The following is a 71,640-nucleotide window of genomic DNA, read 5'->3' on the forward strand; positions in this document are numbered from 1 at the left end:
AATAAATATCGATATAAAAGCATGATGCAAAATGGACGTATCAGTCACAAAACATTTGGAAAGCAATAAGAGGCAACGGATATCGTTTCGTCCCCAAAGGCGGCACGCTCCCTATCGAAACCATCAGGCTTGTTGTGAGAAGCACTGGTTTCTGAGAAGCTTATACCCAAACCTGCCCCAAATGGGACAAAAAAATTATCACGGCATGTCGGGTGCCGCTCCATGATACCATGCCAAGTTTCCTGAATTTCAGACGAGTTTTGGATTTACTAGAATTTAAAAACCAGGTATCTCAATGTAATGCCGGCAATCAACAGTTCCCTAGTGTTTGAAATTCATTCCCATTTCTTGCATGGGACCTAAGCATGCACCCAAGGACACAGATTTGATTTTTCAACCAATTTATATGCACTAGAGCATGTGCATCTATTTCAAAGTTGAATTATGCACATAAAATGCCTAAAAAACCTAGTTAATGTATAAAAATGTCCAAACGAACCCTGAAAAATTCCAAAACTTAACACAACACCCCTGTTGTTCTATGTTGACACTAGAAAATTTTGGAAAGCAATAAGGGGCAACGGATATCGTTTCGTCCCCAAAGGTGGCACGTTCCGTACCGAAACCATCAAACTTGTTGTGAGAAGCTCTGGTTTGTGAGAAGCTTATACCCAAACCTTCCGCAAATGGGACAAAAAATTTACCATGGCATGTGAGGTGCCGCTCCATGATACCATGCCAAGTTTCATGAATTCCAGACGAGTTTTGGATTTACTAGAATTTAAAAACCAGGTATCTTAATGTTTTGCCGGCAATCAACAGTGCCCTGGTGTTTGAAATTCATTCCAATTTCTTACATGGGACCTAAGCATGCACCCAAGGACAAAGATTTGATTTTTCAACCAATTTATATGCACTAGAGCATGTGCATGTATTTCAAATTTGAATTATGCACATAAAATGCCTAGAAAACCCAGTTGATGTATAAAAATATCCAAACGAACCTAAAAAATTCAAAACTTAACACAACACTCCTGTTGTTCTATGTTGACACTAGAAAATTTTGAAAAGCAATAAGAGGCAACAGATATCGTTTCGTCCCAAAAGGTGGCAAATTCCCTACCGAAACCATCAGGCTTGTTGTGAGAAGCTCTGGTTTGTGAGAAGCGTATACCCAAACCTGCCCCAAATGGGACAAAAAATTTACCATGCCATGTCGGGTGCCACTCCATGATACCATGCCAAGTTTCATGAATTTCAGACCAGTTTTGGATTTACTAAAATTTAAAACCAGGTATCTCAACGTTTTGCCGGCAATCAACAGTGGCCTGGTGTTTAAAATTCATTCCCATTTCTTGCACGGGACCTAAGCATGCACCCAAGGACACAGATTTGATTTTTCAACCAATTTATATGCACTGGACCATGTGCATGTATTTCAAATTCGAATCATGCACATAAAATGCCTAGAAAACACAGTTAATGTATAAAAATGTCCAAACGAGCCCTGAAAATTTCCAAACCTCAACACAACACTCCTGTTGTTCTATGTTGACACTAGAAAATTTTGGAAAGTAATAAGAGGCAATGGACATCGTTTCGTCCCAAAAGGTGGCACGTTCCGTACCGAAACCATCAGGCTTGTTGTGAGAAGCTCTGGCTTGTGAGAAGCTTATACCCAAACCTGCCCCAAATGGGACAAAAAAATTACCAGGGCATGTCGGGTGCCGCTCCATGATACCATGCCAAGTTTCATGAATCTCAAACGAGTTTTGGATTTACTAAAATTTAAAAACCAGGTATCTCAACGTTTTGCCGGCAATCAACAGTGCCCTGGTGTTTGAAATTCATTCCCATTTCTTGCATGGGACCTAAGCATGCACCCAAGGACAAAGATTTGATTTTTCAACCAATTTATATGCACTCGAGCATGTGCATGTACTTCAAAATTTGAATTATGCACATAAAATGCCTAAAAAACCCAGTTAATGTATAAAAATTTCCAAACGAACCCCGAAAAATTCCAAAACTTAACACAACACTCCTGTTGTTCTATGTTGACACTAGAAAATTTTGGAAAGCAATAAGAGGCAACGGATATCGTTTCGTCCCAAAAGGTGGCACATTCCCTACCGAAACCATCAGGCTTGTTGTGAGAAGCTCTGGTTTGTGAGAAGCTTATACCCAAACCTGCCCCAAATGGGACAAAAAAATTACCACGACATGTCGAGTGCCGCTCCATGATACCATGCCAAGTTTCATGAATTTCAGACGAGTTTTGGATTTACTAGAATTTAAAACCAGGTATCTCAACGTGTTGCCGGCAATCAACAGTGCCCTGGTGTTTGAAATTCATTCCCATTTCTTGCATGGGACCTAAGCATGCACCCAAGGACACATATTTGATTTTTCAACCAATTTATATGAACTGGAGCATGTGCATGTATTTCAAATTTGAATCATGCACATAAAATGCCTAGAAAACATAGTTAATGTATAAAAATGTCAAAACGAACCCTGAAAAATTCCAAAACTTAACACAACACTTCTGTTGTTCTATGTTGACACTAGAAAATTTTGGAAAGCACTAATAGGCAATGGATATCGTTTCATCCCTAAAGGTGGCACGTTCCGTACCGAAACCATTAGGCTTGTTGTGAGAAGCTCTAGCTTGTGAGAAGCTTATACCCAAACCTGCCCCAAATGGGACAAAAAATTTACCACGGCATGTCGGGTGCCGCTCCATGATACCATGCCAAGTTTCATGAATCTTAGACGAGTTTTGATTTACTAGCATTTAAAAACCAGGTATCTCAACGTTTTTCCGGCAATCAACAGTGCCCTGGTGTTTGAAATTCATTCCCATTTCATGCATGGGACCTAAGCATGCACCCAAGGACAAATATTTGATTTTTCAACCAATTTATATGCACTGGAGCATGTGCATGTACTTCAAAATTTGAATTATGCACATAGAATGCCTAGAAAACCCAGTTAATGTATAGAAATTTCCAAACGAACCCCGAAAATTTCCAAAACTTAACAGAACACTCCTGTTGTTCTATGTTGACACTAGAAAATTTTGGAAAGCAATAAGAGGCAACGGATATCGTTTTGTCCCAAAAGGTGGCACATTCCCTACCGAAACCATCAGGTTTTGTTGTGAGAAGCTCTGGTTTTGTGAGAAGCTTATACCCAAACCTGCCCCAAATGGGACAAAAATTTTACCACGGCCTTTCGGGTGCCGCTCCATGATACCATGCCAAGTTTCATGAATTTCAGACGAGTTTTTGATTTACTAGAATTTAAAACCAGGTATCCCAATGTTTTGCCGGCAATCAACAGTGGCCTGGTGTTTGAAATTCATTCCCATTTCTTGCATGGGACCTAAGCATGCACCCAAGGACACAGATTTGATTTTTCAACCAATTTATATGCACTGGAGCATGTGCACGTACTTCAAATTCGAATCATGCACATAAAATGCCTAGAAAACACAGTTAATGTATAAAAATGTCAAAACGAACCCTGAAAAATTCCAAAACTTAACACAACACTCCTGTTGTTCTATGTTGACACTAGAAATTTTGGAAAGCAATAAGAGGCAATGGATATCATTTCGTCCCCAAAGGTGGCACGTTCCGTACCGAAACCATCCGGCTTGTTGTGAGAAGCTCTGGCTTGTGAGAAGCTTATACCCAAACCTGCCCCAAATGGGACAAAAAATTTACCACCGCATGTCGGGTGCCGCTCCATGATACCATGCCAAGTTTCATGAATCTCAGACGAGTTTTGGATTTACTAGAATTTAAAAACCAGGTATCTCAACGTTTTGCCGGCAATTAACAGTGCCCTGGTGTTTCAAATTCATTCCCATTTCTTGCATGGGACCGAAGCATGCACAAGAGGACAAAGATTTGGTTTTTCAACCAATTTATATGCACTGGAGCATGTGCATGTACTTCAAAATTTGAATTATGCACAAAAAATGCCTAGAAACCCCAGTTAATGTATAAAAATGTCCAAACGAACCCCGAAAAATTCCAAAACTTAACAAAACACTCCTATTGTTCTATGTTATACTAGAAAATTTTAGAAAGCAATAAGAGGCAACGGATATCGTTTCGTCCCCAAAGGTGGCACGTTCCGTACCAAAACCATCAGGCTTGTTGTGAGAAGTTCTGGTTTGTGAGAAGCTTATACCCAAACCTACCCCAAATGGGACAAAACTTTTACCACGGCATGTTGATGCCGCTCCATGATACCATGCCAAGTTTCATGAATTTCAGACGAGTTTTGGATTTACTAGAATTTAAAAACCAGGTATCTCAACATTTTGCAAGCAATCAACAGTGCCCTGGTATTTGAAATTCATTCTCATTTCTTGCATGGGACCTAAGCATGCACCCAAGGACACATATTTGATTTTTCAACCAATTTATATGCACGGGAGCATGTGCATGTATTTCAAATTTGAATTATGCACATAAAATGCCTAGAAAACCTAGTTAATGTATAAAAATGTCCAAACGAACCCCGAAAAATTCCAAAACTTAACACAACGCTCCTGTTGTTCTATGTTGCCACTAGAAAAGTTTTGATAGCAATAATAGGCAACAGATATCGTTTCGTCCCAAAAGGTGGCACGTTCCTTAAGGAAACCATCAGGCTTGTTGTGAGAAGCTCTAGTTTGTGAGAAGCTTATACACAAACCTGCCCCAAATGGGACAAAATTTGTACCACAGCATGTTGATGCCGCTCCATGATACCATGCCAAGTTTCATGAATTTCAGATGAGTTTTGCATTTACTAGAATTTGAAAACCAGGTATCTCAACGTTTTACCGGCAATCAACAGTGTCCTGGTATTTGAAATTCATTCCCATTTCTTGAATGGGACCTAAGCATGCACCCAAGGACAAACATTTGATTTTTCAACCAATTTATATGCACTGGAGCATGTGCATGTATTACAAATTTGAATTATGCACATAAAATGCCTAGAAAACCTAGTTAATGTATAAAAATGTCCAAACGAACCCCAAAAATTCCAAAACTTAACACAACACTCCTGTTGTTCTATGTTGACACTAGAAAATTTTGGAAAGCAATAAGAGGCAACAAATATCTTTTCGTCCCCAAAGGTGGCACGTTCCCTACCGAAACCATCAGGCTTGTTGTGAGAAGCTTTGGTTTGTGAGAAGCTTATACCCGAACCTGCTGCAAATGGGACAAAAATTTTACCACGGCATGTCAGGTGCCGCTCCATGATACCATGCCAAGTTTCATGAATTTCAGACGAGTTTTGGATTTACTAGAATTTAAAACCAGGTATCTCAATTTTTTGCCGGCAATCAACAGTGCCCTGGTGTTTAAAATTCATTCCCATTTCTTGCATGGGACCTAAGCATGCACCCAAGGACACATATTCGATTTTCAACCAATTTACATGCACTCGAGCATGTGCATGTATTTCAAATTTGAATTATGCACATAAAATACCTAGAAAACACAGTTAATGTCTAAAAATGTCCAAACGAACCCCGAAAAATTCCAAAACTTAACACAACACTCCTGTTGTTCTATGTTGACACCAGAAGATTTTGGAAAGCAATAAGAGGCAATGGATATCGTTTCGTCCCCAAAGGTGGCACGTTCCGTACCGAAACCATTAGGCTTGTTGTGAGAAGCTCTGGCTTGTGAGAAGCTTATACCCAAACCTGCCCCAAATGGGATAAAAAAATTGCCATGGCATGTCGGGTGCCGCTCCATGATACCATGCCAAGTTTCATGAATTTCAGACGACTTTTGGATTTACTAGAATTTGAAAACCAGGTATCTCAACGTTTCCCGGCAATCAACAGTGCCCTGGTGTTTGAAATTGATTCCCATTTTTTACATGGGACCCAAGCATGCACCCAAGGACAAAGATTTGATTTTTTAACCAATTTATATGCACTTGAGCATGTGCATGTATTTCAAACTTGAATTATGCACATAAAATGCCTAGAAAACCCAGTTAATGTATAAAAATGTCCAAACGAACCCTGAAAAATTCCAAAACTTAACACAACACTCCTGTTGTTCTATGTTGACACTAGAAAATTTTGGAAAGCAATAAGAGGCAACGGATTGTTTCGTCCCCAAAGGTGGCATGTTCCGTACCAAAACCATCAGGCTTGTTGTGAGAAGCTCTTGTTTGTGAGAAGCTTATACCCAAACCTGCCCCAAATGGGACAAAATATTTACCACGGCATGTTGATGCCGCTCCATGATACCATGCCAAGTTTCATGAATTTCAAACAAGTTTTGGATTTACTAGAATTTAAAAACTAGGTATCTCAACGTTTTGCCGGCAATCAGTAGTGCCCTGGTGTTTGAAATTCATTCCCATTTCTTGCATGTGAACTAAGCATGCACCCAAGGACAAAGATTTGATTTTTAAACCAATTTATATGCACTGGAGCATGTGCATGTATTTCAAATTTGAATTATGCACATAAAATGCCTAGAAAACCCAGTTAATGTATAAAAATGTCCAAACGAACCCCGAAAAATTCCAAAACTTAACACAACACTCCTGTTGTTCTATGTTGGCACTAGAAATTTTTTGAAAGCAATAAGAGGCAACGGATATCGTTTCATCGCCAAAGGTGGCACGTTCCCTACAGAAACCATGAGGCTTGTTGTGAGAAGCTCTAGTTTGTGAGAAGCTTATACCCAAACCTTTCCCAAATGGGACAAAATTTTTACCACGGCGTGTTGATGCCGCTCCATGATACCATGCCAAGTTTCATGAATTTCAGACGAATTTTGGATTTACTAGAATTTAAAAACCAGGTATCTCAATGTTTTGCCAGCAATCAACAGTGCCCTGGGTTTGAAATTCATTCCCATTTCTTGCATGGGACCTAAGCATGCACCCAAGGACACATATTTGATTTTTCAACCGATTTATATGCACCGGAGCATGTGCATGTAGTTTAATTTTGAATTGTGCACCTGAAATGGCTAGAAAACCAGTTTAATGTATAAAATGTCCAAACGAACCCTGAATAATTCCAATTTTTTTACGACACACATATAGTTGCATGTTCACTGCACACAAAAGGTCTAGCAATTTAAACACCGTCCATTGCCGCTATGACCCCATTATGTAATTCAAATCAAGATGAAAAATCAAGTAGATCCCACACAATTTATTATCACCAACTGTGTGAGATGTAGTACAAAATATCCTGGAGCACCATCGGTGTATAGTACGCCTATGGCTTACGCAAGAAGGTGCGTTGACTATAGTCCACAGCCGGCGTGTCAAGCACACTAGCTCGCTCCCCAAATACTCCCGCCTTTGCATCCCTCGCAATCTCGAAAATATTACTACCTCGTAATCTCGAAAATGTCTACCACCTGGAAGGTTTTAATGTTTGATAGCACACAATTAGTATGTGCGGACCGTGTGCGATGTCTGTTGCTCCCGCTCTACTTCAGTCCCTTGATTCAAGTTTCAGTAGCCCCGTCATTTTACTCCCGCCTCTGCATTCCTCGCAACCTCAAAAATATCTGCTCGCCCTTGATCCACATTTTTAGTAGCCCCGCCTTGTTACTCCTGCCTAGTTAAATTTTCAGTTGCCGCAGTATTTCCTCAAACACCACCTTGCCCCCCCCCCGCCCCCTCCACACACACCACACACTCCCCAAAACCTCCGGTCACACAGACACACACCACCCTCAAAACCATTGGTAGGTCGCCGCCATCGCCGGCACCTCCATCCTCAACCTCTGCCTATGTGCCAGGGAGGTTAAGGAGCCAATGCCCAAAAAGAGGTTTATCGCGGCCTTTTCACCTGACGCCGGCGAGGCGGCTGCCGAGGTGTCCCGTCATCCTCCACGGGCTCGATCCGCCCGCCGCGGTGCCCCTACGCCGGTTCGAGGACTTCCCCGTCCTCCCTCGGACCCGGCAGCGGACGAGGTCCTACCTCGGGGTCCGGCAGCGGCGGTGGGGGACGTGGGTCACCGAGATTACAGATCGGGAGACCCACACCCGCCGGTGGCTCGGTAGCTTCCACACGGCCAAGCTCGCGGCTATGGAATATGACCGCTGGCAGGTCCGCTACCATGGCGCGGAGGCTAGGCTCAATTTCCCCTTCGGCACACGTCCGGTCGACCTTGTTCTGTCGGAGCCAGGGGTGGTGAGCTCGGCTATGGCGCGGGAGGACCGCGAGGCGTGGGAGCGCATCGAGGCCGAGGCCGCCGATGAGGCCTACATGCAAGAGCTCCGCCGGCAGCACCCGGAGCTCGTGGAGGCAGAGCGGGCGATCTTTGCCGGCGCAGAAGGCGGCGAGGTTATCGCGCTCTTCTCTGATGACGAGGTCGAAGGCGGCAAGGATGGCGGCATGGAGGGCGGCGAGGTTATCACGCTCTCCTGCGATGACGAGGTCGAAGGCGGCGGCGACGGCGGCGCGGGGGGCGTCGAGGTGGGCCCCGAGGACGAGGTGATCGACGTTGACGAGTGGAGGAGTGCCTTCTCCAACGACCCCGACGACGGCACCGGCCCGGACCCGGCTCGCGGCACACCATACATGACGAGGAAGGATTGGCTCGACCTCTACTTCGACCGAAAGTAGTTTAGCTTAGTTTAAATTTATGTTTTATGTTCGGTTGTGCAAAACTATCTATTTTTATGTTTGAACGCATGCTACTTTCGGTTGAACCTGCTTTGAACTTGATGAAATTGAAGCTTACAACGTTAAGTTTAGGGGATCGACTAGAAAAGGCCAAAAATTGCTGGAGTATATATATATATAGGACAAATCTTTTCTACAAGTAGTGGTAGTTACCACCACTTACGTTTTGTATGTTGTATGTAGTATCTATCGAAACCAAGAGTATGTACGTGTAGTATATAGTATCTATCAATGATTAGGTAGTATATATACTAATTTTTGGGTAGTACCTACCATGTTTTGAGAATGCTCTTTTTTATGTACAAATATGTACGTATTTCACAAATATAACAAAAACTATGGACTCATATGCAATATTTTCATGTAACTTGCTTTGAAATATCTTAGATATAGTATATGAATATAATTAAAATAATAAAATAGTATATATAGTACCACATGGTAGTATATGAGATATGTGGGGTAACTACCACCGGGTGGTAGGATGGATTTTTCATATATATATATATATATATATATATATATATATATATATATATATATATATATATAAGGGTTTTAGTCCTTTAACTTTTAAAGGGTCGGCTAGAGATGGCCTTATGACTTGTTTATTTCGGTTCTTCACAATGTGATGCTCTATATGTGCAACTATTTGTTGTGCAGTTCAATTTCATCAATAACAGTTTCAACAATACCACTATGAATTACGATATTTGGTTGCTGTTAAGGATATTGCAGTTAACATGTCTTTTAATTTTTTTTAACAATAACTAGTGTACTTTAGACCTGTGCAATACCATTTTGAATGACTATTTGCTTGTTTTTAAATGTTATGCCTGATGCAGTTAACACACCTTTCCACTTCTTGTTTTGCTTAACTAGCATGCTTAAGCCTGAACACTGAAGCTATCATTTGTAGATTATGTTGTCTACCATGGATATATTTGGTTGATGTTTATCCTGTTGTGCTTAACATGATTTTATATGTACTCATACAGGACAATATTGAGAACAGTGTTGTTTTCCATCGAGGTTAGTTTCATCGCATTGCTTATATGTACTCACTATTCAGGATATCGGTAGCTGGTACCATATAGCCTGGGGCTGATAAGGGATTAATCATCGAATCGGACATTTCACTGAATATATTTGTAACCCATTTATCAGTAGGTTAACTAGGGCCATATTTAATATATCTGAGGCTACATAGCAACATGCATTGTACTGAATGACTAAATATGCAATCCCAGGCTACATAGCAACAAGGAAGAGTGTTACCTTAATGTTCTGATGATGTCTAGATATACATGTAATAAAATCTTATATAATGGGATGGAGGGAGTGTTGTACTACATCATTTTTCAATTGTTGTTTAGCTTCTAATATTAACTTGGTGCTTTTAGGTACATATATCATTGCCAAAGATCCACACTTCGACCCTTTCTGCGTATGGGGCAATGAGATATTCATGAACCAGCATCAAGTGAGGAAACTGATAAAGATTGTTATTAAAATGGGTCAAAAGACGTCAATCGAACTATTTGTTTACACTTTATGCAAGACAACAGTGAACTGCAGTAAGTAAGAACCCTGTAGCCTTCTTTTTACTGCCCGTAATGAGTTGTGTTAGATGACAATGTCTGGAACTTTTTTCTTTTGCAGTGGATCCTGAAGCGGTTTACTCAAGATTACCTCTCAAACTACATGATTGACGGTCGGCCATCACAAGGGGTTGCACTAAAGTCCTGCATGCCTTCTGCCTCCAGGAGAGCACAATAGGTTCATTCCGCTTCACCTTGTTCAGCAACTGGAATGTCTGTCGCCTCTTTCTTTACCATCTGTAATAGTACAAGTATAGAACCCTGGTTCATCATTCTTTATTTGGTGCTTATGTAATTCTTAAATATATGTACCTGTGAATCGAATAATGCATTGGTTGTTTGAACCTGATGGATATGAATAAAGCTATAACCTACTTTCAAGTTTAAATTAGGTACAATTTTAAATAGCAGCAATTAAATTAGGGCGAAATTACAGTGTGCAGGTCATTACGGCGCACACGGTTAATAAAGCACAGCGTGTGCGATATACATCATAATCTGACACGGTTCACGGAGAGGAAACGTGTGTAACAATGCACACAGTTGCCGTTTGCAAAGCGTGTGTGATGTCAGACACTATCACATACGGTGCGGGAAAACTAAATGTGTGTGATTGTCTACCTATCATACATGGTTATAATCATGAACTGTTTGTGATGTGCCAGGCATCATAAAACTCCCGTGCCTAGAATCTGCCTGGAAAACTCCCGTGCCTGGAATCTGCCTGGTTTTAGGTAAAACCACAAAACTCCGACTGCGATGGCAATGCGAGAACAAACGAGTAGCAGGATGAAGCGTTTGGGATATTCGAGATATCGAAAATGATTATATAGGGACAACTATATGCATCAAGGCTCCCTATCCCCGACGGTTTCTGGGTCGTGTGGGAAGGACCCCCCTATCGCCGTCACTCACTAGGCGACGGTTCCAAATGCCGCCGCGGAAAGGGGTTAAAACCGTTTGTATAGCGCCGACGCGTACCAGTGTAGTAAAACTCTAGACAGTGCTCAAAGTAATTATGCTACTACTTAAAAATAATTTCTAGCAGTGGTGTTTGCCTATGATAAATTTAGATCTTACGTTGTTGATTCCAAAGTAATTGTTCACACCGACCATGCTTCTATTAAATTTCTGATGGAAAAGAAAGATGCTAAACCTAGGCTTATTCGATGGGTTCTCTTGCTACAAGAATTTGATTTGCACATCACTAATAAAAAGGGAGCAGAGAACCCCGTAGCTAATAACTTGCCTAGGCTTGAAAATGTGCTTGATGACCCACTACCTATTGATGATAGTTTTCCAGATGAGCAGTTGGCTGCAATAAATGTTTCTCATAACACTCCTTGGTATGCTGACTATGCTAATTACATTGTTCCTAAATATTTACCACCTATCTTTACATACCAACAAAAGAAAAAATTCTTCTATGATTTAATACATTACTTTTGGGATGACCCACATCTTTATAAAGAAGGAGTAGATGGTATTATTAGACATTGTGTGCCTGAGCATGAACAGGGACAAATCCTACGGAAATGTCACTCCGAAGCTTACGGAGGGCATCATGCGGGAGACAGAACTGCTCACAAGGTATTGCGGTCTGGGTTTTATTGGCCTACTCTTTTCAAGGATGCTCGAAAGTTCGTCTTATCTTGTGATGAATGTCAAAGAATAGGTAATATCAGTAAGCGTCAAGAAATGCCTATGAATTATTCACTTGTTGTTGAACCATTTGATGTTTGGGGATTTGATTACATGGGACATTTTCCTTCCTCTAACGAGTATACACATATTGTGGTTGTTGTTGATTATGTTACTAAGTGGGTAGAAGCTATTCCGACTAGTAGTGATGATCACAACACCTCTATTAAAATGATTAAGGAAGTTATTTTCCCAAGGTTTGGAGTCCCTAGATATTTAATGGCTGATGGTGGTTCACACTTTATTCATGGTGCTTTCCATAAAATGCTTGCTAAGTATGATGTTAACCATAGAATTGCATCACCCTATCATCCTCAGTCTAGGGGTCAAATTGAACTTAGCAATAGAGAAATAAAATTAATTCTACAAAAGATTGTCATTAGGTCCCGGAAGAATTGGTCTAAGAAATTAGATGATGCACTTTGGGCTTATAGAACGGCATATAAAAATCCTATGGGTATGTCTCCTTATAAAATGGTTTGTCGAAAAGCTTGTCATTTGCCTCTTGAGTTAGAACATAAAGCTTATTGGGCAATCAAAGAACTTAACTATGATTTTAAACTTGCCGGTGAAAAGAGGTTATTTGATATTAGCTCCTTAGATGAATGGAGAACCCAAGCTTATGAAAATGCCAAGTTATTTAAAGAAAAAGTTAAAAGATGGCATGATAAAAGAATCCAAAAGCTTGAGTTCGAAGTTGGAGAATATGTTCTTTCGTACAACTCTCGTTTCAGATTCTTTGCAGGAAAACTCCTCTCCAAATGGGAAGGACCCTATGTTATCGAGGAGGTTTATCGGTCTGGAGCTATCAAAATAAATAACACCGAAGGTACTAACACGAAGGTTGTTAATGGGCAACGAATAAAACATTATATCTCAGGTACGCCCATTAATGTTGAAAGTAATATTATCCAAACTATGACACCGGAAGAACACATAAAAGAGACCTTCCAGAACACTCCAGAATCGTGAAAAATAGGAGGTACGTGATACGGTAAGTAAACGGACTCCAAAAAATCCGCAAAAATATTTTCTGTTAGTTTTGGAAAATAACAAACATTAGGAAAATAAGAAACAACCAGGAAGGTCACCCTGGTGGGCACAAGACACCAGGCGCGCGCGTGGCTTGCCAGACACGCCCAGGTGGGTTGTGCCCACCTCGGGTACCTTCCGGACTCAGTTTTTCTCCCGTTTGTTTGTTTCCCAAGATAAAAAATCTTTATATATCCCCCGAACCTATTGCCCGCCGTATCACGGAGAAATCTTCTGTTCTCTTTTCCTTTGTTGTTTCCTGGCAGATTCCATCTACCATGGCCGCTTCAAGCTCCTCCAAGGACAAGTTCTTCAAGAACGCCATCAACCCATATTTGCGGGAGGTGGTGCAGCACCCTCAGGTCATCCAGATGCATGATGGGTGCTTCACATCCGCGATGTGCAAGGACCCAAGGGAACGGGGACCGTGGAGGCCAGGCTTGAAGCTATGGAGCAGGAGGTCTTCCGGTGCAAGGGGATGGTGGAGCGTGGACTCAATGCCAATCACCTCATGATCACGGACCTTACCTGTGATCTCAAGGTGGATGGCAAGTCCATGAAGAACATCGTCTTCGCCCTCAACGAGCAAATCAACTTCCTCCAAAGCCAGATCTACGATCTCCAAAACCAAGTCTTTGAATATGAGGCGAGGTTTAAAGGTATGAGTTTGGCTGCCAGTTGCAGGACCTGTGAGACTCATTCTTCCTCTTATGATGGTGGACCTCTGCCATGGAAACCCGAGGACAAGATCGCCTCTACTTCATCACCACCACCTTCTTCATCACCAAAAGAAAACTGAGTATCGGGTATGGGCACTCCCCTTGGCTTCCGTCAAGCTTGGGGGAGGTGCCCCAGTATCGTATCACCCCACTATCTTTTGCCTTTACTTATCTTAGTTTGATCCATAGTTATCTTTTTCTTTAGATGAATAAAAGTTTAGTTCGATCCTTTCTTTTTGAGAGTTTTGCTTAATGATCTATCCTTGTAATTGTGTGCGAGATATATAATAAAGTTTAGTTTGAGTTTTTGCTTTCTTTACTTTCATGTTCCAATAAAAAGAAAGGAAATAAATGAAAAAAATCATATGCTAATCCTATGGTAAGTAATGACACCACATAAGGAAAAGTATAAGTAGAAAATTTTATTAGAGATTGACAAACATAGCATTGGTCAATGATGCAACTCATGAAAGAATTAATAAGGGAAGAGAAGATTCACATACAAATACACTATCCTGGAAATATTTTGTTATTGTGAGCCCCCATCAAAATATTATATGCCAAAATTGTTGACGTTGGACAAGGAAGACAACGTAATGATTTATGTTTGTTCAAATTCACATAGAAGTTATATTGTCATAAATCCTTCAACATGTGGTGCTTGCCCCCATCTTTGCTAGACAAAAACTCCGTACTAAGTAGAGATATTACTTGTGCATCCAAAACCCAAATCTTATTTTCAAGAGTCCACCATACCTACCTAAGGATTAAGTAAGATCCTTCAAGTAAGTTGTCATCGGTGCAATAAGGCAATAAAAATTGCTTCTAAAAGTGTTAGATCATAGTGTAAGAGAAAATTGAGCATTGTACGAACTTGTGATAGCAAAGAATAAAAGAGACAGACTGCATAATAAAGGTTGCTATCATAAGGGGCAATATAACGTGACATTCTTTTGCACTAAGGGGTTGAGCATACAAACAAATAAGCGCACGGCAACCTCTGCTTCCCTCTGCGAAGGTCCTATCTTTTACTTTTATGTATTTACTTTTATGCAAGAGTCAAAGTTTTTTCTCTCTATTCTTTTTTATTTTTCTCCTTTGGCAAGCATCATGTGGTGAGGAAAGATCTAGGCACATATGTCCAGTTGAATATGGGTAGCATGAGTTATTATTGTTGACATCACCCTTTAGGTGAATACGTTGGGAGGCGAAACTATAAGCCCCTATCTTTCTATGTGTCTGGTTGAAATGTTTTGGTCATGTGTATGCGGTGAGTGTCGCAATCATAGAAGACTATATGATGGTTGAGTATGTGGACTTGCCTAAAGGCTCCCATATGTGACCCTTCCTGAAAAGATGATGAATTGTAGTTGCAAAGTTGATTGAGAACATAGTTTGTTGGTCTCCAATAGAGTTCATGTTTTATACTTCGTAGTGTGATGAATTGTCACTTATTCATGAGAAGTCTATGATAAAAGTTCTATGATAAAGGTTTTATGTTAAAGTTTGTTGCTGTTATATAAGTCACATGATGCTTCTATGTCCGTATTTTGTTTTTATCGACACCTCTCTCTCTCTAAGCATGTCGACATGTTTTTCTATTTTGGTTTTCGCTTGAGGACAAGCGAGGTCTAAGCTTGGGGGGAGTTGATACGTCCATTTTGCATCATGTTTACCTACTGTTATTTATGATGTTTTAATGCATAATAATGCTTTTTGGAGTAATTCTAATGTCTTTTCTCTCATAATATGCAGGGTACACACAAAGAGGGAGAATTCCGGTAGCTGGAAATCTGGACCTGGAAAAGCTACGTCAGGCCACCTATTCTGCACAACTCCAAATGGGCTGAAACTTCACGAGGATTTTTATGGAATAAATAAGAAATACTGGAGCAAATAACCACTGGAGGGGGGCCACCTGGTGAGCACAAGACACTAGGGCGCGCCTGGCCCCCCAGGCGCGCCCTGGTGGGTTGTGCTCAGCCCAGCCCACCTCCGGTGCCCATCTTCTGGTATATAAGTCATTTTGACCTAGAAAAAATAAGGAGAAGGCTTTCGGGACGGATCCAAAAGTTTAATGCTATGGTTAAAGTTTATTATTAATACTTTTCTCGTAGTTGCGGATGCTTGCGAGGGGGTTAATCATAAGTAGGAGGTTTGTTCAAATAAGAACAACACCTAAGCACCAGTCCACCCACATATCAAATTATCAAAGTAGCGAACATGAATCGATCAACATGATGAAAGTGACTAGATGAAATTCCCGTGTACCCACAAAAACGCTTTGCTTATTATAAGAGACCATTTTGGCATGTCCTTTGCCTCAAAAGGATTGGGCTACCTTGCTGCACTATTGTTATTATTACCTTTAATTGCTCGTTACAAATTATCTTGCTATCAATCTACTATGTTACTTACAATTTTAGCACTTGCAGACATTACCTTGATGAAAACCATTTGTTATTTCCTTTTGCTCCTTGTTGGGTTCGACACTCTTACTTATCGAAAAGGCTACAATTTTTACCATATACTTGTGGATCATCAATGTCCTATGGTGCCCTCCGTGTCGCGCAAACATGAGGGATCCCCGCTGCAGGGTGTTGCAATACGTTCATAATTCGCTTATAGTGGGTGGCGTGAGTGACAGAATACACAGACCCGAGTAAGTGGGCTATTGTGTATGGGAGTAAAGAGGACTTGATACTTAATGCTATGGTTGGGTTTTACCTTAATGATCTTTGGTAGTCGCGGATGCTTGCTGGAGTTCCAATCATTAGTGCATATGATCCAAGTAGAGAAAGTATGTTAGCTCATGCCTCTTCCTCATATAAAATTGCAAGAATGATTACCGGTCTAGTTATCGATTGCCTAGGGACAAATGACTTTCTTGTTGACAAAAGCTATCTACTTTTATTACCTTGCAATTTATTCGTAGTTTTATTCTCGCAAAGTACTTCTAGTTTTATTCTTGTTCTAGGTAAAGCAAACGTTAAAGTGTGCGTAAAGTTGTATCGGTGGTCGATACAACTTGAGGGAATATTTGTGCTACCTTTAGCTCCTCGTTGGGTTCGACACCCTTATTTATTGAAAAAGGCTACAAACGATCCCCTATACTTGTGGGTTATCATCATAGAGCAGACGTGGCCCCATGGGGGCGTGAAGACATTGCCTAGCACTTTTTATTAAAGCACTTAATATTTGTTGTGTTTTTGTCTCCTCGTGAAGTCTTTCTTCCCTTTATACGTTGCCCTTGTGCCCTGCGTTGTTAGGACCCAGCCCCCGAGCGGGCCTCAGTCGTCGCTGGTATGTCAGGTCGCGAGGCCTGGACAAGGCCAGGAGGTGAGGGGCAGTAGGAGCTAGTGAGGGCTCCCGTGACACGATGCTCAGGGAACCCCCCCCCCCCCCTTTGACGCGGAGGCGGTTCGTGCCAAGGAAACAAAGATGCTTCAAGAAGAACGCGAAGGGGAGAAAAACCGAGGGTGCTACCCAAGTCTCAAGAGGCAATTTAGACTTAGCCCTTTCGAGGCGTGTGGCTTGGCATGGGGACCTCCGTGGGGCATGGCTCGCGAGGGGTGCTTGCCGGCGAAGCCCCCTGCTCGTGAAGCCTCTCGAGGAGGAGCTCCCGAGGCCTTTGGTATCCTGCATTAGCGAGATTGCCAACTTTTTGCAAGAAAAGTAGTGGGCGCGCGCTTGCGAGGTCGCCTGTGGGTGTCACGCGAGGAGACAAGAGCACCAAGGACCTTGGTGAGGTGACATGCACGAGAGCAGCCCCGCGAGCCAGAGCTCAGTCGCTTGGGTTTTGCAGCGCTGCTGGGACTGGCCTGAGCATAGGCACCGTGCCCAGCCCCCGCTTTGCGTGATACTCAGGGGCGACATCGTGAGCGCGCGCCCTTCCTGAAGAAAATGCATTAGCGAAAAGGTACACGCTGCCGTGCTCAACACAGGTCAGCGCGAGGATGCGACAGACAAGCGGCCCCTCAGGTAAGTACTCCGCCATCGCTGAGCATGGGGCTTCCACAAGAGTGGGAAGGAGCTCTCGGGTGCCGGAGGCAGCGCGGGTAGAGACAGCTCCGAAGCGTGTACAGCTCCATGAGTCGTCTGCCAGCGTGGAGCATGGGGCTTCCACGAGAGTGCGAAGGAGCTCTCGCGTGCCGGAGGCATCGCGGGTAGAGAGAGCTCCAGAGCGTGTACAGCTCCATGAGTTGTCCGTCAGCGTGGAGCATGGGGCTTTCACGAGAGTGGGAAGGATCTCCCGCGTGCCGGAGGCAGCATGGGTAGAAAGAGCTCCGGAGCGCGTACAACTCCATGAGTCGTCCGCTATGGCAGAGCATGGAGCTTCCACGAGAGTGGGAAGGAGCTCTCGTGTACCGGAGGCAGCGAGGGTAGAGAGAGCTCCGAAGCGTGTATAGCTCTATAAGTTGTCTGCCAGCATGGAGCCTGGGGCTTCCACAAGAGTGGGAAGGAGCTCTCGCGTGTCGGAGGAAGCGCGGGTAGAGAGTGCTCCGGAGCATGTACATCTCCATAAGTTGTTCACCAGCGCGGAGCATGGGGCTTCCGCAAGAGTGGGAAGGAGCTCTCGCGTGACGGAGGCAACGCGGGTAGAGAGAGCTCCGAAACGTGTATAGCTCGCCCGTGGGAGAGCGGGGGTGTGCTTTCGCTTCCTCCCGAGATCCCTCTTTCCTTCTTACATTGCCCTTGTGCCCCGCATCGTTGGGACACAGCCCCCGAGCGAGCTACGACCGTCACTGGTATGTCATGTCGCAATGCCTAAACAAGGCCAGAGGGTGTAGGGCTCTTAGGGCTGGTAGGAGTTTCCGAGGCGCGATGCTCAGGGATCCGCACTTGACGCGCAGGCGGCTCGTGCCAAGGAAATTGAGATGCCTCGAGAGGGAAAACAAGAGGAAGAGAACCCGAGGGGTGTGCCCACAGCCTTGGTGGACTTGGGGTGATCGTTGGCGTCGAAGGCGACGGCGTATCGCAACCACTTGAGGGGTCGTGCAACTTCAGGCCTCGGGAGGGCGGTGTTGACCTCGCGAGAGAATTGCTTGAAGACGCGGTTGGACGCGGGGGCCTGAACCCCGCCAAGGGTGCAGGCTACCGCCCGAGGCTCTTGGTAGCCCCCGACGCCCTCGTCGACCTGGCTGACATCGTTCCTCCGGGGCGGCAGTGGCGGAAGGGCTGCGTTGGCCTGAGGGTTTGCCTCGCGAGGCTGGTCGCGCTAGGCACCCTCACAAGGCTAATCGCGTTAGGCGGCCTCACGAGGTCGATCACGCCAGTCCTAGCAGAAGTTGTCGTTGCCGTTGCAGCCGTCCCAGTGGCTGCCGCCGCGGCCACCCTTGCAACCAGCGTCGCGGTCGTTGCAGTCGCCCCAACGACCCAAGCGCTCATCGCATAGCAGCTTGAGCTCCTGGCAGTCTTCAGTGTTGTGGGTGCGCACGTCATGGTAGACGCAGTACGACGGTCGTCCTTCGCCGGCTCATTGCGGTCTCGGTCGTGCTTCTGCTCGGGCTTCGCTGCCAGCATAGTGGGGTCCCAATTAACCACAAACGTCCAAAATAGCTACGGGATTCCCGGCTTTACGCATTTATCGGTCAGATGATCCGGATGGGAAGGTTCCTTGTTTACAGTGTTGGGGGGCATGTGACAGGTATGTGGATGGCGTATTCAGATTCATCTTATTTTTCTAATCATTTTTCATATATAAATTATTTTCATCGGAGTTACGGTTTATTTTCTATGAATTTCCAAAATTTAAATAATTATCTGAAATTTATGGAATCTTTTAATCCGAACATAAAACAGCAAAAAGTTTTGTTACCTACTAGTGTTACCCTAGCCTATGTGTATGACAGTGGGGCTTGTGGGGGTTGGATTGACACAGTCAATTTGACTGGTTAACAGAAGGTGTGGCCCACATGAAGTGACACGTAGATGAAAATGGGTCAAATTAAAAAGGGTGGTCCACATGTAATCGGCTTAGACTAATTAACCCCTAATAAACTAGCCTAAACTAATTAGATCTACTAATTTGAGCCGGCCATGGCACAGCCATGCCTCGGCTGTGCTTGCCATGGCCAGCCACGAGGCACGAGGCCACAGCGGCCATGGCTAGCAGCAGCATCAGCGCAGCAGCGGCGGCATAGAGATGCGGCAAGAGCTGCAGTAGTGAGCAACAGCAGCAAGCGGCTGCAGTAGTAAGCTGCAGCAGGCAGCAAGCAGAGTAAGCAGCAGCGGCAACCAAAAGCAGCATAGGCAGCGGCAGCGAAGCAGCAGCGCCATGAGCGGTAGTAGTAAAACAGCAGCTGCAGCAGTCAGCAGGAGGCACGCGGCGGCGCCGAGGCACAACGGCGCGGCCGGGAGAAGCGGCGGGCGCACAGACGAGGACGTACAGGGTTGTGATCATATGCGGCTGGGCGCACGGACGTGGCTCCGGGACGCGGCCAGGGCAAGGCGGGGCGCGCGCAGGCGGCGCGGTCGCGGAAGTGCGCTGCCAGGCGAGGCAGGGCGTGCGGTGACGGAGCCGAGCTCCCGTCCATGACGGCCGATGCATAGGGCGATGCTATGGCGGTGGATCCGATGGGGAAATGGGGGAAAGGAACGAGGAGCTCACCGCGGAGCCGGGAAGAGGTCGAAGAGGGTCCGGGTGGACCGGAGAGGCGGTGGTGATTGTTAGAAGGGAGAAAGGGGTTTGGTGGAAATCATTTTTTTTATTGCTTGAGTCTCGTGGACATATATATATAGGAGTACAAGGTCGTCTTGGAGTACAAGGCAAGGTGGAATAAATCCTACGCTATCCTATGTTTCCATAATAATAATGATACTCAACATCCCCCCGCAGTCACAACGGTAGCGACGCAGACGGTGAGACTGGAGAAGAATTCGAAGGCAAGCCGATGGACACCCCCCCCATAGTCGTAACGGTAGATGCATCGTGGAGTCGTGGCTGGAGTGGAAACCGACGAGGTTGCTCAAGCATGGCGGTAGCCCTTTGTGCCGTTTGTCGAGGTAGCCGAGAGCGTAGGTGGTGTAGCTGTAGTCGAGGTAGTCGTGCGAAGAACGCCGTGGTCGGTGTCGATTCAGGGTGGCCGGTGTCGAGGAAGCGTCGTGGACCAGGAAGAAGAGCGGCGGCGGCGGCTAGGTCAGAAGCGCGGCGGCGGTGCTCGAAGTAGGCGAGGAAGAACCTGACAGCATGACGAAGACCTGCGTGGATGGTGGCGTTCCCGCGCCAGGAGGTGGCGCGGCGCATACCACTTGAAGTCGACGCGCGTGGATGGCGGTGGACCGCAGGCCGCAGCGCTACGGCCCGAAGGGGCGACACAGCGGCTGCGGGCAGGTCAGGGCGACAGCGGGGAAGGCCTCGGGGCGGTTTCATGGATCGCGTGCCACGCTCGCTACGGGCCGACGGGGCGACACAGCGGCAGCGCGAAGGTCGGCGCAGCCTCGGGGATGGCCTGGAGCGGACGGCCTCGGTGCGCTAGTTGACCGCAGGCCGCGGCACTACAGCCCAAAGGGGCGACGCAACGGCAGCGCGTGATGTGGTGCAACCACGGGAACAACCTCAAGGCGGCGCCGGGGACCACGTGCCGTGGCGCTACGGCCCGGAGGGGCGACATAGCGACGGCGCGGATCGGTGCAGCCACGGGAAGAAACACGTTGTACTCGAAAATCCTACCAAGCTGCGTGTAGACGGTTGATCTGACTGTAGACGCGACGAGCGAGAATCCAAAAGACGTGAGCCGAAGACGAAACACCCGGGATGCGCCTTTGCACGGGTCGGACGTGGCATGAGGACCGCAGTCAGATTTGCCAATAGCACTCAGCCGGCCGGAAACGCATGCCATGCATTGCACGGGATGCAAGCAACATCGGAGTGGATCCAGGTGGCCTGGTGGATAGGCGCTAGCGGTCGTCCACACCAAGCGGCTCGCACGCGCGCAGGACGAAGGGCCAGTGTAGGACGCGACCGGCCACCGTACCAATGCACGCGTTGCAGCCGAGTGAAGGCGAGAGTCGTCGGCGATTATCCAGTAGAAGCGTGTTGTAGATGACGAACTGCGATGGGCGACACAAATCGATCGTAGATCGGAAGACCAAAAAAGAAAACACGATCAAACCGACGGGCAAAAGAGAGAAAAATCCGGATCAAAGATCGGGAAAAAGACTTTCTAGGGCAGCCGGTCAACACGACCGGCGGACGAACCCTAGGTACGGGCGGCGCAGCCCCCGGCGGCGGTCATGGAGGCCGACCGCCCCGGGGGCGGCGCGTGGATGCGGAAGCGGCGGCGGCTAGGGTTTAGAATCCGGAAACTGATACCATGTTAGAAGAGAGAGAGGGGTTTGGTGGAAATTGTTCGTTTTATTGCTTGAGCCTCGTGGGCATATATATATAGGAGTACAGGGTCGTCTTGGAGTACAAGGCAAGGTGGAATAAATCCTACGCTATCCTATGTTTCCATAATAATAATGATACTCAACAGTGATGGCGTGGTGGTGACGGCCGGATGAAGAAGACGGCGAGGACGTCGGCTTCACGGCACCCCGGCTTGAATCAACGCCCGGGAAGGATGAAGGTGACCGTCGTGGACCTCCTAGACGTACTCCTGAGCGATGGAGACGACGGTGGCCGCGGCAACGACGGTGATGAGCATGGTCACCGCGGGGCTCTCGAGCTCGAAATCGAGTAGAAGAGGGAGGGGGCGATGGGGAAACAAGGGGGAAATGACGGAGGGCGGTCTAGGGTTTCGCGGGGGCGTCCTTGTAGGGCCGAGGGGGGCACGTGGTGGCCATCCATGGCCACGGCGGCTGGATGTTCGCCACGGTCTCCCTGCCTCCCTTGTAGCGGGAGGATGGGGATGACCCAGGTGGGCTGGGCCGCACTGTTATTAAACGGGCCAAAGTGAACAATGTGTATTTCCCTCTTCTTTTGTTACCTTTACTTCTTTTCCGTTTTGCAATTCTTTTCTATACTAAACGAATTTACTTGCAAATGAACTTTGGCATATAAATAGTAGGCAAGGTTTTGAGCTAGCCTGGTAAGTCCCAAATTATTTTGAAAGGCTTAATTATTTAATTAAATTGAAATTGTCAATTGTTGATGGCTTAGTTTTAAATAGGCTAAGGCCATTTTAATTGTTCAAATGATAGTGGATTATTGATGAAAATTACTTAGTGAGTATTTGCAAAATTATGAACAATTTTATTTTAATATATGAAAAAAATATTTTATGCACTTCTATTAAGAATTTAAATTGGAGATGAATTAATTATTTAATTGCATTTTAAGTATGAGAAAATATGATGATGACATGGCATATTAGGGGAAGATCATTATAGCTTGATTATTGGGGTGTTACACTGCTCCGCGACATCAGGCCTAGTTTGCGACAAACATTGCGCTTACTTTAGATCGGACGGTGAGAAACGTTTAATGGACGAAATCAAATGGCCAGAAACACCTCATGAGAGAGCGGGGATTAGGTGCAGTTTTACTGTTCTTAATGTACATGCCTTGCTTGTTCTGTGGAAATGTGTCAGTGCCCCTTTGCTTTCAGAGATGGGTGCACCCTTGTGATCCCTTAGGGTGCGTTTGGTAGCTGTTCCCACCCTAGCATAGTTGTTTCCCTTTGAGACATGCTAAGTCTAGACACGTTGGGTACATGCATGTGTAGTTGTTTGGTAGTGATGTATCTGTTGGGACATGATGTGCCGAGACTGTGTTCGATGGAGAACTTTTGGGCTCGTGCACCCTCCCTGCAGGCTACCAAACACACCCTTAATGTATTGATACACCATCATGCATGTGTGTCGCAAGCATAGAGTTTCACAAAACAAGTCAAATACTTGCCCGTCAATATAAAAATATTATTGAAGGAACATTTCATAACTCATGCATACAACATTATATAATCTCGTCTCTAGGACATATTTCTAATTGGTAGGATATTTGCACCCTCCAATGTGAGGCATGACTCAGCATGACGCTTTGCTAGTATATATAATGTAGAATCTTGGGAAAAATATAACATAGTAAAAAAATGATAATGAGTAAATATTGTAAGCATATCATGCTAAATCCTGTAATGGCTCTCTAAAGTTCCTTGTTCTTTGAAATGTAGTCAAAACCCGTCTCATCTTTAGTTGATTGACTTGCTTCGGTTTCCTTCTCTTCGTAGCTAGAATCGACACCACCTTTAGTTGACTTATTTGTTTTCGGCTTCCTTCATTTGCCAACACCACCACCAACACCAATACCTTTATGTGCACCGACACCAAGACCGGCATTGGCACCTACATTTGCTCCAATGCCAACTCCAACGTTAGCGCCTCCATTCGCACCAACACCAGCACCACCGTTTGCACCGCCACCAAGACCAGCATTGGCACCTACATTTGCTCCAATACCTACATTTGCTCCAAGACCAGCACCAGCACCAATACCTTTATGTGCACCGACACCAAGACCGGCATTGGCACCTACATTTGCTCCAATGCCAGCTCCAATGTTAGCGCCCCCATTCGCACCAGCACCAGCACCAGCACCAGCACCGCCACCAAGACCAGCATTGGCACCTACATTTGCTCCAATACCTACGTTTGCTCCAAGGCCAGCACCAACACCAGCACCAGCGCCTCCATTCGCACCAACACCAACATTAGCACCAATAGATTTATGTGCACCGACACCAAGACCAGCACCACCATTTCCATTTGCACCGGCACCAAGACCAGCATTGGCACCTACATTTGCTCCAACACCTACATTTGCTCCAATGCCAGCACCAGCACCAGCACCAGCGCCTCCATTCGCACCAACACCAACATTAGCACCAATAGATTTATGTGCACCGACACCAAGACCAGCACCACCATTTCCATTTGCACCGGCACCAAGACCAGCATTGGCACCTACATTTGCTCCAACACCTACATTTGCTCCAATGCCAGCACCAGCACCAGCACCAGCGCCTCCATTCGCACCAACACCAATATTAGCACCGACAGACTTTTGAAGCCCAACATTAGCACCGATACCACCGTTTGGCCTAATATGAAAAATAGTAACAAACATCAGGAACAACATATACTCCTACAAGAACTATTAGCTACACATGCATGAGTGTGAAAGGGTGACGGTTAAACATTATAAAAAGACCCGCTTACACACCATGCTATATATGTGGGAATAAGTTAATCGCGGACTTATGTTGTGGTGACATGGCTAGAATGCTTGTAGATGGAGTATCATCTTACCCGCCTCCTCCATCCTCCAGGCCTCCACGGGACAGCACCGGCAATGCCCCCCACGACGAGACGAGAAACACCAGGAGAACAACGGTGCTACTAGAAATCTTCGCCATTGCTGATGGTTCTCTGTGTGATTTACCTCTCCTCTTTTTACGAACTGGAGGGTTCACTCTAGGACGTTGGGACACATTTATATAGAACGATCTTCCCTCCTATATTTGGCTATCTTTCATCAAGATGTGCAGTTCCTCCAATGGTTGTATATGGACTAGAGTGATACCCGGTTAACTATATTGGTCCCAAGGGCACCGGGGGTGTGGTCGCCGTGCATGTACTCGTGAGTGGAGTAGAAAGTTCCGGCATATAGCTGGAACGGATTTTATGGTGAGCCAGGAAGATGTGGTGCATCTTAGAGGTGGAGGTATAACCAAAAGCCATTTACAGATTTCACTTCACATGAGCTATTTATAGCTTCCAAGTATTGTACTCCCGTGTTTCCACCCAGTGGTCTGAAGAGATGACTGCAAATGCAACTGGTCAGTCACACTCCCCACTGGCTCTCTTCCACTGCCCAGCATCGCCCAGCTGGTCAGGACAAGGCATCTCAAGTGTTCAAGAGGTGAAGGTGAAATATGAACCATCAAACTCTGAGGCTGCATATGCCACTAGTATCACTCTTAAATTTGCCGCACCCACAATGTACGTATGCTCCTTTAACATGACCAGTGACACCTACTGTGTTGTCCCAACGAGTGAAATCGAAAACGTTACACAAATCCACACGAGAAGTCCTGGCCTGAAGCCCGGAAGCCGTGCACCGCCAAGTTCTAGATAACCGTAACTAGGTAGCTTGTGGGTCAGTACTCAGTGGTATCACGGTGCTGATTCGTGGGCTGAGCGCCGACGCCAGCGTCCGGCAGGTTGGTGACCCTGACGACCAGCGGCGTGCGGACACGGTGGTAGCCGTCGGACCACACGATCTCGCCGAAGTCGTACCGGCCGCGCGAGAGCTTAGCGGGTGTGACGGTGACGTAGTACTCGGCCCTGGCGCAGCGCGGGGAGAACGCCAGCGCCGGCGGCCACACCTCGACGTGCGTGCCCTGTGGGCTAATGACGGTAGCGTGGTACACGGTTTCCCTCTGGAGGCCCACGTTCGTCACCGTACGCTTCACGGTCACCACAGCCCGCAGCTCCGGGAGCACGATGGCCGGGTAGTTGAGGTCGGCATCGCCAATGGGGCCGCCGGCGCAGCTGGTGTCGAGCGCCGGGGAGGGGAGCACCATCTGCCGCACCTGGGCCTCCGTGTAGCCGAGGCCGCAGAGGAAGCGCACGTGGTCGCGCGCGTCCGCGTCGTACACCAGCCCCGGGTCCAGCGCCGGCAGCGGGTCCACGTGCCCCGCCCCGGTGTCGAAGGCGTCCGCGGCCTTCTGCGTGCCACCGGCCAGCATGGCGTCGGACGTGTCGTCGTGCACGTACGCCGTGGTCATGAGGGCGGACTTGACTGCGGCCGGCGACCAGGTCGGGTGCACGGACCTGAGGATGGCGACGATGCCGGTGACATGGGGGCACGACATGGACGTGCCCGTGTCGAAGTTCCACTCCGTCGAGCGCTTGTCCAGAGGAAGCATCGTCGGCGACGACTTGGGCGGCCACGCCGCCAGGATGTTCACCCCGGGCGCGGTGACGTCAGGCTGCGAGTTCAGCAACAGGTCGGTTCAGTCCATATATATGTGCTCTTCGTCATGCCAAGCTCAGGTGATCGTTTCCTCTACCTTGAGAATGTTTGGAGAAATGGAGCTCGGCCCTCTGGAGGAGAAGTAGGCGATGGCCGGCGCCGGCGTGCTGCCGACGACGGTCCTGCTCGCCGAGACGTGCACGGTCGGCCGTTGCCTGCACGTGGCAGACGATGGATGCGCTGTCAGAGAAGAGCGCGTGCGCGCATCCAACGGCGGTAGGTGGTTGATTGGTTACCTTGAACGGCTCTGGATGTAGTTGAGGATGTGGGTGCCCTGGCGCAGGTTGACGTGGACGGTGGGCAGGAAGTTGTCCTGGTTGGACCGCCGGGAGCTGGAGTCGGCGAAGATCACGCCGGAGCCACCGCCGGCATACACCGCCAGTGCCGCGCCCTCACCGGACACCATCCCCATCGTGGAGAAGCACAGGACGATCTTCCCGGACGCCGCCGTGCGGTTCACCAGCTGGTCCAAGGAGCAGGTCCTTCGGGATCAACGCAGATCGGTCAGTCAAAACAGATGATACTCAGTAGGCATTGTGTGTGAGAGAGATTACCCATCGGCAAAGACGCTAGTGCTCTCTACTAAAGGCGTTTTCATGTCCTTCACAATGAAGCCCTCTCCCTGTGTAAATTACCAAAGAAAAATGAGAAGTACACTGTATCCCAGTTTCTTGCGTGCACCACAGTCCACAGATGCATGCATAGTCGGCCACTAGTAGGACCAAGAACTCACCACGAAGGAGGCATTGTTCCCGAGCGCGATCACCGTCGGGAACCTCCGGTCGATGGTGCTGGCGGCGACGGTGACACCCCACGGCGACACGTTCTGCACCATGGCCACGTCGGGCCCGTCGTTGCCCGCGGAGAACACCGTCGACACCCCGAGCTGCATGGCGTGGAACGACCCGACCTCGGTGCTCGTCGCGAACAGCGGCGACAGCGGCGGCGGGGACCCGAGGGATGCCGAGATGACGTGCACGCCATCGTGCAGCGCGTCGTCGAACGCCGCCAGGATGTCGGCGTCGTTGCACCGGCCCGTCAGGTCCTTGAACCAGCACACCTTGTACACCGCCAGCCGCGCCCTGGGCGCACCCCCGCGCGCCGCGCCGCGGCCCAGCCCGCCGAAGTAGCTCGCGTTGGGGGACACGGCGCCCACGGCCGTGGACGCCGTGTGCGTGCCGTGGCCCACACGGTCCCGAGCCGATCGGTATTCCGCGCCGCCGCTGGTGTTCAGCAGGCCGGTCTCAGCTTCGAAGCCGGCGAGGTAGTAGCGCGCGCCGATGAGCTTGCGGTTGCACGCGGTGGCCGGGTCGAACTGCTGGCCTCCCACGCACGTGCCGCGCCATGACGACGGCACGGGGCCTAGGTGGGGGTCATCTCTGAAGCTCTCGGATTCAGGCCACACACCTGCTGAGGACAGAGGCAGACACACACTGAAATGCCGAGGACCACAGCACTGTAACCACTAACAGGAATGAGTATGAGTGCAGTGCCGCTACAAAATTGTTAAGTTCAGATCTTGGCATCGCATGCCTGCATTCAAGAAATGATTATAGTATCTTCCACTTTCATGGTTGTTCATGTCATTTCCCTTGCAGTGCCATGCCTGTATGTTTTAGATAATTTTGTAGCTATATGTCCCTTTCAGGCTACAAGATCATGTCATGTGTGAAGCCAGAGAAGCTACAAGCAAGTACAGGACAGTGCAGCAGGATTTGCCAGGATGTGAAATAGTTAGAGGACAAGTACCCGTGTCGAGGATACCGACAATTACGTCGTCTCCGTACTTCAAATGCATTTGGGAGGATGGCTGCTCCATCTGAGAATGCAGGCTGAGGCCCATGAAATCCCAGCTCCTTGTTGTATGGAGCTGCAGCATCCTGCTCCTGAATACTGATATGACCTCTTCTGTTTCTGAATATAATGATCATGGGGTTCCTTGTCAGTTTATGGCAATAATCCAGTGCACAAAACTAGGTATATACAGATATAGGTATGTTTTCGGACAACAGGGACCATCGTGTTGAGTATAACTGTTACCCGACAATGTGGTGGCTTGCGTTGAATTGAGCACTGCCGAAAAACCAGAGAAACCATAGCTGTAGCTATACAGAATAGCTTGTCTTGCTTCCTCCGGCCTGCAATATTGTGAGCATTCATGTAAGTGTCATTTTAGCCACATTTTTTCTTGCCAAATGAAACAAACATCTCCTAATTCTCAAAAAAAAATGGTTGAATTGCTTCAAGTTAAGCATGCAATACAGATCAGATAAACTGAGAAACAGAATTAATGGAAGTTTCTACTATGGCATAAGGAGTACAAACGAAACAATTACCTAAATTTTAACTCCGGTATTTTAACTTTATGTTGTTTACTCGATAGTCGTAGTACTACTTGAAATAACTCAGATGAATTCATGTTATAGATGCATTAGATGGTGCTGTGCTTCTGCACTTCATCGTTTCTTTCGTCAACTTCTAGAAATTCAATAGTCTTTTATTGTCCCCTTTAAATTTAGCTCAAAAAGTAAGATAGTATGTATTACTCTGCAAAGACTCTTGACAGAAGTTGGAGATGAAACTGTGTGGTCAGCGAAGGAGTCAGACCGTTGTTGTGGCCCAAGTACACAATGTGAACCTGCGATGCAACAGAAGAGAGAGCAGACATGAAGTGAACATCTGATCTGACAAACAGGTAAAAGATGAGTGAAAATCTGCACAAAAAACACTACATGTGAATGGGATGCTGCAGTGCACTGAACAGGATCAATGGCAGCAAATGAGAGCGAGGAAACAAGGAGCAGAAGCAGCAAAGCAGCCATTGCCCTTTACACAATGGCACTGGTGGAGTGGCAGAGACATATATATATATATAGACACCATAGACAGACAAAAGGACACAAGATATGATTCTGCGGGGGAAAGCGTCCGTGCCATGCCGTAGGGTGCTTGCAAGACAAGCCTTGCGAAGCTACAATGGCCCGGACAGCCCTCCATGGCTGCATCATTCCACCTTACCTTGTTCATCTAGTGATCTAGTCCATAGATGGAGGGTGCGATGATTAAGCCTATCGAGTTAAGTACAGTGTCTAGCTGCTGAAGAGAGTACAGGATAACAGACCTAAAGTTTGTTAACTCCAACCTAAACCTCTTGCCCTCGTGTGTTAATCATCTGTTCTAGTAGTGTTTTTTTAGTTCCTAGACAGAAGAGGCAACGAGACAACTATCAGCTACAGACATATTTAACATGTTGTAGCTTTTGGGATTCTCCAAAGGCTAACATCAACGGATCAACTTAAATAAGTGCCAAAAGGCTAAGATCTAAGTTCTAGAGTTCAACCAAATAGGCAAGTGCCTGGAGTTATGAAGGTAACATGTGTGCTCAAATCATTAGGATTTCAAGATCTAGTTTAATGACAAGACAAACCTTCTGCCCCACCATTAGTAGCCAGGTTATAGCATAGTACCTTGAGTCTGTGAGAACTTGCAAAGTGTTTGAAGAAAATCAATAATAAGACCCTGTTCGGAGACCCGCCACTCCACCACTCCGCTCCCGAAGCTGGAGTTAAAAAGCACGGAGCTGGGAACGGATGCTCCGCAACTCCTCGTATTTTTAGGAGCTGGAGTGACTCCGACCAGGCTCTAAATAGCTGTTGCTCCCCTGAGCTAAAGCCGGGAAATCTTTCTAGCTCCTGCAACCTTCTATGGTAAAATAAAAAAAGATAAAATAATGTTTCGACTAAAATGAGATATATTAACTAAAACCACGACACTTATTTTGGATCGGAGGGAGTAGTTGATTAAGGACTGCATGCAAGCATAATGCATTTGCTGAACAATGGTGATATTGAGCACTCACTCTTTGCAGAAACAACTAACTAACTCTTAATTTGTATGGACCATGCTCAATTAAATAAGTTTCCGTCCCTAATGCTCCGCTTTACATGCATTCAATCACTTATTCTTAATCAAACAATATATCTCATGCATTCAACCACTTGTAAAGTAAAGGGCAGCCCCAGTGCATGTAGCTCCCGCTTGCGCAGGGTCTGGGGAAGGGTCCGACCACTTTGGGTCTATTGTACGCAGCCTTTCCCTACATTTCTGCAAGAGGCTGTTTCCACGACTTGAACCCGTGACCTCATGGTCACAAGGCAGCAGCTTTACCACTGCGCCAAGGCAGCAGCAGCAGTTTTAGTTCAACCACTTGTAAAGTGTTTAAAGGAAAACAATAATAACTAGCAATTGCTCCCCTGAGCTAAAGCCGAGAAATCTTTCTAGCTCCTGCAACCTTCTATGGTAAAACAAAAAAAGATAAAATAATGTTTCGACTAAAATGAGATATATTACTCCCACCGATCCAAAATACGTGTCGTGGTTTTAGTTCGAACTAAAACCACGACACTTATTTTGGATCGGTGGGAGTAGTTGATTAAGGACTGCGTGCAAGCATAATGCATTTGCTGAACAATGATGATATTGAGCACTCACTCTTTGCAGAAACAACTAATTAACTCTTAATCTGTATGGACCATGCCTAATTAAATAAGTTTCAATCCCTAACGCTCCGCTTTACATGCATTCAACCACTTGCTCTTAATCAACCAATATATCTCATATGCTTCAAACTGGTAAAAGGCAGGCTATGTTAGATCTAGAACGCATAGACGTGGTAATCCTATTATCTGGAGTTTGTATTGCAGCTTGCATACAGACAACAAGCACGCTTGTAGTTGTAGAGCCAACCTTGATATGCAGCTTTTTTACTGTTTATGGGGCAGATAGAGATATCCTTGTATGTGCTGTTATGGTTACAAAAGGAGGCTGGTATTACAAAAGGAGAGAACAAGAACCTGTTTGGAAGCATGATGGATATCTCGAACCGCAACCCTGTAGACATAAGTGTACTCTAGTCTTCAGTGATGCAAAAATAACAGCATACCTACAAGGAAAATAATAACATCATTGCAGGTAAGGAAACCGATCATTTCTAACATAATGAAGCTTACCAAACACACCCCTTGAAGTGAGAATTCATCATATCTCTTCACTTTAGAAAAAATATTACCAGCATGCTTCACCGACCATCAATCTTCCATCTTTTAGGCGCACTAGTTACAGCAACCCAAGGAATGGTTTACACATGGATTGGATTTACGTTCATGCCAGTGGTTCCCTGACATCTGGGCAAGTCAAATTGTTATCAACACAACTGAGAGGACTAGCGCTGGTGTTGGTTCTCTTTCAGAATAATGGGTAATGCTCATTTTAAGACTCCCCTCAATAATTGGCTGCACAGTGTACTATCAGTTTAAACTTTGCAAATTTGTTGCTATCGATATCTTCCTCGGCGAGGGAACAAATCAGGACAAGAGAGAATGAATTGATAATGACCAAAACACATTTCCTTGTCGCGAGGCCTGTTGCATGCTAGGGTTTACCTTCATGAACTTCTGAACCTTCATCAGGCAAGGAAACTTAGGAGCCTTTCTCAGACTGCCACACAGCAACTACAGCGATCACCTGGAATATCTGGAAGCACCCGAACAACTATGTTTTCCTAGGAGAGGGTGAGAGGCTGAGATGTCCATACTCCATAAGTCCTAATCTGTTCAACTGAACTCAGCCTTTGGACCTGTCGATGTGCCAGCATAGGTAGACAGCTACCAAAGCCGTCCAGCTTTTGAATTCAGGCTTATCAACTAGCCTAAATGACGATGTTGCAAGATGCATTTTGTATATTACAAAGAATGGATATGCACGGAGCTTCATTTTTTCTGTTAAGTTGAGCATGTTCTTGGCGTTGGCAACATTTGGTCCTATAATGCTACAGTAGATTTTAACTCCAGAAGTCTTATGCCGGACTTATTAAAACCTATGCAGGCAATCATAGAGGAAAATCGAATGAGAATATTATGAGTTCTATATGCTGAAAGCAAATCATTCTGCATAAAAATAAAAGAAGTTGAGCAAATTTCCTTCAAAAAGTATTTAGAAGCCAATATGGACTAAAATGTCAACAGATCTTCAAACAAATTAAAGAAAATATATTTAGTCAGTGAGAAGTGAGACGACCTGTACTGAATGAGAATGATCACGCGCAACCACAAGAAGTTAAGAAGCAGAAAAGGGAGAACAATGATCAAAGCATGCATGAGGCTACTGTAGCATGTAGGTTTCAATCCATAGAAAAATACAGTGCCCTTAGAACTAACACTAGACAACTAGGAAACTGAATAGGTTGTTGAATTCCCAGATAACAAGTTAACAAGCACGCACTACCTTGCAAGGAGCATCATAGGAGAATCTAGAAATGATCTTTTCTGGTGTCACCAACAAATTAGGCTACCTTTAGGGCTTTCTAGGATCAGACAATTAAGGAAGACCAAGTGGAGCCAGTTACCTTTACGCGTTACTATGAAGATGCTAGTGTAAAGGGATCCAACTTATAAAGTCCTCCAGCACTTGAGCTCAGTTAAACAAATTTCCAGTTAATCTAAAAGTTAAGTTGGTGAGGCATCCGTTAACCAAGCCCTTGGGATTTAGTATATTCTTTTCCCCTTGAGGATCAGAATTAAATTCGTGCGAACATTCTACTGGTGACATAAAGGCTACTCCCCCACTAAAAGATGAGCTAGTTGGCACAGGCACAAAATGGGCAGGGAAACAGAAGTGTAGCACACCCACAGTGTGCATAGCCACCGGCAAAAGTCTCGTAGGCATTCAGTCGAACACCTGGTGGGCGCATGGCGGTCCTTGTCGAGCAGAGAGCCCACAGCGATCCAGCGAGTAAGTTCCGATTATCCAATCACGCCGGCACAACTGTCCCCTCAACCAGTGAGAAGCTGTTTCCATCCAATGGAAACAAGAAATGCACGTCGTGCCGCTGAACCCCAAGGGGACAGACACCTTGACCGATCTCAAATTAGGAATAGGAGATCAGCCTGACCTGAGCATGGCGATTGGCCGGGTGATCAGAGAGAGGATGGAGATGGCGACACGCCCTAAAATTCACTTAGACAAAGGGGAATTTTTGTTTGACCTTATAAAGATGAGGGTTGAGGAGGAAGAAGATATGTCAGTTGGATGCCGGACTTGGAAGCCTGCCACTGGTCCAGGTAATATCCGATATCTCCCTCTCTCTCTCACCACCAAGAAAGGGGAAAAAGCGACGCTTCCGAAGCTCCCACCACCGCAAGGGTAGGGGAGAAGTCGCCGGGATGGCAAAGACCGCGGGCGCCGCGACGCGGACGCGCACGCACTCGCCCTGGCCCGGAGGCCAATGATCACATCACGGTGGAAAGGTGGCAAACGCGACAAGGAAAAGGAAAAAAATTGGGGGTCTCCACCAAGAAACCCGCCATCATTCCGTCCCACCGCCGTCGATCCCTGGCGGTCCAGATGAGATGAGTGCACTCCTCGCGAGTCCTCCACGGAGAAAGCAGTCTGGGGAGAGAGAGGAGTGAGCGCAACGCAACTGATCGTGATCGAGGTCAAAGACAGACAGACAGACAGACAGACAGAGGAAGATGGAATCCAGCCACCACTACACTCCAACTCGAGTGCGCCCCGCTCCGCCTCATCGCTCCATTTTCCACCACACTTTTCTTCTCCCCGACACATCATCGAAAATGAAAAATCCCCCGGAAATACTTCGTGAAGGAGGGGGGGACATGATAAATCCAGGGGAGGGGAGGGGAAATCTTCCATGCCCTTCTTAGATGAGATGGCGTTGGTGTAAAGGATGGATGAAAGCGAAACCGCCTGCCGGAATTGAACTGCTCAGTAGTATCTTTCTTCTTTTTCCCCCCTTTTGATTGAAACGTGCGATAAATAGAGATGGGGATGTGCTCCACTTGAGGCCTTCCTCTGAGGTTCCTCATTCTGCGTAGCTTTCAGGGGATAGAAATCTGCACCTTCTCTCCCCTTGCTTGTTCCTTGTCTGGCCTGGTTTCAGAAGAAGATTAGGTTTCTTGTTCTTGGTGAGACATAGTGAGAGGTTCATCTTGTTCCTTGGGAATTTTGTGTTGTCATGGGTAACTGCTGGTTTAAAGGGAGTCCGTACTTCAACAGGGTTTCTTCCAATGCAACAAAGTCAGGTACTACTCATATTCTTCCCTTCCTGGTATGGCTTATGTGAAATACGAAGTACTACAATACTTTCTGTTATTTTTTTGATCCCCCGATGTTGTTTGCTTTCTAGGTATATACTGATTCTTTATTACCTTTTAATAACAATTCGATGGCATCTCCGAGCAATTAATTCTCAATCCAAAAATTGCATACCTTCATGCTCCAATTTCCAATACTAATAGGTTTCAGTCTGATCCACTCGATTCATCATGTATTTTTCAACTTGTTTTCATTCAACCAAATCAGTGATATTGAACTTCAGTGATCTGTCCAAAGTATTCTGAAGTCTGAACCATTTGCAAGTTGTTCTTGGAACTTCTGAATTTCCCAGTTGAAATCTTGTGACATACTACATGACATGACTTTCCCTTTTATCTGTTGCAGAATCTCCAAAATTGCAGAGCCCGTCAGAGAGAACCGAGAAGGACGATAGCCTGCTTCCGTCCAACCCACATGAGGTGGAGGCGCTGCGCAACGATTCGGCTCGGAAGAATCCTCTGATAGCATTCACGTTCGAGGAGCTCAAGAGAATCACCAAGAACTTCAGGCAGGACTCTGTGCTAGGGGGAGGTGGCTTTGGCAGGGTCTACAAAGGGTGCGTCACCAATGATCTTCGCGAGGGGTTAGCAATTGAGGAGCCGCTGCGAGTTGCGGTCAAGGTCCATGATGGAGACAACAGCTTCCAAGGCCACAGGGAGTGGCTGGTGATTACCATTTCTCAGTGATATATGTATTTTGGGTATGCTCTGGTTTGCTGTTTGTTGCACATGAAGTTGATTTTTTGTGCATTTATGTTTTCAGGCTGAGGTCATTTTCCTTGGGCAGCTCTCACACCCAAATCTTGTGAAGTTGGTCGGTTATTGTTGCGAAGACGATCACCGGGTTCTCGTTTACGAGTTGATGCCCCTAGGGAGTGTGGAATCGCATCTGTTTTCGAGTAAGGCACCTATTGTTTCTTGTTTTGCTAGAAATTATCTCTTGATTATGACGCCAACCGGTTTCATTCACATGAACCATTTTATCATTCAATTATGTGGATTTGGAACCAAATTTGTTAACTGCCTAAAATGTGCAATGAAATTTTGCAATTTCGATGTATTTCCTCACTGATTTTTTTAAAGTTTAGTCAAACTTTTTGTTCATATGGTATCACACGCTACATTATGTAGATTTGTTCAAATACTTGTGATTTACTAATGCAGGGGTAATGCTGCCACTGCCATGGTCCACCAGAATGAAGATCGCACTGGGTGCTGCAAGGGGTCTTGCCTTCCTGCACGAAGCTGAGAAGCCTGTCATTTACAGGGACTTCAAGACATCCAACATATTGCTCGACGAGGTATACGAACCGCGTTGGATCGCTTTGATGTTTGCTTCCATTCGCATAAATTCAGAACTCCTTATACATGAAAAACAGTAGAATCGTTCACATAAATGGTTCAGCAAATAGAATGAACACCTTTCATTTTGCATGACCGGTTGTATGAAAATAATACTTCTTGCTTGCATTTCTCTTCTCTGAATTCCTCCGGCAACGTTCATCATCAGGAGTACAACGCAAAGCTCTCTGACTTCGGGCTGGCGAAGGATGGGCCGGTCGGCGACAAGTCGCACGTCTCGACCCGCATCATGGGCACCTACGGCTACGCCGCCCCGGAGTACATCATGACAGGTAGGTAGCCATCATCATGTCACTGAACTTGAGCAGAGCGATGGGAATTTGGTATCTGAATTTTGAACTGTTGTGCTGTTGTGTCTTGCAGGGCACCTGACGGCGATGAGCGACGTGTACAGCTACGGGGTGGTGCTGCTGGAGCTGCTGACGGGGCGCAAGTCGCTGGACAGGTCGAGGCCGGTGAGGGAGCAGACGCTGACGGACTGGGCCTTCCCGCTGCTGGCGCATAGGAAGAAGGTGCTGGGTATCGTCGACCCCAGGCTCGCCGCTGATGACTACCCCGTCAAGGCCGTGCACAAGACGGCCATGCTCGCCTACCACTGCCTCAGTCGCAACCCCAAGGCCAGGCCGCTCATGCGCGACATCGTCGCCACCCTCGAGCCCCTGCAGCAGCAGCCGCAGCCGCAGCCGGAGCTGGTGGTGGAGGTGAGCCCGGCCAACGACTCCGGTGGCGGCGACGGCGTGGGTGTTCGGTGATCAGACATATGTATGCTGACGTGTACGTTCTTTTCTGCATATACTGATGCTTGTGCGAATTGTATTGTAGCAGCTACACAGCTAGTGACAGTGCTCTCTTGGTCTGCACACTATGCAAAGGGTCTTTCTCTCTCTGCTTCCCACGAATTCTTCGGGAATTTCACAACTTGCAGAATCGAGAGACTCTCGCGGATCAAAATGGGCCTAAGAATTTAGAGACAGAGAAATATAATACTTCCTCTGTAAATTAATATTAGTGGCCTAAAACGTCTTATATTAGTTTACGGATACTGAAAGAGTACATTACAGGATTTTCTATCTTTATTAGCAAAAGGGTCCATGCGTTGTAACCGGAAAAAAAACTCATAATCTCCAATGGCAATGACCACATTTTATTGCACCGAGATACACTATCACTCTCAATTTCGTCAAATTATGAACAATTTTTGAAATCATGAACATTTTTTTAAACTCGTAAACATTTCTCAAATTCATGAACAGTTTTACAAAATTTAGAACATTTCTAAAATCAAGAACATTTTTTAATTCATTAACATTTTATACCATTTGCAACATTTTTTTAAAGTTAACATTTAAAAAAAATCTTGAATTGGCAAACATTTCTAGAATTGATGAACATCTTTTTGGAAATTGGTGGAAGAATTTTTGAAATTCACGAACATATTATTGATTTTTAACGAACATTTTCTGAAACGCATGATCATTTCTTGAATCAGCAAACATTTTATGAATTCATAAACAATTTTGTAAGTCATGAACAGTTTTTCAGTTTTTAGGATACTTTTTATTCATGATTTTTTTTTGATTTGGCAAACTTTTGTTCAATTTCATTAAATTTTTTAATGCAGGAACTTTTTTAAAAAACTGAACATTTTTAGATTTGCCGAATGTTTTTAAAAAATTCAAACATTTTTTTACAAATTTGCTAACATTTTTTGAATTCACAAACATTTAATAATTTATTAAAACTTTATTTCAAAATTCTCATTTTTTAAACAAAATCGAAAGTTTTTATGGTCCCAAATTATTTGAAGTAGAAAAAAATGAAAATGAAAACGAAAAAATAAAAATAAAAATAAAATTTAGAAAACAGGCCGCCTGGACATTGGCCGGCCCAAACGGGCGCGCTACGTCTTCTAGCAGCGGAGAGCGTAGTATAGGAGTTCCCTACTGCATTGTCTCAAAAAAAAGGAGTTCCCTACTGCATGGGCCAGCCCAGATGGGGAATTCTCCTTGTAAAACGTTTTTTTATCACTTATAGGTGGCATTCATGGGTAATATTTTGCAATTTTGGGGACAATTTTCATGACGTACCGCCATAAGCAATAGCCTTTTATTATTAGATATAGACTAGCAAACATGCCCGTGCGTTGCAACGGGAGAAAAAACAACAACATACAACCCCAATCTAATAAGCATTAAGCATGATGTAAGAATCTCCACCCGCCCCACACACAGAGGTCCAGGTGCTCTATTTCTCATATCCTCCTTATCGTCCTTCCTCTCACTCTCCCTTTGTGTGTTATGTAATTACAATGAATGATAACAAGTTAAAAGCTAAAGTGATAATTAAAAATCTATTATTCACAATATGTATGTGCCTGCATTTTGGTGTATTTCAAGTTTAAACAACAGGTGCCATGAAAGTTCAAAAGAATTGAAGCATAAGTCAGATAGATAAATCTTTTTACATACTTCTTCCTGCTTGTATTTCCGAGGAGATGTAAAAGTTGTTGCTTCCAGATCGTTGCCTTGCAATAGATGCTATCCACTGCCTGTCTTTTGAGGCTCGTCAAGTATGACCATCAACAACATCTTTTAGGGCACACCTCCGCGTCATAATAGTATTGCCCTGCTGCTGCAGGCTCCTCCTGATCCTTTTTTTTTTGGACGCGACACCCTCTCCTGATTCTACTCTATCTCCTCCTTCTTTATGTCCGCCTTTTTCATTTGCTCCTTCCTTAGGCTCGATTCTGGCCAAGAGACGCTCATAATTCCCTCATTAGGCATGATTCCATGGCCACATGTATCCCACGAGCAAGCTCATAATCTCTTCATTTATTCCAATCTGGACTTTAATCCTTTGTTTCTGTAGGTTATACAGGACCCACAGCTCACCCTCCTTAGTTGATTCTTAAGGCTGCACGTCAACCGTACATCTCACAAACGTATATAAACTGATTGAATTGGATGCAAAGAAGCGATATGGGAAAAATAAGCTAGCAAACCAAATTTTAGCACACAACCAGCCATGGCTTGGTTGGCTCTAGGCTGTGGCAATCAAAAGTGAGGTCATGAGTTCGAGCCCCTCACGAGCAATTGTTTTTTGCTGCTTGCCCAATCCGCCATGAAAAAAATTGCATACCTGGGCTAGCTCGGCCCAGCAGGGGATATAACGCAGCGAAAATAAATATGTGTGTATATGGGCTAGCTCGGCCCAGCAGAGGACAAAACTCAGCAACGCACGAGAAAAAACCTGGGGTAGCGATGTAACGTACGAAGGGACACGACGGACGAAAACGGACCAAAATTAGGGAGGAAGAAGTGTTAATCCTATTATTAGTAGGTATATAGATATAGATATAGATATGTAATGCAGTTCTCCTGCATGTTTTAGAAAAAAAATCTCTTAAGTACTCTTTCCGTTCACAAATATAAGATGTTTTGAATATTTCAATATGAAATACATACGGATTGAAATGAGTGAACATACTAAAACGTTCTATATACATCCGATTCAGAAAAAGTTAGGACATCTAATAATATTTGTGAACTAGGATGCGTTTTTTCCCGATTAAAAGTCTCACACCATGTTACATTTTCATTAAAAAAGAAACACGGAGTAACAAGCATCGCCAGGCTCCTGGATAAATTTCTTGCTAATCTACTCTCTCGGTTCCAAAATAATTAAAGTTATGAGATTGTTCTAAGTCAAATTTATGTAAGTTTAACTAAGTTATGCAAAAATATATGAACATCTACAACACCATTTTTTTATTAGATTCATTATGAAATATGTTTCATATTTGTAAGTTTGATATTATAGGTATTAGCACATTTTTCTATGGACCGTCAAACTTTAGACAGTTTGACTTAGGGCAACCATGTAACTTCAATTATTTTGGAACGGAGGGAGTAGTTCGTAAAATGTAAAGTCTACTTGGAAACTAAAGCAACATATTTTAAAAAAAGCTACGATACATTTTTTATTGTTTTACAAAACATATTTACACCATTATTGTCAACGAAGGTTGAAAAGAAGATGACAAAAAGTACCCCTTCGTCAAATAATATAAGATGTTATTACAGCCGACGTACTAGGTCGTAATAACATCTTATATATTATGGATTTGCAGAAAAAACATCTTATATATTATGAGACGGAGGAATTTCAACACAAGCAGACCCGGGTAGGGGTTGTTGAACGTGACATATTTGTATTACTATTCATGTAATCTCTAGCCTTATATAGTTGACTCCTAGAGATATGATAGGATTAGTTTTCTTGTCATGCAAGACATCTCGTGTATATATTGTGACCAACTCCGAGGAATACAATTGAGTTGCATCCCATATTCTCTCTACATGGTATCAGTTTTTTCCGCGATCTCCCTCGCTTCCGCTCCCCGCAGCCGCATCTCCCTCTCGTAGCCGCCATTGCCACCCCCTCTAACCCTAGCACCGCCGCCGCTACCTGTCGGTGTCAAAACCGGCAGATCTCGCACTACTAGAAAAAGGGCTATAGATAATATGGACACTAATGGCGCACCACACATGTGGTGCGCCACTACTATATACTGATGGCGCACCATGTGTGGTACACCATTAGTGTCCAAATACTAATGGCGCACCACATCCATGGTGCTCCACTACTAACAAATTTTTTTTGTCAAAACTAGTAATGGCGCATGGCGCACCACACCCTCGGTGCGCCACTACTAACAATTTTTTTTTTCAAAGTTAGTAATGGCGCACCACACCCACGGTGCGCCATTAACTAGTAATGGCGCACCACACCCACGATGCGCCATTACTAACTTTGCCCAAAAATCCACCGAATGCACCCCCCTGACCGCCTTTTCAGTTTTAGAAAAAATAAAATAAATGATGGAAATGTCAAAAAATAAAAGAAAATAAGTTTCCCATGTGATATGTGGTCTAGTTGTTGGGAAAATTTACAAATATGAATTTCGACTTTATTTGCAAAATCTCTTCGGAATTTGTAAAATGGGCATAACTTTTGCATACGAACTCGGATTAAAAAGTTTTTATATGAAAAATCATCTACTCGAAAAGTTACATACGAATTGAACCGGGGGATCCTCGTTCAACATCTTCAAAATCCCCAAAAACCTAACAGAACGAAAGATACGGGGCTTTTAAGATCTAGAGAGGGAAAAATGCAAAAAAATTCAAACTTACTAGTGGCGCACCATTTGCTAGGTGCGCCACTAGTAACAGAAAAAAATGGTTTCAAAGAAACTTTTTTTTTGGAATTTTTTTTCAAAATATGATACGTAATATGACCGGGAAGTTTGAAATATTTTTTCAAAATTTCATCACACTCATGAACATGAACAAAGTCGTAGACATCAACAAGGTTTAATAGGATTGATATGCCAGATATATCAACAAGTGCCTATTAAGTGAGCTGGTGCTGGGGTTGGATAGAACTCTGAAGTTAAGCGTGCTTGGGCTGGAGTAGTGTGAGGATGGGTGACCTTTTGGGAAGTTTGACCACGGAGTGCAATTTGACTTGAGATTAAGCCATAGTGACCCGAGATTAAGAAAAAAAGAAAAAAAATTTGAAAAAAAATGTTAGTAATGGCACACTTCTATGTGGTGCGCCATTACTAAGTCAGATAGTAATGGCGCATCGTGTGATGTACTAATGGCGTCTCCTGTTACTAAGTCATTACTAAGGCAGTGCGCCATTAGTATACCAGATACTAATGGCGCACCTGTGGTGCGCCATTAGTAAAAAATTCTAATGGCGTGATGCTAGTGGCGCACCTGTAGTGCGCCATTAGTAGGCAAAACAGGTGCGCCACTAGCAATCCTTTTCCTAGTAGTGTCGGGTAGGGGGTCCCGAACTGTGCGTCTGAGAATCAAAGGTAACAGGAGACAGGGACACGATGTTTACCCAGGTTCGGGCCCTCTTAATGGAGGTAATACCCTACTTCCTGCTTGATTGACTTTGATGAATATATGGGTTACAAGAATTGATCTACCTCAAGATCGTTGTGGCTAAACCCTAGATGTCTAGCATGTACGATTATGATTGCCTCTACAGACTAAGCCCTCCAGTTTATATAGACACCGGAGGGGGCTAGGGTTGTACAGAGTCGGTTTACAGAGAAAGGAATCTTCATATCCGCAAGCCAAGCTTGCCTTCCACGCCAAGGAGAGTCCCATCCGGACACGGGGAAAGTCTTCCGTCTTGTACCTTCACGGCCCATCAGTCCAGCCCATGTCACACAGCCCGGACGCCCGATGACCCCGTAATCCAGGACTCCCTCAGTAGCCCCTCAACCTGGCTTCAATGAAGATGTATCCGGCGCGTAGATTGTCTTCGGCATTGCAAGGCGGGTTCCTCCTACGAATACTTCAAAGTAGTCATCCGAACACAAGAAATGTATCCGGCTCTGTTAAACAGGTACCAAACACCACCACAAAGGGCATACTACCTAACAAATCCCATCTGCTGACAACCTCTCTGGCGAGACGTCACGTCCTTGCCTTGTTATTATTCCGAACCATTTTTTAGCTTCCTGCCCCACGTTTCGAGACGCGGTTTTTATTGGCACGTCTTGTCAAAGCAGAGATCGTGTCCCCTTTTCGCGGGATTCTCATCAATACGGGTGTGGGGAATCCAGCCGTGCCATCAGCACGACCCCTTGGGAATAGGCGAGTTTTAAGGCTAGTGGGGGGCGCTTGTTATTCACTGCCTTTATAAGAGGATAAGAATCCACTTTTTCACCCCATGCCTTATTCCTCTCTGCCCATCCGTTTTCGAGCTCCAGCGCCCAAGCTTCAATCCCTCCCGCCCCCAAAAAACACTCCAGCCATGTCTGGATCTGGAGCACAGGGCAAGTGGATGGCCTCCTCCGTCACGGAGGAGAACATCAAGTAGCTCCGGGAAGCGGGGTACTTAGCCACGGAAATCGCCCACCGGCTTCCGGCCAAGAGGCAGATCGTCCCCACTCCGGAGCCCGATGAGAGGGTAGTTTTTATTCCTCATTTCCTTCGCGGATTGGGGTTTCCCCTCCATCCTTTCGTCTGCGGCCTTATGTTTTACTACGGGCTAGATTTCCATGATCCAGCCCCGAATTCCTTCCTCAATATTTCGGCGTTCATCGTTGTGTGTGAGGCATTCCTCCGCATCCCTCCCCACTTTGGCCTATGGCTCAAGGTCTTCAATGTGATGCCCAAAGTGGTGGATGGTCAACACGCGGAGTGCGGCGGCGCCATGGTGAGCAAGCTCCCCAACGTCACTTGGCCCAAAGGCACCTTCGTGGAGACCGTGAAGGGGTGGCAGCAGGAGTGGTTCTATGTCACAGAACCCCGCGACTCCACATGGGCCGCTTCCCCTGAGTTCAAGTCCGGGCCCCCAATGCGGCTTATGTCCTGGCTCAATAAGGGCCTGGACTGGGCATCGTCCGACGAGGTGACGATGCTACAGAAGCGCATAAAGAGTATGGTGGACAAGAATACAAGTCTTGCCAGTGTGATCCAGGTGATGCTCTTTCGCCGGATTCTCCCATGCCAAAGCCGGACTCAGCACATGTGGGAGTTCGACCCGGCCGGTCCCCGGACCCTACAGCGGTTCTTCGGCACGAAGCACGAAGACATGTGGAAGCTGCTGTTCAAGACCCAAAAGACATGGCCGAAAATGACCGACGACCTCGGCCTCGACTGCACCCACGCAGCGTCTCCCATAAGTTTTTACAATAACCTCATTACTTGTGAATCCAAGGGGCATGCTTAAGCTTTCCATTCTTCTCACAGGGCTGGACGAAGAAGGCGGAGAGGATTCACTGTCCGGCTCCGCTACCCAAAGACCCCAGCCATTCCTCTGTTAACGAGGATGCTGGTTCCGGCGCCATATCAGGCGCCAGAAAAGAAGGGCAAGAAAAAGGGCAAGGAGGCCAAAAGCGGCCTCCGATGTAAAGGTGCTTCGGACATAGCGTCTGAAGACACCGAGACTCACTCCTCCCCTGACGAAGACGAAGGGGAGGAGGAAGAGAGTAACTCTCCCCCTAAGGGGGAAAGAAGAAGAGGGGGGCTTCCGCGGATCTGGAGGCGGAGGCTTCCAAGAAAAGGAGAATCTCCCTCACTGATGACTCAGAATCGGACGCCGATGAGTGGCGTCCCAGGCCGAAACCCCTGGCCGGATCGTAAGTACCCCCAAAGGCAGTTGTACTTATATATCTATCCGGCCTTCTGCCTGGTGATTTTAATATACTGAATTTCATGCTGCAGTCCGGCTCGCGTCCTCCCCCAGCAATCCTCATCTTCGGGGAATTCGCTGGATCCGAACGTGATGGACAGCGGGTCGCCTCCACCGGCCTCCTCCCCCAACGCTACGGATAATGCCGAAGTGTTGTCCCGAAAGACCCTTCCAAGCTAGGGAGAGGTGCGGGGAGCCGCCAAGGTGGCGCCAGAGGGTGATATCCCTGCCACCGGCAACATGGGGGAATCGACACCCATGGAGACTGACGACGGGGGCCATGCCCAATTCGGCCCCCAACCGAATATTATTCCAGAGACCCATACGGCTCCGGAATCAGGTGAGCAGCCTCCTTCGAAAGAAGGGGGTGCACAAATTCCATCGGCGACCTCTGTCAATCCGGAGGCGCCGGATACTCTGGTGGAAGCACTTCAGAGCGCCATCATTGTAGAAGAACATCATACCATTATGGGTATGGTGGTTGAAAGGGTTCAGTCCGCCAAAAGCGGATTGAACGAGGCCTATACTAGCCTTCTAAGAGGCTCTGAGGTATGTAGTATAATGCCTTTTGAGTACATAAGAAAAAATATCTGTGTATAGATAGTAGCCCCTGAGACTCTGTTCGGTGTTCACAAAGAAAGGCCGAACAGAGGATCTAATGACTCATACAGGGGATTAACATACATATCTATTTGAACCGAACAGGCTGTGATGCAGGCATCGGCTACCCATGCCGCCGAAGCGTCTGAGCTGAGGTGGAAGTTAGCAGAGAAGCAAGGTATGTGATACCGAAAATGCTTTTGAAATTAATACCAGCAATAATTTGCCGTCTGAATGAGTCGTATAACTGTGCTCATAGCTGATGCGTATGAGGTCGATACCCTCAAGAGCGCGCTGGCCGAGGCCAAGAAAGAGGCGAAGGAGGAACGAGCCGCCCGCCTAAAATATGAGTCAAGGGTGTCCGAAGTCCAGCAAGAGCTCAAGGATGCTATAAGCAAATGTGAGTCCTTGGAGCACCAAGTTTCGGATCAAAAATCCGAACTTGCGAAGGCCCTCCAAAGTGCTCAGGAGGCCTGGACTGAAGCCCAAAATGCCTGCCGGGAGATCCAAGAGGCGAAGAAAATTGCGGCTGGTAAGGCCTTTAATATGCAGAGCAGATTTGTGAGGGAGAAATACATCTTACTGAACCGGGTTTGGAGTTCTCCAACAACGTTTGCGGATCTACCACGGAGTGTTGCTGATGCTGCGGAGTTCTTCCGAGCCGAAGAGGGAAGCTCAATGGAGAAACTGTTCTGGTCGCAATACCTTGCGCCAGAGCATCCAGTGCCCCTAAGCGACCAGCTAAAACAGCTGACCGAACTGCATATGATGGCCGAGCTGGCTATGAAGGATTTTATAATTCGTCTATGGCCTGCCGAAGCCATTCCCAGCAGCTACTTCGGGCTCGTGAAGCGACTGATCAATGCTTGCCCCCGACTTGACGCCGTGAAGCAGTCAGCCTGCATCGAAGGTCCGCGGATGGCCTTCGCCCGTGTCAAGGTGCAGTGGGCGAAGATGAACGCCGTCAAGAACGCGACCGAGGAACCGCCTGCAGGCAAAGAGCATCGCACACCGGAGCGGTATTTCGATGATGTCCTGGAGGGGTCCCGCATTGTAGAGGGCCAGTGTTCAAAGGACATCATTTTTGAATGAATGTATCTATGTTGTCCGTTCCTGTATTATGAAACAAGGCTTATATATGATGTATTGCTTGTTTTACTTTAAAATATTTCCTCCTGTGCGGCCGTTTTATGAAATCTAAGAGTTGGCCAGTCGTCGGCTTCAGCCCCCATGTAGGTAGCACGGGGGTGTTTGGTATAGCACCTAAACACACTTGACCCAATAGTTTGGTGCTTGAAGGAGGTGTTAGTGCGGCGAACCAGGCAATCAGACTATGTGGCTTTATCGCTCTCACTTAGCCATAGGAGTTTGACAATAGGAGTATAGGCGCAGCCCCTAGCATTATTTATTTATCCGGACTAGGGTGCTGTAGACACCTGACCAGGTGAAGGCCGGTCCGTCGCATAATGCGGAAAAAATCACAAGAGGTTTATATTTAGCCACCGAATAGCTGACCAGCTCTCGCCGCATCATGACAGTCTGTTTTCGGCTTTCTCTACTGAGGTGTTTATCCGGATGAACCAGAAACACAATCGTAGTAGTTCTCCCTTTACTACCCTAGCCGATAAGACGGAACGTAAGGCAGCAAACACAGGAGCCGGGCAACCCAACTATTGACCAAAGACATGATTCGGAGCCGATGCATCTAATGTTAAGTTCGGGACGCCGAATTTTACTATAAAAAGTGTTCGGAATTGTTGTATATGTATGGGGCTCAATGGAGCCCCTGGCGATTTAAGTCGTACCAAGGCATACAGGACAATCGGATAAGAACAGGAAAATACAGAATAAGGGGTAAGCCAGTACCGCGTAGGTTGGGCTAGAAACTGTTTCCATTATAGTCTGATTGATACGTCAAAGCGTATTTGTACAAATAATGCGATAAGCAACAAGGCTATTTCACATGCCAAGACCAAGGGAAAGCTGCGTACGGGTCCTGAAAATAGGCAAGGTGATCTTTAAAGACCCTCTAGATACTCTGCCACACGTCTATGCTGCTTTCCTCCGTGGTGTTTTGTCCTTCGAGAGGATCGATGATCAGGTTTTCATGATGGGCCCAGGAAAAGGGCCCTTGGCACTATCGAAAAGAAACCTGAAAAAAATAGAAAGAAAAGAAAGGGAAAATATGAGTGTCCAGATAGGGTCTAGCCGTATTGTGGACTGTATCCGTGCTATGCCTCCGTCTTTGGCCATGGTATCTTTAGTGCGTAATTATCTACGTGCGGTACCTATGCTGTAGTTCGGTTGGGGCTGAGACGGAGGCCAAATTGCTAGTCGAACTCCTGACGTGCTGGACTCTCGAGCTGCGGGGTAGTCCGGACTCGTTTGATAGTGTCCGGGGGCTTGGCCTCCGAAGTAATATTTGGTTTGACAAGGCCGCCCTGTACTTCCGCTGCCAGGGCCGCGGTGTGCTCCTCGGTACGGAGGGAGCGCTCCATGTTTCCATTGACTGTTATAACACAGCGTGGTCTGGGCATCTTGAGTTTGAGATAGGCATAGTGTGGGACCGCATTGAAGCGAGCGAACGCGGTTCGTCCGAGCAGTGCATGGTAGCCACTGCGGAAAGGGACGATGTCGAAGATCAAGTCTTCGCTTCAGAAGTTGTCCGGCGAACCGAAGACGACCTCCAATGTGATTCAGCCCGTGCAGCGAGCCTCTACACCAGGTATTACTCCTTTAAAGGTAGTTTTTGTGGGCTTGATTCTTGGCGGATCAATGCCCATCTTGCGGACTGTGTCCTGATAGAGCAGGTTAAGGCTGCTGCCGCCGTCCATGAGGACTCACGTGAGGTGGAATCCATCGATGATTGGGTCGAGGACTAGTGCGGCCGAACCTCCATGATGGATACTGGTCGGATGGTCCCTACGGTCGAAAGTGATCGGGCAGGCTGACCATGGGTTGAATTTTGGGGCGACTGGCTCTATGGCGTAGACGTCCCTGACCGCTCGTTTGCGCTCCCGCTTGGGGATATGAGTACCGTATATCATGTTCACTGTTTTAACTTCGGGGGGAAATTTCTTCTGTCCCCCTGTGCTCGGTGGACGAGGCTCCTCATCGTCGTCCTCGCTAGGTGACCCCTTCTCCTTGTGTTCGGTGTTTAACTTACCGGCCTGTTTAAAGACCCAACAACTTCTGTTGGTATGATTGGCAGGCTTGTCGGGGGTGCCGTGAATATGACAGGGTCGATCGAGTATTCGATCCAAGCTGGATGAGCCGGATCTGTTTCTTTTGAATGGCTTCCTCCGCTGACCGGACTTGGAGCCACTGAATTCGGCGTTGACTGCCGTGTCTTCAGTATTGTCATTGTTGCTTCGACGCTTGTGCTTGATGCGTCGGGGCCTGCTGTTGCTATTCCTTGCTTTGGAAGTGCCAGGTTTTCTTGCGCTGTTACTGCTACGGGCTAGCCAGTTGTCTTCGCCCGCGCAAACGCGGTTCATGAGTGCTGTAAGGGCTGCCATGGACTTCGGCTTCTCTTGGCCGAGGTGTCGGGCGAGCCATTCGTCGCGAATGCTATGTTTAAATGCATCCGGACAGTCGACAATCTGGTTCTTTTTAATTAGGAACCTAGTCCAGAATTTCCTGGCCGACTCTCCAGGCTGCTAGATTATAGGGCTTAAGTCATCGGTGTCTGGAGGCCGGACATATGTACCTTGGAAGTTATCACGAAAGGCGTCTTCCAAGTCCTCCCAGCTGCCAATGGAGTTTTCTAGCAGGCTATTTAGCCATTGCCGAGCTGGTCCCTTTAATTTTAGTGGGAGGTATTTGATGGCATGAAGATCGTCACCGCGGGCCATGTGAATATGGAGGAGAAAGTCCTCAATCCATACTGCGGGATCTGTTGTTCCATCGTATGATTCAATATTCATGGGTTTAAACCCTTCTGGGAATTCGTTCTCCATTACCTCATCGGTGAAGCATAGGGGGTGTGCGGCGCCTCTATATCCGGCCATGTCACGACGCAGTTCAGATGGATTCCATCTGCGGTTTTTGGCCTGTGTGTGGTTATACTTGTCGCACCAGGCTAGATAGCCATCCTCTCGCGTTGGGGCACGCCCCCGCGATCCGTAGATTTATTTGGTCTGACTTGCTCTATTTTCCAGGTCCTGTCATAGGTCATATGTGTATCCCCGAGCTGTTGTGTCTCTACTTTTACGGCGAGGTAGTACGGGCTGGTGTTCGGCTTGAGTTGTCATTCTGTCCCGACCACGTCGTCGTCGGTCGGGCCTGTTGGCCGCATTACGCGCTGATGGAATGGGCTCCAGCGCCTCGTCGTCGAATTGGGGTAGCAGCTTACGCTTCGGGTAGCTCTTGGTTGGGCGTTCGAGGCCGTATTCTTCGGCTGCCAGGATGTTAGTCCATCTGTCGTTGAGCAGATCTTGGTCAGCTTGAAGCTGCTATCGCTTCTTTTTCAGGCTCCTTGCAGTGGCTATTAACCGACGCTTAAAGCGCTCCTGTTCAAGGGGTTCCTCGGGCACGATAAAATCTTCGTCGCCAAGGCTCACGTCATCCTCGGAGGGTGGTAGGTAGTTGCTATCCTCCGAGTCTTCGTTCCCTGCTTGTTCATCAGGGTCAACTTGCCTGTCCTCCCGATCATCCTGTTCGGATGTTGGTTCGATGGGAGCTTCTTGGTCTTCGGCGTTCTCCGGAGTATTATTATCTCCGGTGCCGGTATTGCTGTCTTTTCCGCGACGTGATTTAGAGCGGCGCCGTTGATGTTGACGCTTCGGTTGTATCTCAGGAGGTTCATCCTCGACTGGATCCTTCTCATCATCGTCGCCGCCTTCTTTAGGTGTGTCCACCATGTATACATCGTATGAAGAAGTGGCCGTCCAGCATCCGGTGAATGGCGGGTTTTGGGCCTGCTCCTCTCCGGCATCGTCGTCCATACCGTCGATGTCTTCGGAGGCGTAATCAAGCATGTCGGTTAGATCCTCGATAGTGTCTATGAAGTGGGTGGTGGGTGGGAAGTAAAATTCCCTATTTTCAGCCCCTAGTCCGGGTTGGGCGCAATTCGGAAGCGGTTCCTCTGCGATGGCGAGGGATCACATTAAATCCAAAGCCTCGTCTAAGAGCGAGGTTTGGATGGGGAAGGGAGAGTCCGTAGAGTAAGGCAGGAAAGAAGTTCTTCGGCCAAGCTCACATGATGCGGACTTCAAGAGTTCGGAGTCAGTGTCCGGAGTAGAGTCCGGCTGTATGATGACAGCCGGTGACACTATTCCCTCCGGTTCTCCCGTGCTGAGCTTTATGGCCGAAAAGAGTCCGGCGGGCTCTAGACTCCCGTCTTCGGACCTGGTGACGCGCTCCGGATCTAAGGCCGGAGCGGTAGCTGGGGCCACGAACCCTTGGAAGATCAAGTCTCCTCGGATGTCAGCAACATAATTCAGATTTCTAAAACTGATCTGGTGACCCGGGGCGTAGCTGTCGATCTACTCTAGATGACCAAGCGAGTTGGCCCGCAGTGCGAAGCCGCCGAATACAAAGATCTGGCCGGGAAGAAAAATCTCCCTTGTGGCAGCATTGTTGTAGATGATCGATGGAGCCATCGAGCCTTTCAACGATGGCACAGTGGAACTCTCAATGAAAGCACCAATGTCGGTGTCAAAACCGGCAGATCTCGGGTAGGGGGTCCCGAACTGTGCGTCCGAGGATCGAAGGTAACAGGAGACAGGGACACGATGTTTACCCAGGTTCGGGCCCTCTTAATGGAGGTAATACCCTACTTCCTGCTTGATTGACTTTGATGAATATATGGGTTACAAGAGTTGATCTACCTCGAGATCGTTGTGGCTAAACCCTAGATGTCTATCCTGTACGATTATGATTGCCTCTGCAGACTAAGCTCTCTAGTTTATATAGACACCGGAGGGGGCTAGGGTTGTACAGAGTCGGTTTACAGAGAAAGGAATCTTCATATCCACACGCCAAGCTTGCCTTCCATGCCAAGGAGTGTTCCATCCAGACTCGGGGAAAGTCTTCCATCTTGTACCTTCACAGTCCATCAGTCCGGCCCATGTCACACAGCCCGGACGCCCGAGGACCCCGTAATCCAGGACTCCCTCACTACCTCCCTCCTATAGCCGTCACCGCGACCTCCTCCTCCTAGAACCCTAAGCCGCCACCGCTTCTTCCCCAGACCCTAGTGCCGCCGCCGCTGCCATCTCCTCCAGCCGCCGCCGCCCCTTCCCTCCCTCGGCTACCACCTAAACCCTAACCACCCGTCGCCACCCCTCTCCGTGTCCTCACCACCATGTCCCACTCAAAAGCCGAACCCTCCTATGCCGGTTCCTTCGCCGGCGCCATGTTCACCTCCGACCACCTCAACGATCTCCACATCAAAGACCATGTACCCGTCGTTCTCGACCTCGACTCGCCATCCTACAACGCATGGCGCACCTACTTCGCATTATTCCTCCGCTCCTACCGTCTCATCGAGCACGTTGACGGGAGATTCGCATGAAGGACGACGACGAGTGGCTTGCCGTGGACGCCTACATCGTCAGGTGGCTCTTCCTCACCATCTCCGAAGGTCTCTTCAACATGGTGAACTCCCGTGACCCATCGACGTACGCTATGTGGACACGGCTGTGCGTTCTCTTCCTCGACAATCAACTCCAACGTCATGTCTTCCTCCAAGGGGAGTTCTTCACTCTGCAGCAAAACGATCTTTCGATCGATGAGTACTGCATGCGGCTGAAGGTTCTCGCCGATGAGCTGCGTGACGTCGGCATGACCATCGATGACTCCGTCCTCCTCACCAACCTCCTTCGGGGTCTCCACCCCGACCTCGGCCAGTCCGCCGCCAACCTCTCCCTCGTCACGCCGATGTATGCCAAGGCGGTCACGTATCTTCGCATGGAGGAGAAGCGCCTTCGCCACTCTGCTCGGCAGGCGACCCACGCCGCCCTCAACGTCGGCCTCGCCGCCGGCAACGGCGCGCCTCCAGCCCCATCTGCGCTGCGTGCTCCTGCTCCGACCCCGCCTCCCGCGCCCTCCCCCTCGGGTGGCCGCAAGCAGAAGGGTCGTGGGGGTCGGGCCCGCAACTCCAACACGGCGCAGCGCCCCCCCTCGAACACCGTGGCCGCTCCTACTCCGCCCTGGCTGTCGGGGTACAACCCCTGGACGGGCGTTGTGCATGCATATTTCATGCCCGTCCCTCGCCCTCCTGCTCCAGGCATCCCCGGTGCATGGCCGACCTCTCATCAGGCGCTACTGACCGCGCCCACCCCCGGTCCTGCGGCATATCGTGATGCTGCGCCCTACGGCGGTCCGGCGGCATACGTTGGTGTCGCACCCTATGGTGGTCCTCCGGCCTACGGTGCATATGGCGGGGCACACGGCGGTGTTTGGGATCCCGCCCTTCTCTCCGCTCTTCATGCTGCACCCACGTCGAGCAACTACAGCGGAGGTGGCGATTGGTACATGGACACCGGCACCGCCGCTCACATGGCTTCTAACCTCGGTATCCTCTCCCGTGCCTCCCCCTACCCCTTCAACTATCGCATCATGGTTGGTGATGGCACCTCTCTTCCCATCACCCATCACGGTTCGTCCTCCCTTCCGCTTCCCTCTTCATCTTTAACTCTTAATAATGTGCTTGTTTCACCATCCTTAATAAAAAACCTATGCTCTGTTCGTACTCTTACTCGTGAAAATCCTGTCACTATTGAGTTTGACGCTCTTGGTTTCTCGATCAAGGATGCTCGCTCCCGCAGGGTTCTGCACCGATGTGATTCCCCCGACGATCTCTACCCATGCGGTCCTACAACGAGTGGCGGTTCGGTTGCTCTTCATGCCGATGTCTCGCTTTGGCACGCTCGACTTGGTCATCCCGGCGCCGACGCTCTTCACAAAATTTTGAGCACCTTTTCTTTTTCATGTAATAAATCAGCGGCGCATACTTGTCATGCTTGCCGCATCGGAAAACACGTTCGCTTGCTGTTTCCTTCATCTACATCAATAGCCACTTTTCCTTTTGATGTTATTCATTGTGATGTTTGGACATCTCCAGTGCCTACCAATTCGGGCTTATCATATTATCTTGTGACTTTAGATGATTTTTCTCACTCACTTGGACTTTTCTGCTACGCCGTAAATCCGATGTCGCCTCCACCCTCCACTCATTTTATGCTTACGTCCACACCCACTTTCATCACACCATTGCTCACCTTCAAATGGATAACGGAAAAGAATTTGATAATCTTGCCATTCAACACCTTCTATCCACCCATGGCACTATCTTTCGTCACATGTCCATATACGTCCCAACAAAACGATCGCGCCGAACGTGTCCTCCGCACCCTCAATGAGAGTGTTCGTGCGTTGCTTTTTCATGCACACATGCCCGCCCGGTTCTGGCCAAATGCTCTTGCTACTGCCACGCTTCTCCTTAACATCCGGCCTTGCAAACCACGATAGAGCTATACACCTCATCATCTCTTGTTCGGGTCTTCTCCGTCCTATGACGATCTTCACGTCTTTGGTTGTTTATGTTACCCCAACATTACCGCCACCGCTCCACACAAACTTGCACCTCGGTCTCTCGCTTGTGTGTTTCTTGGCTATCAACCCAACACCAAAGGCTTTCGATGCTACGACCCCATTCTCGTTGTGTGTTCGTCTCACGGCATGTTTACTTTGATGAGGTTGTCTTCCCTTTTGAGCAGGTCACTTCGACAGCGGCGACATCTTCGGAGACCGGCCGCCGTCGGTCGCGTGGCGCCCTTGCGCTAACTGTGCCGCAGCCGCCTGCCCCCTCGGCGCCCCGTCCGGTTCTCTCGACCGGACCCTCCTCGCCGGCTATGGTGCTACCGGCCTCGACTTCGCCAGCTCGGGAGGAGCCGACTTCGTCCTCGCTGGTATCGGCACCAGCCCACGCAGGCGCGTCGGCCTCCTCCTCGCCCTTGGCCGGCTCCTCCCCCGCGGCATCGCTCCCTGCTGCGTCACGGGGGCCCTCTACGCCAGCTGCGGCCTCGCCCACCGGCTCATCGCCACTGTCTGCGGTCTCACCCACGGACCCGTGTTCGCCACCCGCGGCTCCGTCCGCGGTCTCGTTGCCACCGTCCTCTGCGGTTTCACCCGTGGCCTCGGCCGCGGTCTCATCACCTTTGCCCTTTGCGGCTTCACCAGAGGCCTCGACCGCCGCCTTGTTGCCTACGGTCCACTTCGCGGCTTCGTCCTCGTCGTCTTCTGCACCCGCGGTTGTGGCTCCGCCGTGACGACGTGTTGGGAAACGTAGCATGCAATTTCAAAATTTTCCTACGCTCACGCAAGATCTATCCAGGAGATGCATAGCAACTAGAGGGGGAGAGTGTGTCCACGTACCCTTGTAGACCGAAAGCGGAAGCGTTTGACAACGCGGTTGATGTAGTCGAACTTCTTCCCGTTCCGACCGATCAAGCACCGAACGCACGGCACCTCCGAGTTCTGCACACGTTCAACTCGATGACGTCCCTCGAACTCTTGATCCAGCAAAGTGTCGAGGGAGAGTTTCGTCAGCACGACGGCGTGGTGACGGTGATGGTGAAGTAGTGATCGGCGCAGGGCTTCGCCTAAGCACTACGACAATATGACCGTAGGCGTAAACTGTGGAGGGGGGCGCCGCACGCGGCTAACAATTGTTGGTGTGTGTTCTAGCGGTGCCCCCCCCCACATATATATAGGTCAGAGGGAGGAGAGGCAGCCAAGGGGGTGCCCCAAGTAGGAGGAATCCTACTTGGGGTCCTCCCAATTCTGTCTCCCCCCTTTCCTATTCCTATTCGGAGTAGGAAGGGAAGAGGGGGAAGGGGGAATCCTATTCCCTTTTTCCTTTCCCCCTTCCCCTTTTCTACTCCAATTTGGCCAGCCCATATGGAGGGGGTGCACCAGCCCCTTTGTGGCTGGTGTGTTTCCCCTCTTGGCCCATAAGGCCCATATCTTTTGCCGCGGGTGCCCGAAACCCCTTCTGATGACCCGATAAGTACCCGATGCATCCCGAAACACTTTCGGTATCCGAATACCATCGTCCTATATATCAATCTTTACCTCTCGACCATTTTGAGACTCCTCGTCATGTTCATGATCTCATCCAGGACTCCAAACAACATTCGGTCACCAAATCACATAACTCATATAATACAAAATCGTCATCGAACGTTAAGTGTGCGGACCCTACGGGTTCGAGAACTATGTAGACATGACCGAGACACCTCTCTGGTCAATAACCAATAGCGGAACCTGGATGCTCATATTGGTTCCCACATATTCTACGAAGATCTTTATCGGTCGAACCGTAATGACAACATATGTTATTCCCTTTGTCATTGGTATGTACTTGCCCAAGATTCGATCGTCGGTATCTTCATACCTAGTTCAATCTCATTACCAGCAATTCTCTTTACTCGTTTCATAATACATCATCCCGCAACTAACTCATTAGTCACATTGCTTGCAAGGCTTATTATGATGTGCATTACCGAGAGGGCCCAGAGATACCTCTCCGATACTCGGAGTGACAAATCCTAATCTCGATCTATGCCGACTGAAAAAACACCTTCGGAGATCCCGTTCATCAAATGACAACACATGTCTATGGTTAGGAAACTTAACCATCTTTGATTAACGATCTAGTCTAGTAGAGGCTTACTAGGGACACGGTGTTTTGTCTATGTACCCACACATGTATCAAGTTTCCGGTCAATACAATTCTAGCATGGATAATAAACATTTATCATGATATAAGGACATATGAAATAACAACTTTATTACTGCCTCTAGGGCATATTTCCTTCAGTCTCCCACTTGCACTAGAGTCAATAATCTAATTCACATCCCCATGTGATTTAACACAAATAGTTCACATCTTTATGTGATTAACACCCATAGTTCACATCGCCATGTGACCAACACCCAAAGGGTTTACTAGAGTCAGTAATCTAGTTCACATCACTATGTGATTAACACCCGCACAGTACTAAGGTGTGATCATGTTTTGCTTTGTGAGAGAAGTTTAGTCATCGGGTCTGCCACATTCAGAACCGTATGTATTTTGCAAATTTCTATGCCTACAATACTCTGCACGGAGCTACTCTAGCTAATTGCTCCCACTTTCAATATATATCCAGATTGAGACACTGAGTCATCTAGATTAGTGTCAAATCTTGCACCGACGTAACCCTTTACGATGAACTCTTTATCACCTCCATAACCGAGAAACATTTCCTTAGCCCTCTTAGGTAACTAAGGATAATTTCGACAGCTGTCCAGTGATCTACTCCTGGATCACTATTGTACCCCCTTGCCAAACTCATGGTAAGGTACACAATATGTCTGGTACACAGCATGGCATACTTTATAGAACCTGTGGCTGATGCATAGGGAATGACTTTCATTCTCTCTCTATCTTCTGCCGTGGTCGGGATTTTAGTCTTACTCAACTTCACACCTTGCAACACAGGCAAGAACCCTTTCTTTGACTGATCCATTTTGAATTTCTTCAAAATCTTGTCAAGGTATGTGTTTTGTGAAAGTTCTATTAAGCGTCTTGTTCTATCCCTATAGATCTTGATGCCCAATATATAAGTAGCTTCACCGAGGTCTTTCATTGAAAAATTCTTATTCAAGTATCCTATTATGCTATCTAGAAATTCTATATCATTTCCAATCAACAATATTCATCCACATATATATTAGAAATGCTACAGAGCTCCCACTCACTTTTTTTGTAAATACAGGCATCTTCGAAAGTCTGTATAAAACCATATGCTTTGATCACACTATCAAAGCATATATTCCAACTCCGAGATGCTTGCACCAGTCCATAAATGGATCGCCGGAGCTTGCACACTTTGTTAGCTCCTTTAGGATCGACAAAACCTTCTGGTTGCATCATATACAACTCTTCTTTGAGAAATCCATTAAAGAATGCAGTTTTGACGTCCATTTGCCAGATTTCATAATCATAAAATGCGGCAATTGCTAACATGATTCAGACAGACTTAAGCATCGCTACCGGTGAGAAAGTCTCATCGTAGTCAACTCCTTAAACTTGTCGAAAACCTTTCGCAACAAGTCGGGCTTTGTAGACAGTAACATTACCATCAGCGCCAGTCTTCTTCTTGAAGATCCATTTATTCTCTATGGCTTGCCGATCATCAGGCAAGTCAACCAAAGTCCATAATTTGTTCTCATACATGGATCCTATCTCAGATTTCATGGCTTGAAGCCATTTCGCGGAATCTGGGCTCATCATCGCTTCCACATAGTTCGTAGGTTCGTCATGGTCTGGTAACATGACTTCCAGAACAGGATTACCGTACCACTCAGGTGCGGAACGTGCTTTGGTTGACCTACGAGGTTCGGTAGTAACTTGATCTGAAGTTTCATGATCATTATCATTAGCTTCCTCTCTAGTTGGTGTAGGCATCACTGGAACTGATTTATGTGATGAGCTACTATTCAATTCGAGAGAAGGTACAATTACCTCATCAAGTTCTACTTTCCTCCCACTCACTTCTTTCGAGAGAAACTCCTTCTCTAGAAAGGATCCATTCTTAGGAACAAAGATCTTGCCTTCAGATCTGTGATAGAAGGTGTACCAACAATTTCTTTTGGGTATCCTATGAAGACGCACTTCTCCAATTTGGGTTCGAGCTTATCAGGCCGAGGCCTTTTTACATAGGCATCGCAACCCCAAACTTTAAGAAACAACATCTTAGGTTTTTGCTAAACCATAGTTCATACGGTGTCGTCTCAACGGATTTAGACGGTGCCCTATTTAACGTGAATGCAACTGTGTAGCGACCCAACCTCAGACGGTCAAGTCTCTGTGCTTGAGTGCCATCCATGGATCGGTATGCTGACACACACAGTACTCGAGGATTTATAACAGAGGTAAATCACATGTATAAAGTAACATAAATACTATTACCTCAATCGATATAGCGGAAGTAACAACAAGGTTGTGGATTTCCATCAACACCAACGGCAAAGTTGAGTGTAGAAATTGTAACCCTAACGTATCACTTACTCGTCGTAAGAATCCTGCAACATGAGGCGTTGCCGCCATATAGGTCAGTACATTGAATGTACTGGCAATTTCACACTGTAGAGCAATGCTGAATAATGGCTATCACTACATGCATATTTGGCTGGTGGAGGCTCTAAGTTTAGTTTTGCATAAAGCTAATTTTTCCCTACATCAAAGGAATAAATTTTATTTAACTACCAAGTTGGTTGAAAATTATTGAGAAGGTTCCTCCAACTCAATCCCAATTAAAAGTTAACAACCCAACAAATTAATTTAAAGTGATGAGATCCATATGATAATCCAAGAACCAGATACTCAAGATGTCCATAACCAGGGACACGGCTAACCATGATTAGTTTGTACACTCTGCAGAGGTTTGCGCACTTTCCCCCACAAGACTCGATCTCCTCCGTTGGATTTCTCGCACTACATGGTGTTTGAGAAACGGATGACCGAGGCACATTCTTTCAGAAACATTAACTCTTTACTCTGGGTGGACAGTTACACCTACTTTCCCTACATCTGCTAGCCCACCACTGAAAGAGGTCATGCAACATACTCAAATATGCTAGAGCCCATAATAGCTTGTGGCTGCACATGGAAGTTTCTAGCATGAATAATCTTATGATCCCTTCGAGCCTGGGTGGCATTCCATAGGGTGATCACACGGGTCCTCCGGGATCCCCTTGGGCAAGCACTGGGTTCTCCAGGTGCCCGGGCAGACCACTGGGTGCTCCAGGGTGCCCCTACCATTCCACCCACCAGATGTGTATTGAAGTATCCACCTTAAGTTAACCATTAAATAATAACTCTCACATCTGTCATGAATCACTCAACCAATCCACGTCTACGAGCTTAGCAGAGTAGTATGAGCATAACATAGAAGTAACTCCCAAGGTTTGGATGCAGGACAATAGCTTCCTACCTCATCAACTACTTCCCAGTACCCACATGTTATCAAGTCCTAACCATGCAGTATTCGAGGGTTGAAACTAATGCATAAAAACTGGGTATGAAAGGGATATGATCAAAGTGTGAACTTGCCTTGTACTATTGATGAAGATGATTCGCACTCATAACTCTTGATGGTACTATTCGTCACACTCCGTTCAATCTATCTTAAGCAAGCAATTGCATACATAAGCACTCATGCAAAAGAATTCAAAGAAAAGATCTCGAAAAACTTTGAAAACAGGAAAATAACTCTTGCAACAGAAAAAAATTTCTAACAGTACCAAAATTATGTGAATTTGGCCTTATCAGAAAGTTTAGGTCAAGAGCTTCGATTTGCAAAAAGAATCAACTCAAACGGAGTTACGGAACTCAAGTTACGGCAAAAAATAGCGATTTGAGAAAATTTCATCAAATTCAATTTAAAATACTCAAATTTGAAATACAATTGTACAAACAGAAACTTTAATAAATATTGAATCTAATGCAAAAAGAATCTCTCAGTTTGGATCTAAAACATAAAAGTTATTAACAATCTAAAACAGAAACTATTTTGAAATTTTTAAAACAAAACAGAAAAAGAAAAAAAACTTTTGATCGGGCAGGGCGACGTGGAACTACGTGATTGGACGAAAACGTGCACCCGTTGGTGGTTACGAGCAGACGACCGAAGCCTAACAGAAAACGATTCGAAAGAAAAAAAAACAGGCGTTCTAATCCTAGCCATCTAAAATGAATCGGACGACTGAGGGAAAAAACGGGGTTACCGCGGCGGTGGGGGTCGCCGGTGAAGTTGAAGACGGCGGCGGCGGCTCGGCTTCGAGCGGGGAGGCGACTCCGGTGGTCGGCGGCATCGGGCGGAGGTACGGGGTGATGCGGCCCGGCGAGGCGGATCCGAAGGTGGTGGCGGCGTCGAGCGAGGGCGGCGGTGGAGCGCGGGGTGGTGCGGCGGATCTCGTCGGAGTTGGGAACTCCTGCGAGTTCATGCGGGGCTGCGAGGGGCATCGGCCGCTGTGGGTTTGAGGGAAAAGAGGCCCGGGGCCGAGGCCATATAAAGGGGGGTCGCCTTGGGCCAGGGGCAAGGCGGCGCGGGCGTTTGAAGACGGCATGGCGGCGACGGCGGACTCGTGCGGGAGGCGGATTCCGGCTCGGGGTCGAAGACGCACCCGACAGGTGGGTCCCACCTGTCGGTGACTGGGCGAGGCGGCGTGCAAGCGGGCGAGTGAGGCGGAGGCGATTCGGGCGCGGGCTCAGGCCGCTGCTGGGCTGGGCCGGCTGGCCTGGCGCGGAGAGAGAGAGAGAGAGAGAGAGAGCAGTGCTGGGCTTTGGCCTGGCACTGTTCGAAGAGTTTTTTTAAAAAGACAGACAAAAATAATAAAAGCAAAAGAAATAAAAAAATTATATAGGCATATAATATATCAAAATTTTCAGAAAAAGATTTTCTACAAGATGAACATTTTTCTGGCAACAAATAAAATCCACAAAAATTCAAATAAATCAAACAGTGCTACTGCTACAATAAAACCTCATAAAAATCATTTTAAAAATACCAAAATGATTTCAAATTTATTTCTCTCCAATTTTCTAATGTAGGGAATCATTTTACCCTAATTTCCATATGTTTTATTTTTAGAGAAAAATAATTTGAATAAAATCAAATAACTCCAAATTGAAAAATAATTTCAAAGAAACTTTAAATTTGATTTTTTTAAACTTCCAACTCATATTTCATATGTTTTGAAGAATTCATTTTATCTTCTCTCATGAAAATCATTGAGTTGCTTAAAGTTTCTGAATTTAAAATATTTCCAAATTAAATTCAAATATTTTCAGAACCCTTTTCATTTTATTTAAATGCAAGAAGTCATGTCATCTTCTCTCTAGGGTTTTGTAACTGAAAAGAATTTGAATTCACGGAGATCATAAAGCAAAAATGAAAGTTTGGGAAAGTCCTTTTATTCCCTCTCATTTAACTTTCAAAAGTTTCAATTTCACTCACTTTCATTCAATCAATCACACAACAAACGAACCATCAACCAAAACTATCTATTTAATATAACATTCCAAAAATTTAGAATTTTGGGATGTTACAAACTGTCTCTAATGCATAGCCCCAAAACAATAGTGGTAAATCGGTAAGATACAACGTGAAGAAGAAATCCTTTTGGGTGGAGGCGGTGAACAAGCCCCAGGCGACTAGGGTTCCTCCCCCCGCTCCTCCCCGCCGCCGCCGTCCCCCTCCCCTCCCGCCTCCTCCGGCCACCGGCCGCGCGCGTCGCGCCCCCTCCCCCTCCCCCGCCTTGTCCGCTCGCGCCCCCCGCGGGCGCCGGGCGGACCCCCGCGGGCGCCGGGCGGACCCCCGCTTCCTCCTCGCCTCCAGCCCCACCTCCCCGTCCTTCTCCCGCCGCCACCGGCGAGGTCCGTCGGGCCCTTCCCGCGCGAGGCCGGCGACGACGGGCCGTTCTTTCCCCGCGCGCACTTGGGGAGGCGCGGGTGCAGCTCGACCTGCAGCGGTGCGGCTCGGCGGCGGGCCTCGGGGTCCTCGGTGCGGCGGCGCGGCCGTTGGTCGCGGGGCGGCGTGGCGGTGCTGTGGCCGGCGGCGCCCGGGCGGCCCAGATCTGGGCCATTTTGGGCTCCATCTGGGCTAGGGTGGGCCGGCGGCTCGGTGCGCGGCGACACTGCTCCCTGGTTGGTGGCGAGGAGGCGGTGGTCTGCGGGCGGTGGCGGCTTCGTCAGCCGGCGAACTGCACCATGACGATAGGGGCTGTCCGGACCCCTTTTCGGGTCCGGCCGGGCCTTGGCGCCTGGCAAGCCCCTTGTCCGTGCGTCCGGTCGGCTCCGCGGCGGTGGTGGTGGTTGTCCCCTCACGTCAGTGATGTTGCGGATGCCCCCGAGGCCATTATCTCCTCTCCCGTCCTCCAGGCCTCGTGTCGGTGACCTCAGGGAGACGACGAAGTTGATGCGGTGACCGTGGTGGCACATGTTGGTGGGCGGCGTGATGGGTGGTGCACTATGATTCGTCTGGGGTGGTGGTGGGGGTTTGGGTTGAGAGAAATCTCTGGCGGCTCGTCCGGCCCCGACGCGGCGACGCCTGTGGGTGCCGCCGGATCTTCCTGAAGGGCGTCGGGTACACCCTCCCCTCACTGCCCCCCGCGTACCGGGGGAAACCCTAGGACTAGTCCGGGCAACAGTGGCGCCGTCGTCGCCTCCTTCTTGAAGGTGTTGCTTGGTACGCAGCGCTTCGGAGTGCTGGGAGAGTGGTGGTACTTCTTCGGTGGGTGCAGCGGTCACCGGTCGTCTTCGTTCCGTTGATCTGCCGTTGTTGGCAATCGTTTCTCTTTCTTTCTTCTCTGTTTTTCTTTGGGCTTATCTGTGCTGCGGCCCCAGCACCTATCGTTGGATGTATCGGTGATTGCTTTGTAATACAAAGCGGGGGGAAACCCTTTTTCTTAAATCGGTAAGAGACATCATAGATAGCACAGCATCTAATAAAGTACGGTTACGATGTTCGGACATACCATTACACTGTGGTGTTCCACGTGGCGTGAGTTGTGAAACTATTCCACATTGTTTTAAATGAAGGCCAAACTAGTAACTCAAATATTCGCCTCCGTGATCAGATCATAGAAACTTTATTTTCTTCTTATGATGATTCTCCACTTTACTCTGAAATTCTTTGAACTTTTCAAATGTTTCAGACTTGTGTTTCATCAAGTAGATATACCCATATCTGCTCCAATCATCTGTGAAGGTCAAAAAATAACGATACCCGCCGCGTGCCTCAACACTCACCGGACCGCATACATCGGTATGCATTATTTCCAATAGGTCATTAGCTCGCTCCATTGTTCCGGAGAACGGAGTTTTAGTCATCTTGCCCATGAGGCATGGTTCGCAAGCATCAAATTATTCATAATCAAGTGATTCCAAAAGTCCATCCGCATGGAGTTTCTTATGCGCTTTACATCAATATGACCTAAACGGCAGTGCCACAAATATGTTGCACTATCATTATCAACTTTGCATCTTTTGGCATCAATATTATGAACATGTGTATCACTACGATCGAGATTCAATAAACTATTTACATTGGGTGTATGACCATAGAAGGTTTTATTCATGTGAACAGAACAACAATTATTCTCTGATTTAAATGAATAACTGTATCGCAATAAACATGATCCAATCATATTCATGCTCAACACAAACACCAAATAACATTTATTTAGGTCCAACAGTAATTCCGAAGGTAGAGGGAGTGTGCGACGGTGATCTTATCAACCTTGGAATCACTTCCAACCCACATCGTCACCTTGCCCTTAACTAGTCTCTGTTCATTTTGCAACTCCTGTTTCGAGTTACTAATTTTAGCAACTGAACCGGTATCAAATACCCTGGGGTTACTATGAACTCTAGTAAAGTACACATCAATAACATGTATATCAAATATACCTTTGTTCACTTTGCCATCCATCTTATCTGCTAAGTATTTGGGGCAGTTCCGCTTCCAGTGACCAGTCCCTTTACAGTAGAAGCACTCAGTTTCAGGCTTGGGTCCAGCTTTGGGCTTCTTCCCGGGAGTGGCAACTTGCTTGCCATTCTTCTTGAAGTTCCCTTTTTTCCTTTGCCCTTTTCTTGAAACTAGTGGTCTTGTTAACCATCAACACTTGATGCTCTTTTGATTTCTACCTTCGTCAATTTCAGCATCACGAAGACCTCGGGAATCGTTTTCGTCATCCCTTGCATATTATAGTTCATCACGAAGTTCCAGTAACTTGGTGATAGTGACTAGAGAACTCTATCAATCACTTTCTTATCTGGAAGATTAACTCCCACTTGATTCAAGCGATTGTAGTACTCAGACATTCTGAGCACATGCTCACTGGTTGAGCTATTCTCCTCCATCTTGTAGGCAAAGTACTTGTCAGAGGTCTCATACCTCTCGACATGGGCATGAGTCTGTAATACCAATTTCAGCTCTTGGAACATCTCATATGTTCTGTGGCATTCAAAACATTTTTGAAGTCCCAGTTCTAAGCCATAAAGCATGGTGCACTAAAATATTAAGTAGTCATCATACCGAGCTTGCCAGACGTTCATAACGTTTGCATCTGCTCCTGCAATAGGTCTGTCACCTAGCGGTGCATCAAGGACATAATTCTTCTGTACAGCAATGAGGATAATCCTCAGATCACGGACCAGCCCGCTTCATTGCTACTATCATCTTTCAACTTATTTTTCTCTAGGAACATATCAAAAATAAACGGGGAGCTACATCGCGAGCTATTGATCTACAACATAGATATGCAAATACTATCAGGACTAGGTCATGATAAATTAAGTTCAATTAATCATATTACTTAAGAACTCCCACTTAGATAGACATCCCTTGAGTCATCTAAATGATCACGTGATCCAAATCAACAAAACCATGTCCGATCATCACGTGAGATGGAGTAGTCATCAATGGTGAACATCTCTATGTTGATCATATCTACTATATGATTGTTTCGAGGCCATGTTTTTACATGCTAGGCTCGTCAAGTTTAACCTGAGTATTCCGCATGTGCAAAATTGTCTTGCACCCATTGTATGTGAACGTAGAGCTTATCACACCTGATCATCACGTGGTGTCTCAGCACGATGAACTGTCGCAATGGTGCATACTCAGGGAGAACACTTATACCTTGAAATTTATGTAAGGGATCATCTTATAATGCTACCGCCGTACTAAGCAAAATAAGATGCATAAAAGATAAACATCACATGCAATCAAAATATGTGACATGATATGGCCATCATCATCTTGTGCCTTTGATCTCCATCTCCAAGGCAGCGTCATGATCTCCATTGTCACCGGCTTGACACCTTGATCTCCATCGTAGCGTCTGATATGTCCATTTTGCATCATGTTTTTTTACTTTTATTTATGATGTTTTTATCCATAATAATGCTTTTTGGAGCAATTCTAATGCCTTTTCTCTCATAATATGCAAGGTATACACAAGGAGGGAGAATTCCGACAGCTGGAAATCTGGACATGGAAAAGCTACGTGAGGCTACCTATTCTGCACAACTCCAAACAAGCTGAAACTTCACGGAGATTTTTTATAGAATATTTGAGAAATGTTGGAGCAAATAACTACCAGAGGGGGGCCACCAGGTGGGCACAACCCACCTGGGCGCGCCAGGGAGCCCAGGCACGCCCTGGTGGGTTGTGCTCACCCAGGCCCACCTATGGTGCCCATCTTCTGGTATATAGGTCATATTGAACTAGAAAAAATAAGGAGAGGACTTTCGGGACGGAGCGCCGCCGTCTCGAGGCGGAACTTGGGCAGGAGTACTTTTGCCCTCCGGCGGAGCGATTCCGCCGAGGGAACTTCCCTCCCGGAGGGTGAAATCATCGTCATCATCATCAACAACAACTCTCCCATCTTGGGGAGGGCATTCTCCATCAACATCTTCAACAGCACCATCTCATCTCAAACCCTAGTTCATCTCTTGTGTTCAATCTTGTTACCGGAACTATAGATTGGTGCTTGTGGGTGACTAGTAGTGTTGATTACATCTTGTAGTTGGTTACTATATGGTTTATTTGGTGGAAGATTATATGTTCAGATCCAATATGCTATTTAATACCCCTCTGATCTTGAGCATGATTATCATTTGTGAGTAGTTACTTTTGTTCTTGAGGTCACGGGAGAAATCATGTTGCAAGTAATCATGTGAACTTGACATGTGTTCGATATTTTGATAGTATGTATGTTGTGATTCCCTTAGTGGTGTCATGTGAACGTCAACTACATGACACTTCACCATATTTGGGCCTAAGGGAATGCATTGTGGAGTAGCAATTAGATGATGGGTTGCGAGAGTGGAAGAAGCTTAAACCCCAGTTTATGCGCTATTCCGTAAGGGGCCGATTAGATCCAAAAGTTTAATGCTATGGTTAGAATTTATTCTTAATGCTTTTCTCGTAGTTGCGGATGCTTGCGGGAGGGTTAATGACAAGTAGGAGGTTTGTTCAAGTAAGAACAACACCTAAGCACCGGTCCACCTACATATCAAATTATCAAAGTACCAAACACGAATTAAACCAACATGATGAAAGTGACTAGATGAAATTCCCGTGTACCCTCAAGAACGCTTTGCTTATTATAAGAGACCGTTTTGGCATGTCCTTTGCCTCAAAAGGATTGGTCTATCTTGCTGCACTTTTGTTACTACTACCGTTAGTTGCCCGTTACAAATTATCTTGCTATCAAACTACTCCGCTACTTACAATTTCGGCCCTTGCAGATATTACGTACTGAAAACTACTTGTCATTTCCTTCTGCTCCTCGTTGGGTTCGACACTCTTACTTATCGAAAAGAGCTACAATTGATCCCCTATACTTGTGGGTCATCAAGGCTATTTTCTGGCACCGTTGCTGGGGAGTGAAGTACCTTTGGTAAGTGGAATTTGGTAAGGAAACATTTATATAGTGTGCTGAAATTTATTATCACTTGTTACTACGGAAAACAATCCTTTGAGGGGTTTGTTCAGGGTATCTTCACTTCGACTGGAACCACAATTAGCTACCCCTCAACCTACTGAACCTACTGAAAATATTGAATAGGAAATTCCTTCGGGTATTGTAGAACAACTGCTAGCTAATCCTTATGCAGGAGATGGAACCGAACATCCTGATATGCACTTGATATATGTAGAACAAATCTGTGGGGTCCCCAGACTTGCCTGCCTGCGGCCCACGGCGAGGCTATGCTAGCAGGCCGTACGACCCATCTTCATCAACAAGGCAATCAAGACCTTCGCGAGGGGCCAAGCCTCGCGAGGCGGACGACGCAAGACCTTCTCAGAAGCTGCCTCGCCAGGCAGGCTCACGAGGAGCGGAGATATCAAGGCGGAGCAAACCTCACGAGGCTCTCGTGACGTGAGCCATGACGATCGACACCAGGCGGGCGCCAGGGCACGCGGCGTCCTTATTTCCTCTTCGGTGCTAAGGCGGCAAGCGCAGGCGCGGAGTACCGAGGCATCAGGCAAAGGTTTCCATATCAGTGCAACAAGACTAGGACTGGAAGGATGACAGGACGGAGGTCACCGTGGAGCCCAAGACGGCGTCACCGCCAGAGCCCTTTCGCAGGCGAAGACCACTTTTGTCATGATAGCTTGTACTAGCTGTCCCCTTTCAAATTTGCCCGCCGTTGTTGGCTCCCTTCCCGCTCAATATTTGGGGAGAGGACCAGGGCCTATATAAGTAGAGCTAGGTACCACAATAGGGACATCTGATCCGGTCTAGAGCCAACCCACGCTCGCACAAGAACACCTCAACCTCAGGAGGCTGTTCTTCCCCTTGTACTATTTCTCATCAGCCCAAGAGGCAATCCAACACCACACACTGGAGTAGGGTATTACACCACAACGGTGGCCGGAACCAGTATAAACCTCGTGTCTCTCTGTGTTGTGAGTTCGTCAAGTTCATCCGTGAGATCTTAGCAAGCTAGGGCGTGGATCGGTAGGAGGGAAAGAACTTCGCACACACCCCAGAGTTCGAACCTTATGGGTTTTGCCGGAACCCGAGATCCGACATTTGGCGCGCCAGGTAGGGGTGCTCCGGAGCTTCTTCCACGCCAATCGGCTTACCGATGCTCCACGGCCAAGATGTCCGGCGACCCAAGAGCTGACTCCGACCGCTGGGCAGCCTGGCCAGCCCGGGCAATGACGCCTGCCCATGAAGACCTTGACCCCGCGCTCCAGGCGGCGCGAGCGCCGTCCAACGCTGCGGGGCGCGGGCGGCGCTGCCAGGCGTCATCCACCCTCACTCCACGACAAGTACGAGCCGCTGCAAGGGTAGCAAGCCACGCCGCGGCAACGGCGCCGCACTCGCGGCGGGCAAACATGCGGGCAACACTCACAGTGGCAAGAGAGCTGATGCGGTGCCAGGTGATGGAGAGCAGCTAGGATGCGCTGCTGGAGCACGTCGCCGAGCTGCTGGACGCGGCGGCGTCGGGAGCACCGCCCTTCTGCTATCGGCTCCCTTCTCAGGCCATTGCGGGGCCTCATGGCGGGCCTCACCGCAACCACAAGCCATCGGGAGTGCCTGAGGGCTTCGTCAACACCAACGCGGACGACAGCGCTGGGGGCTGATACGTCCATTTTGCATCATGCTTTTATATCGATATTTATTGCATTATGGGCTGTTATTATGCATTATGTCACAATACTTATGCCTATTCTCTCTTATTTTACAAGGTCTACATAAGGAGGGAGAATGCCGGCAGCTGGAATTCTGGGCTGGAAAAGGAGCAAATATTAGAGACCTATTCTGCACAACTCCAAAAGTCCTGAAACTCCACGAAAGTTATTTTTGGAAAAAAAAAATATTGAGCGGAAGAAGTACGTCAGAGGGGGCCCCACCTGGCCACGAGGGTGGGGGCGCGCCCTACCCCCCAGGGCCACGAGGCGGAACCTTGGCGGAACCAATCTAGGGCTTTGGCAGAGCTGTTCTGCCGGGGACACTTCCCTCCGGGAGGGGGAAATCATCACCATCGTCATCACCAACGCTCCTCTCATCGGGAGAGGGCAATCTCCATCAACATCTTCACCAGCACCATCTCCTCTCAAAACCCTAGTTCATCTCTTGTATCCAGTTCTTGTCTCCAAGTCCGGGATTGGTACTAGTAGGTTGCTAGTAGTGTTGATTACTCCTTGTAGTTGATGCTAGTTGGTTTATTTGGTGGAAGATCATATGTTCAGATCCTATATGCATATTAATACCCCTCTGATTATGAACATGAATATGCTTTGTGAGTAGTTACGTTTGTTCCTGAGGACATGGGAGAAGTCTTGCTATTAGTAGTCATGTGAATTTGGTATTCGTTCGATATTTTGATGAGATGTATGTTGTCTAGCCTCTAGTGGTGTTATGTGCACGTCGACTACATAACACTTCACCATTATTTGGGCCTAGAGGAAGGCATTGGGAAGTAATAAGTAGATGATGGGTTGCTAGAGTGACAGAAGCTTAAACCCTAGTTTATGCGTTGCTTCGTAAGGGGCTGATTTGGATCCATATGTTTCATGCTATGGTTAGGTTTACCTTAATACTTTTGTTGTAGTTGCGGATGCTTGCAATAGAGGTTAATCATAAGTGGGATGCTTGTTCAAGTAAGAACAGCACCCAAGCACCGGTCCACCCACATATCAAATTATCAAAGTACCGAACGCGAATCATATGAACGTGATGAAAACTAGCTTGACGATAATTCCCATGTGTCCTCAGGAGCGCTTTTCTCTATATAAGAGTTTGTCCAGGCTTGTCCTTTGCTACAAAAAGGATTGGTCCACCTTGCTGCACTTTATTTACTTTTGTTGCTTGTTGCTCGTTACAAATTATCCTATCACAAAACTATCTGTTACCACTTATTTCAGTACTTGCAGAGAATACCTTGCTGAAAACCGCTTATCATTTCCTTCTGCTCCTCGTTGGGTTTGACACTCTTACTTATCGAAAGGACTACGATAGATCCCCTATACTTGTGGGTCATCAAGACTCTTTTTTGGCGCCGTTGCCGGGGAGTGAAGCGCCTTTGGTAGGTGGAATTTGGTAAGGAAAAATTTATATAGTGTGCTGAAATTTACTGTCACTTGTTACTATGGAAAGTAATCCTCTGAGGGGCTTGTTCGGGGTATCTTCACCCTGAACAGTAGAGCAAAGAGTTGCTCCTCAACCTACTGAATCTACTGAAAATGAAAATGTTCCCTTTGAAGTTCCTTCCGGTATGTTAGAAAAACTGCTAGCTAATCCTTTTGTAGGAGATGGAACAAAGCATCCTGATGAGCACCTAATATATGTGGATGAAGTTTGTGGATTATTTAAGCTTGCAGGTATACCCGATGATGTCGTTAAGAAGAAGGTCTTCCCTTTATCTTTGAAGGGAGATGCATCGACATGGTATAGGCTATGTGATGATACGGGATCATGGAACTATAAACGATTGAAATTGGAATTTCATCAGAAATTTTATCCTATGCATCTTATTCATCGTGATCGCAATTATATATATAATTTTTGGCCTCGCGAAGGAGAAAGCATCGCTCTAGCTTGGGGGGGCTTAAATCAATGTTATATTCATGCCCCAATCATGAGCTCTCAAGAGAAATAATTCTCCAAAGTTTTTATGCTCGGCTTTCTCGTAATAATCAATCCATGCTCGATACTTCTTGTGCTGGCTCTTTTATGATGAAGACTATTGAATTCAAATGGAATTTATTGGATAGAATTAAACGCAACTCTGAAGATTGGGATCTCGACGAAGGTAAGGAGTCAAGTATGACACCTAAGTTTGATTGTGTTAAATATTTTATGAATACCGATGTTTTCCGTAATTTAGCACTAAGTATGGACTTGACTCTGAGATAGTAGCTTCTTTCTGTGAATCTTTTGCTACTTATGTTGATCTCCCCAAGGAGAAGTGGTTTAAATATCATCCTCCAATAGAAGTAAAAGTAGCTGCACCTACTAAAGTTGAAGAAAAGACTATCACTTATAATGATCCTGTTGTTCCTACTTCTTATGTTGAGAAACCACCTTTCCCCGTTAGGATAAAGGATCATGCTAAAGCTTCAACTGTGGTTCGTAAAAGCAATATTAGAACTTATACACCTTCTGAGCAAGTTAAAGTTGAACCTAATATTGCTATTGTTAAAGATCTCTTGGCTGATAATATTGATGGGCACATTATTTATTTCTGCGGTGAAACTGCTAGAATTGCCAAACCTTGTGCTAAAGATAAACATAGACCTGTGGTAGGCATGCCTGTTATTTGTGTTAAAATAGGAGATCATTGTTATCATGGCTTATATGATATGGGTGCTAGTGTACCTTATGACTTATACAAAGAAATTATGCATGATATTGCACCTACTGAGATAGAAGATATTGATGTCACAATTAAACTTGCCAATAGAGATACTCTTTCACCAATGGGAATTGTAAGAGATGTTGAAGTCTTGTGTGGGAAAACTAAATACCCTTCGGATTTTCTTGTCCTTGGTTCCCCACAAGATAGCTTTTGTCCCATTATATTTGGTAGACCTTTCTTGAACACTGTCAATGCTAGGATAGACTGCGAAAAGGATGTTGTTAATATTGGCTTGGGTGATATGTCTCATGAGTTTAATTTCTCTAAATTTAGTAGACAACACCGTGAAGAAGAATTGCCTAGTAAGGATGAAATTATTGGTCTTGCTTCTATTGCCGTACCTCCTAGTGATCCTTTAGAACAATATTTGCTAGATCATGAAAATGATATGTTTATGAATGAAAAAAGGGAAATAGATGAAGTATTCTTTAAACAGGAACCCATCCTGAAACACAATTTGCCTGTTGAAATCCTAGGGGATCCTCCTCCACCCAAGGGTGATCCCGTGTTTGAGCTTAAACCATTGCCTGATACTCTTAAATATGCTTATCTTGATAAGAAAAAGATATATCCTGTTATTATTAGTGCTAACCTTTCAGAGCATGAAGAAGAAATATTATTGAAAAC

General features: G+C 46.9%; 3 protein-coding genes across 10 annotated transcripts; 1 reads left to right on the forward strand and 2 right to left on the reverse strand.

The window, feature by feature from the left end:
• Positions 1-23,579: 23,579 nt before the first annotated feature.
• Positions 23,580-25,178, reverse strand: LOC123098480 (fibroin heavy chain). Its single transcript, XM_044520475.1, has 2 exons — positions 24,990-25,178; positions 23,580-24,781 (listed from the first exon to the last, which is right to left on the reverse strand). Exons 1-2 carry the CDS (start codon positions 25,094-25,096, stop codon positions 23,959-23,961), a joined length of 930 nt encoding a protein of 309 aa, XP_044376410.1. The 5' UTR covers positions 25,097-25,178; the 3' UTR covers positions 23,580-23,958.
• Positions 25,179-25,289: 111 nt separating this feature from the next.
• On the reverse strand, positions 25,290-34,199 carry LOC123098477 (subtilisin-like protease SBT3.18). Of its 8 annotated transcripts, XM_044520467.1 has the most exons (12): positions 33,668-34,199; positions 31,728-31,901; positions 31,572-31,660; positions 30,186-30,420; positions 29,265-29,356; positions 28,759-28,856; positions 28,468-28,632; positions 27,452-28,128; positions 27,273-27,340; positions 26,955-27,200; positions 26,756-26,873; positions 25,290-26,674 (listed from the first exon to the last, which is right to left on the reverse strand). In XM_044520467.1, exons 3-12 carry the CDS (start codon positions 31,616-31,618, stop codon positions 25,841-25,843), a joined length of 2,580 nt encoding a protein of 859 aa, XP_044376402.1. In that variant the 5' UTR covers positions 31,619-31,660; positions 31,728-31,901; positions 33,668-34,199; the 3' UTR covers positions 25,290-25,840. The 8 variants fall into 8 exon arrangements, with proteins under 8 accessions (XP_044376402.1, XP_044376405.1, XP_044376401.1 ...); XM_044520470.1 differs by having other exon boundaries at positions 30,186-30,417; positions 31,737-34,199; XM_044520466.1 differs by having other exon boundaries at positions 31,737-34,199.
• A 67-nt stretch (positions 34,200-34,266) lies between these two features.
• Positions 34,267-37,411, forward strand: LOC123098479 (probable serine/threonine-protein kinase PBL16). Its single transcript, XM_044520474.1, has 6 exons — positions 34,267-34,817; positions 35,236-35,555; positions 35,653-35,788; positions 36,054-36,190; positions 36,400-36,523; positions 36,615-37,411. The coding sequence occupies exons 1-6, from the start codon at positions 34,751-34,753 to the stop codon at positions 37,001-37,003; spliced, it is 1,173 nt and encodes a 390-aa protein (XP_044376409.1). The 5' UTR covers positions 34,267-34,750; the 3' UTR covers positions 37,004-37,411.
• Positions 37,412-71,640: the final 34,229 nt, after the last annotated feature.

Source organism: Triticum aestivum, chromosome 4D, assembly GCF_018294505.1.
Source record: "Triticum aestivum cultivar Chinese Spring chromosome 4D, IWGSC CS RefSeq v2.1, whole genome shotgun sequence".
NCBI lineage: Eukaryota > Viridiplantae > Streptophyta > Magnoliopsida > Poales > Poaceae > Triticum > Triticum aestivum.

What these genes read in the sequence shown, in the direction of transcription:
- LOC123098479 (XM_044520474.1), top strand. Translation starts at nt 34,751, where the DNA reads ATGGGTAACTGCTGGTTTAAAGGGAGTCCGTACTTCAACAGGGTTTCT. An exon ending in GGAATCGCATCTGTTTTCGA is followed by an intron (nt 35,789 to 36,053) that starts GTAAGGCACCTA and finishes TTACTAATGCAG; the next exon opens with GGGTAATGCTGCCACTGCCA. An exon ending in CCAACATATTGCTCGACGAG is followed by an intron (nt 36,191 to 36,399) that starts GTATACGAACCG and finishes GTTCATCATCAG; the next exon opens with GAGTACAACGCAAAGCTCTC.
- LOC123098480 (XM_044520475.1), bottom strand. Translation starts at nt 25,096, where the DNA reads ATGGCGAAGATTTCTAGTAGCACCGTTGTTCTCCTGGTGTTTCTCGTC. An exon ending in CTGGAGGATGGAGGAGGCGG is followed by an intron (nt 24,782 to 24,989) that starts GTAAGATGATAC and finishes TTTTCATATTAG; the next exon opens with GCCAAACGGTGGTATCGGTG.
- LOC123098477 (XM_044520467.1), bottom strand. Translation starts at nt 31,618, where the DNA reads ATGTCTACAGGGTTGCGGTTCGAGATATCCATCATGCTTCCAAACAG. An exon ending in CAAGTTCTCACAGACTCAAG is followed by an intron (nt 29,357 to 30,185) that starts GTACTATGCTAT and finishes GTTGCATCGCAG; the next exon opens with GTTCACATTGTGTACTTGGG. An exon ending in TACATCCAGAGCCGTTCAAG is followed by an intron (nt 26,874 to 26,954) that starts GTAACCAATCAA and finishes TGCCACGTGCAG; the next exon opens with GCAACGGCCGACCGTGCACG.